The sequence below is a fragment of the Cygnus atratus genome, chromosome 1 (assembly GCF_013377495.2).
Source record: "Cygnus atratus isolate AKBS03 ecotype Queensland, Australia chromosome 1, CAtr_DNAZoo_HiC_assembly, whole genome shotgun sequence".
Classification (NCBI taxonomy): Eukaryota; Metazoa; Chordata; class Aves; order Anseriformes; family Anatidae; genus Cygnus; species Cygnus atratus.
Window position 1 is genome coordinate 109,120,982 of NC_066362.1, and position 72,089 is coordinate 109,193,070.

A 72,089-nucleotide genomic window follows, 5' to 3' on the forward strand; every position below is an offset into this window, starting at 1 on the left:
GGGTTCCTAAGGGAAAAAATACATCTCCTGTATTTTGTGTAAGGCACTATACAGCATGTTTCTGAATACTGTGAAAAAATCCAGCTGTCCTCCACTGAGTTCAGCAGCACTAATACACTAGTGGTAAGGATTAGACAGTTTTCACTGGCAAGAACCATGGTTTATGAAGATGATAACTGAATGGGTTCAGGCAAATTTTATTAGCTTTCAGCAGGTCTTGGGATATTGTGTCGATCCACTCCTTTTCACTTTTTAGTGGAAGATTTATGTACCTGTAAAATACATTGGCTCATGACACCAATACATAGACTGGTGCTATAATTCTACCAGAACATCTTTAGTTGTTGAAAGCTCTGAGCTGAAGAAAGGGGTGAAACAGAACTATATGCTTTATTGCAGTGGTCTGCATTTGTTTAATGAAAAGACACTGCATTGTAAGATAACTTGGGTAAGTATAGCAAAATATGCAGAAAGTCAAAGATGTACTTTATATCATTGTGACATCAATTATCCTGTTCCTCTCATACAGCAGTTTTCTGTATACTTACGTAAACCTGGGACACATCCAGATTAAACACATTCTTGCCTGTGTTGCCTTTTTTTTCCAGATTGTTCCACTGGAACTGGCCCAATCCAATTTATACTGGCTGACTTAGTGGTTTCCCCTCATGATATTTCTTCTGGAAATACAGAATTTTACAAAAAAAAAAAAGGTCATGGTTTACATGCCATTTTTCTCCAATAACTGCTTCCCTTCCTGTTTTTTCAAATGCAAATTAATATTTTGTCAGTGTGTTTGGTGGGATAAAACAAAACAAAACAAAACAAAAAAAACTATGCATAGTGTTCTCTGACTGCAGAAGAACTACATTGTAAAAATGGAAAAAAAAAAGAAGAAGCAATAGAAAAATACAGTTGAAAAGGAAGGGACAAGTAGGTTTTATTAAACTCATAGTCTCCTTCTTATTAATACCATGGAATCCAAACAAGGACCTTTACTTTGCGATGGTTCTGAAGCTTTTCTCAAAGGAATTGTGTTGAACGAAAGATAGACAGTAAGCAAGAGGACACAGAGACAGAGGTCTTCAATCCCTTGGAAACTAACAATGTGTTTCTTCCTGCCCCAGATCATTTCCATTTGAATAGTTCCTACATTGTACTTTCTGGGCAGAGCTAAGGTTATGGGGATTTGTTGTCTCTATCACTGGTTGCTCTGAACTGGTCACAAGATAAATCAGGCACGAGCCCTTTCTCCATAACACATTGGAGCAATTTTTTTTTTGTTTGTTTGTTTGTTTGATGCCATTGTATGAGTGAAATTAAAGGCACAGGCACAAGTGTTCATACAAACTTCAGAAACTGCTGTACAGATGGATATTTCTGCAGAAGACATTAAAATGAAGTCCTGCAAATTACTTGTGGGTCAAAAACAGGAGCTCTGATTGAATTATGAGTAGTTGGATAAAGGAAAAATAATGTATTTATTTTTACATATCAAATGAAAAAGTGAAGGGCTACTTTTTTAGCATCCTTTACTACAGTTTGATCTCAAAAACTTAGACAGGGAACTTTGTACCTACTGAGTAAACTGCAGGTGCCAAAGGATTTAATTTGTTCCTTATACCTGCTATAAAAGTTGCAGAAACAGTATCTGAGATTTGGATTGCCAATTCAATTAAAGAATGTTATAGGATCTTTGTAAGCAAAGAAGCTCTGTATTTCTATTTTGAGAGTTTAATTGGCAGATACATTTCTGCATGTCCTCTAGACAACTCTGAATTCAGAGGATGAACGTGTCTGTGGCTATTGCAGCCAATAAATAATCCACTAAGAACACCCTTGCCATTTGACCTTGGGATAGAAGAACTGGATTTTGTTTTCAGTTCACAGTGGTATTCATTATCTGCATTGTTTCTAAGTGTTATTCTCTTTAGATTGATCTGAAAAGGAAATACTGAAAAAGACTATCTGACTGGGCCTTCCAGAATGAGAAAAATAAAATCAAATGAAAGGGAAATATCCTTGTGTTACGTCTGACAAGCACTAGTGTCCAAACTGAAATATTCTGACTTAGGAAGTCTTCTAATTTATCACATCAGAGATGCTGACATTCTTGAAATTATAAGTCTATTAACATAGCAATCATCAGTAGGCTTTTTCTCTACATTCCTGTGGTGTTTTTTCCTCACAAAGTTCCCCAGCAGCTCAAAGAGAGGAATTATGAGTTTCTTCTTCTCAGTGTCATATTTTAGTCTTGAGTTCATGCAAACAGCTAGACCTACCTAGACAGCATGAAGTAACTAACATTTCAACTAATAGACGAAGAATAGTAATATTAAAAGTACAGCCTAAGTCTAGTACTGAGCAGTTAATGAAAGCCAGCTAGTCTAGTTTTGCTGCTGTACTCAACTGATCTTTAGGATATACTTTTGGTTATATCAATACACAAAATGCAGAAAAACCTGACAATAGGAAAAAGGACTAATTTATTCAAGTTCATTTCACACAGAAGTTACTAGATGAAGACTGAATTCTTCATTTTCATAATTAGGTACAATAAATTAAAGAAATATAGCTGTATCAGCACAAATATAAAATATGTTTCTGCTCTGAGCCCTTTTGAGTGATTTGGATCAAATGAAGACAGTGAGAGTCAACTGGAATGATTTTTGGTACTTAGGGCAGATTAGTGAGAACAAGGACATTACTTTGTCAATAGGACTAAGGAGAAGAGTTTCATTAAAACAACAGTGATTTGTTGAGAGTTTCATAGTAACAAAGTTAATCTGAAAAATACAGACAGTTCACAATGCACAGGGGTATTCATTGCAAAAATGAAGACAAACCACAGTATGATGTGTTATATTTCAATCTTTAACCACAAAGTGATGTAATAGAAGAGCTTGATATGTTATCTGACTACAGACCTATAATCTGCACAAATATTATATTTATTATCTTTTGTTTGAGGACTAGAAAATTGTTGACACGGCTAAATTCCTGCTTTTTTGTATTATTAAAAAGATCAGTGGGAGAGAAGCATATCTGCAGGTCTGAAGATTCATATTAAAATCAATCAATCAAACAAACAAACACAAAATCTCCAAAAACAACAAATAAACAAAACTCTGTTATTGTCTATTGATACATACACACATATAAATTTGTAAGTATTTCATTTATCCATTTAATGTTTTGCTTTTGCAGGACAAGAGTATATATAAACATATATATATATATACTTATTTATATATATAAAAAAATAAATGTATATATGTATATAAAGGAAATCTCAGTAGGTTTTTTTTTTTTTTTATAATGAAGAAGAACTTTAAAGATTATTTTTTTTTGTACCAGAAAAATTACTGAACTCAGAACATCAGAAGTGGAAGATCTGTATCCATTTCAAATGCAAATGTTCATCTATTTATGCTCAAATATTATTTATACTCTTATGTTTGTATACACACACAGAAAAAAAAACAAACACACACACAAAAAAAAACCCATAAAAATGTACTTATATTGATGTTTTTATTAGATTAAGCTGACAGCAGTGGCTCCTCCTTTTTCTCTTTTTAAGAATTAACGTTTTTGAATACTCATTTGTAGACGTAGGATTCTTGGCCCTAGTAGGTCTTTGACGCTGATCTAAACACCTTTTTCTTCAGATTCCCCTTTTCTCACTTTTCTTTTCTTACTCTTTTTAAAGAAAGGGAAGCTAATTGGAAATGATCCAGCTGAGTTCTAATGAACTTACAGGGGTTTGTCGTTATACAACAGATTTGTAACAATATGGTTTACAGTGTGTTCTCACTTTCTTTGTTCCATGGGATTAATCCCATTGAAATCTCAAGAACTGTTTTGAGTTACACCCATAAAATTAAAACCATAATGAGACCTGTGGATTTTACAGACCAAAACACATGACCATTTGCTGTTAGAACTTTCTGCATACAGGCATTGAAAGTCAAAAACCTGGCATAAAAACAAAGATTTTGGGCCATTTTTGATCATCTTTTAATTCCAGATGTTCTTGGTCTGAAATGAACATGAACTAACTCATGGTTTTGTATCAAGGAAACACAAAAATATGTGACTTTGCACTGTTTGGATGTGAAACTACGTGATATTGGATGAACTTGAGGAAAATTTGTTTTATGACAATCAACTGTATGAGGATTTGAATCTGTAGTTTTTCAATATTTAGAAGCAGCAGCACTGATTTGACTCAGAGCCATGAAGAAAATCAAAGTGATTGAAGGGCTTTTCATTATTTATATATTTATTTTCTTATGGGGGGGGGGAGGGTGGGGTGAGGGGGGGAATACCTTATATACAACAATATATCATATGGCAGAAAAATAAAATGAAAGCCCTGTAGTGTTGAAATCATCATCTGTTTACACTGTAGTGCTTGATGTTCCAAAGCTTTGATTGTACTAAGTTGTTGTTTGGAAGGTACAGTGACCTCTTTATAACTGACTCATGTATTTTACTTCATTTGATGGTACCTGTTCTGGGAATTCAACTAACAAAATCTATCAAGTTTTTGACACTCCCTGTTCCTCAGCAAATACTCTGGTTTCTTTGGGAAGAGATGACGGTAAGTGATCAGAGGGTTTGGGCAGATTCTGACAGATCAGACTGGGCAGAATTTGATGCATCATAAAAGTTAAAATGTCCTCCACAAACATTTTATCTGACTCCCTGGGCTGATTCTGCAGCTTTGGGTACAACTTATTATAAGCAACGCTTAATATAGTAAGGGGTGAGACTTGAAGCTGAAGGAAATCTAGTGACTTCTCAATTATTTCTCTTTACCTACACCAAGGGACATTTTATTTCCAGCCTTTTGCACAGTCTTTTAGCACAGGAAAAAGCTGAACTCTTTCAGTAATCCCTAGCCATACCAGCCTCATACCAGCTGAAATATCGACAGCAATGTTAGTATTCACCTGTGACATTCAGCTGTTGCAGTCTTGCCATTCTCCTTTGTTGCAGTTTCCAACATCCTCCATTTTCCAGTATAACTAAAGAAGAGTATATCTGAAGTTACCAAAAGATAGAAATCACTCTCTCACTAATGAGAGTACATAAAAAGGTTCTGAGTATTTAAATATACTCAGCAACAAACACATCAGAAGCCTGAAAGTCTAAGGAGAAGCTCAACTTCCCTAGAGATTTTTAATAATGTATACCACTCCTGAGTCTGGTCTGCCATCATTAAGAGCAACAGTTTAGAAGAAATGTGGTAGTACTTTAAGGACTGAATAAAGAGAACACGATCTAAGCTGTTGCCCTTTGTGGGATGAGTGGGCAAAAATGACATTGGTTTAATACCTATCTGAAAGACAAGGCTATTCATGCAGCATTCAACATTGTGCATGTTCAAATCTAAATGTATGGTGAAGTCCTTCAGCAGGGCTTTGTGTGATATTCTATTTCAGTAATAAAAACCCTGTCTTCTGAGTAAAATGTAACAAATATTTTTACAAAATTACAGTAGCCTTTTTCTAAAACTGAAGTACAGGAAAATATGTATTACCTGATCTGATGCAAACAATCTTTTACAAAACTCAAGGTATAGAGCATGCTATGTATTCCCTTTGCAGTTTCACTACCAAATATATTACTGTAGTATTAACCCTCTCTCAAGTGGTTGCTTGATGATTTTTGACTACTAAAGGCACTTTCAGGTTCAGTTACTCTGAAGCAATACATAATTTTGAGAAGTAAAGCTCCCTCTTTTGAGAAGAAATTACTGATTTTAACTGAACAATATTTCAGAGTTATGACTACAAACTTGAGTAGTAAATGGTTCTATACTTCCAATTCTATACTTCCAATTCATTTTTGTCCAATTTTTATTGTTGTTGTTTTGTTTGGTTGTTTGGTTTTTAACTTCTAAGCCAATATCTTAACTTCTAAGCCAGGAATTTTGTAACAGGGCATATTGATTCATGTTCATACTAAGATATGGGTTTATTTCAAATACACAGAACACTAAAAACAAAAACAATAGACCACAGTGGTCTGCATGTGCACATAAAATAAGACAGGGAAGAACTTGAATTCACACTCATCCATTGAATTCACAGTCATCCATACCCAACTGTGAGGTCTTCAGAGTACCTTTTATAATTATCCATTGGGACTTCATCGTTAGCTTTTGACTCTTGCAAGTAGCTAATAGTGATTTTTAAATGCAGTCTTCCAAATTTAGAAGACTAGATTTAGAAGACACTTCTTCTACATTTAGAAGATATTTTTGGGGGGACCCAAAACACAAAGATTTACTCCAACTCTGTGCATTTCCACACCGTGTGTATTTCCACACCCTTTTAAGTTATTTGCATGAATATAATGCTTAGAGACTCCTAATAGAGATTCCTAGTGACACTAGAACTGTAGAAATATAAGATTTTTTTAAAACTTTTTTTTTTTTTTCCTCTTTACGAGGTGGGCGGAATTGCATGGTTTGCTAGCCTTTTCCTTCTGGCTGCAATTACGTATTTTCAGATTTTACCCAGAAATGTCTGGATTGCTGTAACTTTGTTTCAAGTATCCATAATTACATTGGCAAAGATTAATCTAACTGGCCAAGATTCTGAGGTGCTGAAGTGTTATAAATGGAAACTACAGAAGAGAAATTATTTTTTTCTGTTTGTGTTCAGAATCTGTCTCTGAGGATTATCATTATTACTATTTTAAGTCTCTAACTTCTAGTCTGTTTTTCTGTTGGTCTTAATTTGAAAGAGCAGTAGCTGAGGTTCATTGCACATCTGTTGGCAAGAAGAAATAATGCTTAACATCATGTGAACTAGCTAGTCTTGTCCAGACAAAAATAAAATAAAATAAAATAAAATAAAATAAAATAAAATAAAATAAAATAAATAAAATAAGATAAATAAAATAAAATAAAATAAAAATATTTGTAGACCGGAGAGATCAAAATCATACTAATCCTGAAAACCTCTTCCAAACCTGAATATCCTCCACTCCTACCTAGTTCATGTAGTTGTTTTCCTCAAAAAATACAGCTAAGAGTACTAACTTTCTCCCTCCAGAAACCTAATCCATTTTTTTGTTTGATGCCTCTATGCCTTTTGAGCTCTTTGAAGTCTAACGCTGTAGGCATCATAGTTTGATAAGCAAGCACTTATATTTATTTTCAAGGGGAAGAGGAGACAGGAATTTATCACCGTTTTCCTGAAAGAATGCTGTTGTACTCAATAAATCAAAGCTGGTCAACTTTGACAGTTACAACATTACAAACATCTAAGAGAACCTATGTATCTGTAAAGCAAGGATTGAGCTCTTTGTGTATCTAAAGAATAGAAAGCAAGAAAAAAAATGTTGGTGCACTTATGCTTGTTGCAGTGTAGGAAACAGGAAGTAGTGGCATTTTTGTTTTCATGAAATGAAGAACAGACTATTTTTTACAGAGTCTTACTAGAACATACCCACAAAAGATCAGAAGCAAAATATGTACACAATGCCTTGCTCTCTAGCTGAGTCTTTAGGGAGCACAGTCTGTTTTGGAAATCCAGCAACTGAGAGAGACACATTTAATAGTTTGATAGTTGTTGAAAAATATCAATTCGTCTATATTGCCCAAACCAATAGGATATATGTATTTTTTTTCAAAATAAGTAGAATCTTTCAAACCAGGTAATTTCTTTGAAGTGTAAATAGTGACTATGCAATATACCAAAACCCCAAAATGTCTCTTTTTTTTTTTTTTTTTTTTTTTTTTTTCCCCTTTTCCCTGTAGTGACCATATTAGAGGTGGGAAGAGAGTTCTACTACTGTAGTTGTCTATAGCTCATGTGTAGATGTTATAATTAAGGATAGTAATTAGTCCCCACTGTGCGGTTTTATAAAATGTATATTTTGGAAACGTACAGTGCCATTGTACAGAAGGCAGAGCATTAACCCATTTCAGCTACACTATCACTGACTCGTCACACACTAAAAAGCCTTTTAAACTGACATAAGAAATACTGGAATTGAAATGTTGCTAGGCTACGTATAGCACAGATACAAACCAGAGCTCTGAACTTCCCTTCTGCACCTCTCTGCTTAGTAATTAACAAAGTTATAAGTTAAAGCAAATTTAGAAGTTTAAAGTTCTGGACAACTTGTCATCTCACCTCCAGCAGAGCTGGTCTTCTTAAGTAATCACTAATGCTGATAGGTGATAAAACACCATGATAATGAAGTGCTATGGAAATACTGGCTTACAGTGTGAGGTGATATAAAGATTCCAAGAAGATCATCATGAACAATCCTATAAAATGACTCCTTGCTTGTAATATGGGGAGGCAAATGATGTGTAATTGAAATGAGAGTTTTACATGAAAGATACATTTCTTATTCCAGAATGATTCAGCAGATGAGGTGTAAATGTTAAACAACCACAGTTATGTCATCCCCTGCATATAAATCTGGAACAAGACCCTGGCAACACAGGTAATGATGTTACTGAACTATGAGTAAGCCAAATATTGTTTAAGCAGTTGTAGCACAGATTTCCCTACTGTAAGCCAAATAAACTTGCCAAAAAGTCCTCCTAAGGCTTAATAAATAATAAGTTAACTATGATCCATATGTCAATAAAACAGCTGAATCAGCCTTTATAACTCTAGAGAGGATGCAGTAATACAACAAATGTTCAGGTGACCTACCTAGGAACGCTATGCCAATGAATCTTCGTGTTTGCATGATTCAAGTAAAGGCTTCACCATTGCATTTTTATTGATATAGCTATGTCCAGATTGGCTAATAGGAAGAGTCTTCGTCATTCCGATATTTTGTAAGAGAAAACACAGATGTAAATTAAACTTTCCCTAGCAGCCTTTAAGAGAAAGCCCCACAACCCCAGAGAGGAGAGACTTTCCAGTGAGACGTGTAGCCCCAAGGCACAAAACTCTATGGAACATGCTCTACCTCCAAATATTTTACATTAGATTTGAAAGCCTCGTTTCCAAGTTAGTATTTCCTTTCTAGATAGCTGTTACCTTGCTAGCTTAAAAAGTGAAGATAGATATTTCAAAAGAAAGAGTATGACAAATAATGCCATACCAAGTGATAGAAAGTCATTCTCCTATGTTTTCATTGCCTTCCCTAGCCCCATCTAAAAGGAGCTCTGTGTCATAGATACCCATAGCTGTACTGGAGGTTGTTTTTTTAATGAGTCAAAAATAATGTCTCCAAACAGCTCTCTCGTGAGCTATGCTTATGTTCCAAAGGTCCAACTTAGATGTGAAACCAAAGCTCACTTGGAAGAAGTTTTTCTTTGTATTTTTTTTTAATTAATGCAAAACGAAGTTATAATAAGAAGGCATAAAATTTAACCAGTCTATAAATTTAATTTCAGTCCTTCTCTTTTTCAATATCTTAGATATAGCGTGAATTTAAAATATCAAGATCAGCCATTAAAAACACATCCCCATCCCAACAGCAATGGTAAGAGACAAGATACTTACTCCAGATCTTATTAAAATTCATATTTATGCATATTTCTACCAAGGTTATAAATCAGAACACATTTCTGCAGGGGGATTGGACTAGGTGATCTTCCTTGTGACTTTCTAGTCACTTCAGAAATGTAACAGGAATAGAGAATATAACTATATCTCAACAATTTTAACTTCCTGTAGAAATCAGAAAGCAGAGAGTTGCACAGCCATTGCAAACAGCAAGAATAAAAGATGTGCACACCTCACTGTGAATTTTCAGAGAAAATCTACAGCAATCACAGAATCACAGAATGTTACGGATTGGAAGGGACCTTGAAAGATCATCTAGTCCAACCCCCCTGTTGGAGCAGGAACACCTAGATCATGTCACATAGCAACGCATCCAGGTGGGTTTTGAATGTCTCCAGAGAAGGAGAGTCCACAACCCTCCTGAGCAGCCTGTTCCAGTGTTCTGGAATCTCTATTCACCCTTCAATCTCTATTCACCCTTCTACAAAAACCATGTGTTTAGCTTTTAATCTGTGAAGTTATAGTGTTCCAAATATTCTGATAAAACTTTCCATGGAATTTGACTGAGTTCCCCAGTTACCAAGAAAAGAGGTATGTTAGCACCTTTTGGCAAAACAAACAAACAAACAAACAAACAAAAAACCTTCCTTCTCTAATAATAGAGCTTATTTGTGGTATAAATCATATTTAAGACTGTGCAGTATCAAATTTGTGCCTGTCCTGGTTTCAGTTAGGACAGAGTTAATTTTCCTCCTAGTAGCTGGTAGGGTGCTATGTTTTGGATTAGGATGAGAAGAGCGCTGATAACATGCTGATGTTTTAATTGTTGCAGAGCAGTGCTTACACCAAGCCAAGGACTTTTCAGCTTCTCGCTCTGTCCTGCCCGTGAGCAGGCTAGGGGTGCAGCAGGAGCTGGGAGGGGACAGACCCAGGACAGCTGACCCAAACTGGCCAAAGGGGTATTCCATACCATCTGACGTCATGCTGAACAATATATAGGGGTGGCTAGCCGGGGTGGGGGGGGCCGGCTGCTCGGGGATAGGCTGGGCATCGGTCAGCGTGTGGTGAGCAATTGCATTGTGCATCACTTATTTTGTACACATTATTATTATTAATACTGTTATTATTATTATTATTATTATTGTTATTATTATTTTCCTGTCTTAATAAACTGTCTTTATCTCAACTCACAGGCTTCACTTTCCTGTTTCTCTCCCCCATCCCAGAGAGGGAGGGGGGAGGGTGAGCGAACAGCTGTGTGGTGTTTAGCTGCCAGCTGGGCTAAACCACAACAGTGCCTTATTTTCAAGTGGACAAATACAATTCATTTAAGCTTCAAAGATCAGGTGTACAATGTATTACAGGGACTGACTTACGTTAATAGGAGAGAGCTGGTTTATCCTGGACGAGCAGATGGCCATGAACTTCTAAAAGTATATATGTGTACATTCCATTGCCAGCAGTAAAACAGTCTGATTCAGATTAGTGGTTTGTTTCTGCTTTTAATAACTCTGTAGCTTTCCATTAGGCTTCTCTTTAAATAGTCTTAGTTTCTTAGTTTTGTTCTCACAGTAAGTGCAAATACTGTTATAAGCTGGTTTATAGTCCTGCTCCCTTCCGTTCTCTGCTCCCCATTTTTATGGTTTTAGGGTTTTGTTAGAGGTTTAACTTAAAGGTTTAATTTATGATTAATTGTAGGCACATACATTCTATATGAACTAGAACAATGAATGGTCTATGATATGATGACCAGAATAATTCCTTAACTTTTTCAATAATTCATAGCAAACTAATAATCAGCAGTTCTTACACATATAACAAATATCATTGGCTCAAAAAACAAACAAGCAAACAAACAAAAAAAATCATATTATTTTGTCATCTTCTTAAAGTTTAGAAAATTCAGGATAAGCCCAGAGATATTACAGTACGTCTGTGGGGAAAAAAAGTCACACATACACACAACATAAAGAAAGAAATAAGATTTTACTACAAGTTCATGTGCTTGGTAACCTTTGACTCCCCACCTCCCTTTTTTATCACAGCAATAATTAGTTTCAGCTTATATCATTCATAGATGAAGGACAGCTTTCAAAACAAAAACTGCTGTACCTGTGACCTGTTAAAGGAACCTGTTTGTGTATGTTATGACAGTGTCAGAGATTTTTGGGGGTGTTTTTAGTGCAGTAATTATTTAACAAGCACATAGTCTAAGCAATTTAAGAAAAGAGATTAGGTTATTAAAATTTTACTAGAGATAGTTATATTTTCTATCTGAATAGACTTTCAAAAATACCAATTTATGTAATATTATGATAAAGTACTTACTTTTCAGTCGAACAATAAAAAGTATAGAAGATTCAGATGTTCTTATCTGACTATTTCAACTATTAAGAACAATAATTTCAATATTCCAATTGAAATATATGTTTATTTTTCTTGTCTTTGTTCATATTAAAAAAAAAATACACAACTAAGCGTCTGGGATCCCACATGTTTAATTTATTTCTTTTTTTTTTTTTTTTAAAGAACTCTGATATTTTTTTTTTTAAACATCATTTATCTTTCATGGAGTCATCCTTTTGAATATGTTTTATATACAAGCAGAAACAAGTAGAATTCTAGAAGTAATAGAATGTCTTGCAAAATGAAACAAAAATAGTTCTTACTCCTTAGTAGGCTTGGCAGACTACAGCTTGTTTTATTTGAAAATAGGATTAAATCAATTACATGTGACATGCTGCTAATATCACAGGCAATGGTGACCTTTCTTTAAACAAAAATATTTCTCATTCTTGTCAACCTTCATTTGGTATATTTAACTTATTCCCTGTCAGGATATGAATGGCCACTTCCAGTGGTTTCAGCTGGGAAACAGAAGAGTAGAAACAGATATTGTGGTCACAGCAAGTAGAATTCAGATGTAAAGAAGATAAGAAATGCCTCTTGTGTGTTCACTTAAAGGGTAGCCGTCAGGAATTAGAAAACTTCCTGCTACCAGTTGGAGCCTGAGCAAGGAACAGCTGGGGCTGGAGCAAAAACATGAAGGACAAAACATGAAGAACAAGAACGTTACTGGGAGTAATCATCAAGGATCCACAAAGGTAAGTAATACTTTGTCAACTTGATAATTTGCCATGATGGCTGGCTTGGTAGATGAGGGGAAAGCAGTGGATATTGTCTACCTAGATCTCAGTAGTGCTTTTGACAACATCTCCAATAACATCCATATAGAGAAACTGATGAAGTATGAGCTGGACAAGCAGGTAGTGAAAACTGGCTGATCAGCTGAGCTCAGTGTTGTAATAAGTGGCTTGAAGTCTAACTGGAGGCCAGAACCTCAGGTGTACCCCAGAGATCAATACTGGCATAAGTGCTGTTTAACACCTCCATTAATGATCCAGATGATGGGGTAGAGCATACCATTAGCAAGTTTGTTGATGATACCAAACTGGCAGGAGTAGCTGATATGCCAGATGGTCATGCAGCCATCCAGAAGGATTTTGACAGGCTGACACAAACCTCATGATATTCAACAAAAGAAAATGCAAAGCCCTGTGCCTGGTGAAGAATAAAGGAAATTGCCTATGCTGAGTGCTATACTAACATCTTATTTTCATTTTCTTTGATAACAAACCATTACTGTACAGAACAAGAGCAGCATCTTGATGTAGTTTGCTCTGCTCTTCAAAAACCCTTGGAGGGTGTGTGTGGGGTGTCTAAGAGATAAAAGGTCACAGTGCAATAAGCAGTAACTAACTTTTCTAGGGTATTTACCACAGGTTAGAAAGCAGAGATGAGAAATATGCAGAGATAGCAAAATCCCATCTAGTGGGCATACTGGGAATATTGTTTGCTTCCCAAAACTGATTTTGTGCTTAGTAAAAAGTAAAAGGATGGCAGAACAGAGGGGAAACAGGGTTGTACTAAGCAATATAAAAATTGCCACATCAGTTTAGAATGTGATGATGGTATGGCTGTGATATTTTGGGAATCTCAATTTACAAGAGTTGAAAACTCTCCAATCATTTTGCAGTACTGTGGTCACATTTTAGGATCTCTTTGCTTTGATTAAGGATGCACAAGAGCTTTAGGTGTGGTTTATTTGCCAGATTTTAATCTCCCAACATATAATCTTGCAACTTGATGACTTGCTTTTAATAGAAAAAAACAATTAGTACAAAAATGTATTTCGATTTATGACTGTGAGCACTACAAATACAAATGATGCCTGTAAATCCATGGGGCCTGATGGGATTCATCTCTGAGGGTACTCAAAGAGCTGACTGAGTGGTCAAGGGACCTCTCTCAATTATTTTCAATGGCTTTGGGAATCTGAAGAGGTTCCTGTTCACTAGAAGCTGGCAAATGTGGTCCCAATTTTCAAGAAAGGCAAGAAAGAAGATTCTGGCAGTTACAGGCCTGCCACTCTCACTTCAGTGCCTGGTAAAAATATTGAGAAGATTATGCTGGGAGTTATTGAAAAACACCTAAAAGACAACACAGACATTGGTAACAGCCAACATGGGTTCACAAGGGGAAGGTTGCATTTAAAAAGCTTAATTTCCTTTTGTGACAAGATCACCCATCTACTTGACCAAAGGAAGCTGGCTGATGTAATCTTTCATAGAATCATAGAATATCCCGAGTTGGAAGGGACCCATAAGGATTATCAAGTCCAAATCCTTCTGCATTTCAGTAAAGCATTCAATACTGTCTCACAGTATCCTTCTGGACAAAATGACCAGAAAACAGTTAGATAAAAACATAATAATATGGGTGAACAATTGGCTGTTGGGTTGGGCCCAGAGCATTCTTGTAAATGGGGTTCCATCAGGATGATGACCTGTCACTAGTGGGATTCCCCAGGGCTCCATTTTAGGACCAGTCCTCTTCAATATTTTCATGAACGATTTGGATGTATGACTTAAAGATTTTTTGAACAAGTTTGTGGATGATACCAAATTGTGTGGAGTTGTATTGACTTGGTGAGGCCTTGCAGAGAGATCTAGGCAAACTGGAGAACTGAGCAGTCACTAACAATATGAAGTTTAAAAGAGCAAGTCACAGAATCACAAAATCGCAGAAGGGATGAGGTTGGAAGGGACCTCTGAAGATCATCTAGTACAGCCCCCCTACTGAGCAAGGTCACCTAGAGAATGTTGCACAGGATGGCATCCAGGAGGGTTTTAAATATCTCCAGAGAAGGAGACTCCACATCCTCTCTGAGCAATCTGTCCCTGTGCTCTGTCACCCTCACAGTAAAGTATCCTCTCATATTCATCCGGAATTTCCTGTGCTTTAGTTTGTGCCCATTGCCACTCATCCTGTTGCTGGGCACAACTGAAAAGAGACCAGCTCCATCCTCTTGACACCTTCCCCTCAGATATTTATAAACATTGATGAGGTATCCCCTTAGTATTCTCTTTTCCAGGCTAAACAGGCCCAGTTCTCTCAGCGTCTTCTCTTACAACAGGTGCTCCAGTCCTCTTATCGTCTTCGTAGCCCTCCTCTGGATTCGTTCCAGTAGTTCTGTGTCCCTCTTGTACTGGGGAGCCTGGAACTGGACACAATACTCCAGGTGTAGCTTCACCAGTGCTGAGTAGGGGGGGAGGATCATCTCCCTTGAACTGCTGGCAACAGTCTTCCAAATGCACCCCAGGATACTGTTGGCCTTCCTGGCCACAAGAGCACATTGCTGACTCCTGGTCAGCCTGCTGTCCACCACGACTCCCAGGTCCCTCTCTACAGAGCTGTATTCCAGCAGGTCAGCCCCCAGCCTGTACTGGTGCTTGGGGTTATTCCTCCCTAGGTGCAGGACCCTGCACTTGCCCTTGTTGAACTTCATGAGGTTCGTCTTGGCCCAACCCTCCAGCTGTCAAGGTCCCTCTGAATGGCAGCACAGCCCTCTGGGGTATCAGCCATTCCTCCGAGCTTTTGCTCTGTCAGCACACTTGCTGAGGGTGCACTCCATTCCATCATCCAGGTTGCTGATGAATAAGTTAAACATTGGACCCAGTACTGACTCCTGGGGGACACTGCTCACAATGGGCCTCCACACCACTAAGCACAACCCACTGAGCTTTGTTAACCAGCCACTTATCAATCCACCTCACTGTCCACTCATCTAAGGCTGCACATCCTGAGATTGTCTGTGAGGATGTTATGGGAGACAGTGTCAAAAGCCTTGCTGAAGTCAAGGTAGACCTCATCATAGAAAGCTATCAAATTGGTTAGCATGATTTTCCCCCAGTGAATCCGTGCTGATTATTCCTGATCACCTTCTTATCTTTCACATGCTTGGAGATGACCTCCAGAATGAACTGTTCCATCACCTTTCCAGGGATGGAGGTGAGGCTGAATGGCATGTAGTTGTCTGGGTCCTCCTTCTTGCCCTTTTTGATGACTGATGTGACATTGGCTTTCTTCCAGTCCTCAGGCAACCTCTCCTGTTCTCCACGACCTTTCAAAGATGATGGAGAGTGGCCTAGCAATAACATTGGACAGCTCCCTAAGCACCCGTGGGTATATTCTATCAGGGCCCATAGATTTGTGGATATCAAGTCTGCTTAGATGATGTCTGACCTGATCCTCTTTGACCAAGGGAAATTCTTCCTTTCTCCTGACTCCCTCTCTTGTCTCCAGGGTCTGAGATTCCTGAGGGCTGATCTCAGCAGTAAAGACTGAAGCAAAAAAGTCATTCAGGCATTCTGCCTTCTCTGTATTCTTTGTCACCAGGGCACCCGCCCCATCCAGCAGTGGGTCAACATTTTTCCCAGTCTTCCTTTTTCTACTGATGTATTTGAAGAAGCCCTTCTTGTTGCCATTGACATTCCTTGCTAGATCCAATTCCAAATGGGCCTTGACCTTCCTTGTCGCATCCCTGCATACTCTGGCAGTGTTCCTATATTCCTCCCAAGTGGCCTGTCCATTTTTCCACATGCTGTAAACTTTCTTCTTCTGTCTGAGCTTTGCCAGGATGTTCCTGCTCATCCATGCAAGTCTCCTGCACCCTTTGCTTGTCTTCTTACTTATACGGATGCACTGATCTTGAGCTTGGAGGAAGTGATACTTGAATATTGACCAGCTGTCTTGGATCCCCCTTTCTTCCAGGGCCCTAACGCATGGGTTTCTTCCAAGTAGATCCCTGAAGAGGCCAAAGCTTGCTCTCCTGAAGTCTAGGGTCGCAATCCTACTTTTTGCCCTGCTTCCTCCTCTCAAGATACTGAACTCCACCATAACACGGTCACTGCAGCCAAGGCTGCCTCTGACCCTCACATCTCCAACTAGTCCTTTCTCATTTGTTAATACAAGGTCTAGCAGCACACCTTTCCTTGTCGGCTTCTCCACCACCTGTGTCAAAAAGTTGTCATCAATGCACTGCAGGAACCTCCTGGACATTTGGTGCCTAGCTGTGTGGTCTTCCCAGCAGATATCAGGGTGGTTGAAGTTCCCCATGAGAACCAGGGCTTGTGACTGAGAGGCTACTTTGAGCTGTCTGAAGAAGGCTCCATCTACCTCCTCTTCCTGATCAGGTGGCCTGTAGCAAACACCCACAGTAGTGTCAGCCATGGTAGCCTGCCCTTTAATCCTTACCCGTAAGCTCTCAACTCTCTCTACATCCACCCCTAGGCAGAGCTCCACACATTCCATTTGCTCGCTCTTATAAGAGCAACTCCACCACCTTGCCTTCCTGGCCAGTCTTTTCTAAAAAGCACGTAGCATTCCATGACAACATTCCAGTCATGTGAGCTATCCCACCACGTTCCTGTGATTGCAATAAGAACATTGCCTTGCAACTGCACGCAGATCTCTAGTTCTTCCTGTTTGTTTCCTATACTACATACATTAGTATACAAGCACTTCAGGAAGCTGAAATGCTTATTTCTCATGCTGCGTGTGTACGTATAGAAACACCTCAGATGTCTTTCATTCAACTCAGCCCCTAAGGGGCAGACTGAAGGGCCTCGCTAGCATGCAGTTCCTCAAAAATTGACATAGCTTATCACTGGTGGGCATGGTTTTGTCCCTTTCCCCCTTCAAATCTAGTTTAAAGCCCTGTCAATCAGCCCTGATAACTCCTGGGCAAAAATCCTTTTCCCGCTCAGAGAAAGTTTGCTCCCTATCAGGAGTCAGTAGGCCCAGTGTCATGTAGGCCTTCCATGATCAAGAAATCTGAAACTGTGTCAGTGGCACCAGCCTTGGAGCCACGTATTGATCAACTGGGTTCACCTGTTCTTTTCAATATTGATCCCCACTACTGGAAGGATGGAGGAAAACACTACCTGTGCACCTGATCCTTCAACCAATTGCCCTAAAGCCCTAAAATCCCTTTTGATAGCTCTTTGGTTTCTCTTTGCCACCTCATCACTACCAACTTGAACAAGCAATAAAGGGTAATAGTCAGAGGGATGTAAGTGTTGGATTCTGCACCTGGGAAGGGACAACCCTGGCTATATGTACAGTCTGGGGGATGAGAAGCTGGAGATCAGCGCAGCAGAAAGGGAGCTGGGTGTTTTGGTTGACATCAAGCTGAACACAAACCAGCAGCGTGCCTTGGCAGCCAGGAGGGCCAACCATATCCTGGGGTGCATCAAGCACAGCATTGCTAGCCAGTTGAGGAAAGTGATTGTTCTGCTCTACTCTGCACTGATGCAACCTCACCCTGAGTACTGTGTGCAGTTTTGGGTGCCACGGTATAAGAAATATATAAAACTGCAAGAGAGTGTCCAAAGGAGGGTTACAAAGACGGTGAAGGGTCTGGAGGGCAAGATGTGTGAGGAGCGGCTGAAGTCACTTGGTTGATCAGCCTGGAGAAGACTGAGGGAGAGAAGACTGAGAAAACAGAGGAGAGACCTCATCAGAGTCTACAGCTTCCTCATGAGGGGGAGCGAAGGGCAGGCACTGATCCCTTCTCTCTGGTGATCAGCTATAAGAGTCGGAGATAATACTCTTTGGAATCAAGGTTTCAGTAGGTTCTCTGAAGTTAAAGAACAAACAAACAAGGTATGGGATGAAAAGGCCAGGATTTCTGGGGGAAAAAAAAGAAAAAAAAAAAAGGAAAGAAACCTGTAACAATGCTAAGATAACTACCAAGTGAAGACATCACACTGATTTAGACTGTAGGCAACACTACTACTAATAATAAATAAATCAACCCGGGAATCCCTGTTATTTGTGAACAATAATAAAGACTCAAGTAAAGATATAGACACACACAAAAAAAAGAAACTACGGCATGGGTTTAGGCTGCCTTGACTAAGGGAGAGGAATTATTGAACAATTTCACTATGAACCAATAAAGCAAAATTTTGGATACAGGCTTGCTAACTTTTTAGTAGACCAAGCCAAGAATGATGACAAAAATAGTCTGTAGGTAGACAGAACTTTTACAAATCAGAAAGGAACAAGAATTCACAGAAAATGTACAAGGGCAGGGCCAATTAAAAATATTAGGACAATCCAGTGGAGAGCTTTCAAGTCTCTGCACTAATGCTCACAGTATGGAGAATAAACTCAAGGATATGGAAGCTGTATACATTAGAAAAGGTATTATTTAATTGGCTGTAATTCACAGCTTACGAATACTATTATAGCAAAGAAAAAAATAACTAAAAAATTAGAGGCAAGAAGTATATAGTCTGAGTTCCAGAGTGTAGCAGGAAATGTCTTTAAACAATCTGTTCAAAACAGTAAATGAGAGAAAGAAATGTTAGTCTGGATGTACAATATATGCAGACAAATCCAACGCATGTAACTTGGGGTTTGCGGGGAACAGACTTATTAAAACAACACAAACTAATGTTATTTGATGGTTTGCTGAGAGCAAAACATAGCTGAACTGTATTCACTGCAAATACTTAAGATACATCAGAAACATACCTAGATGATCAAGAAGGTCCCTTGGATACATACAAAGAAGTTTAAGAAAGTAATGACAGCAGATAATCTGTGTGCTAGTGATTATGAAATGATCTCAGGAATGAGAGGTGGGAGGAGAAAAAAGTACAACCATTGAAAAGTTGTTGGAATAGACTTAGCTAGGAGGCAAACATAAAAACACTGTTCTTCTTCCTCATTTCATGTTTTTGGATGTCAAACAGATAAAACTATATGCTTCCTACTATTTTGTTTCTCTGAAAACCAATAAGTAATACAATAAAATCTTCTTCAATAAACAGAATATTGATTCTCAAATGAATATTTCAGAATAATGTATTGGAAGACTGAATTATCAATGTAGTATCCAACTCGAAGTAAAAAAAAATGAATAAATAAAGTATTAGTAAGCAGACATGGTCACCCGGGATATGGAGAAGGCTGAGGTACTTACTGACTATTTTGCCTCAGTCTTCACTGACAAGAGCTCCATCCAAATGGTCCAGGCCCCAAAAGGCAAAGGCAGGGACTGGAAGAATGATGAACTGCCCAGTGTAGGAGAAGATTAGGTTCAAGACCATCTTAGGAACCTGAAGGTGAACAATTGCATAGGACCAGATGAGATGCATCGGCGGGTCCTGAGGGAACTGGCAGATATAGTTGGTAAGCCACTATCCATCATATTTGAGACGTTGTGGCAGTCTGGTGAAGATCCCACTGACTGGAAGAGGGGAAACATAACCTCCATTTTTAGAAAGGGAAAAAAGGAAGACGTGGGGACTATAGGACTGTCAGTCTCACCTCTGTGCCTAGCGAGATCATGGAGCAGATCTTCCTAGAAACTATGCAGAGGCACATTGGAAATAAGGAGGTGATTGGTGACATCCAACAAGGCTTCACCAAGGGCAGATCATGCCTGACAAATCTGGTGGCCTTTTATGATGGGGTTACAGCATTGTTGGATGGGGGAAGAGCAACTGACTTCATCTACCTGGACTTGTGCAAAGTGTTCCTCATGATATCCTTGTCTCTAAATTGGAGAGCCATGGATTTGATGGATGGACCACTCAGTGCATAAGGAATTAGCTGTACGGTTGCACTCAAAGTGTTGCACTCAACGGCTTGATGGCTAGGTGGAGATTAGTAACGAGTGGTGTTCCTTAGGGGTCAATATTGGGACCGTCACTATTTAACATCTTTGTTGGTGACATAGTGAAATTGAGTGTGCTGTCAGCAAGTTTGTTGATGACACTGTCCTGGTTTTGGCTAGGATAGAGTTAATTTTCCTCCTAGTAGCTGGTATGGTGCTGTGGTTTGGATTTAGGATGAAAATAATGCTGACAACACACCGATGTTTTAGTTGTTGTAGGGCAGTGCTTACACTAATGCAGGGAATTTTCATCTTGTCATACCGTCCTGACAGTGAGGAGACTGTGGGTGCACAAGGAGCTGGGATGGGACAGAACCAGGACAGCTGACCCAAACTGGCCAAAGGGATATTCCATACCATATGTAGTCATAGTGAACAATTAATATGGGGTGGCTGGCCAGGGTGGGGGGGGTATCATTGCTCAGGAATGGGATGGGCATCAGTCAGTGGGTGGTGAGCAATTGCACTGCTTTATACACACGTGTTTTATGCACATTATTATCATTATTATTATCATTACTTTTTTTTTTCTTTCTTTTCTGTCCTATTAAACTGTCTTTATCTCAACCCACAAGCTTTTACATGCTTTCCCACCGGGGGTGGGGGTGGGCGTGGGGGGTGGGGGGAGGGTGAGCGAATGGTTGTGTGATGCTTAGCTGCTGACCGGGTTAAACCACAACAGACACCAAGCTGCGTGGTGTGATGGCATGCTGGAAGGAAGGAATGCCATCCAGAGGGACCTGGACTGGTTTGAGAATTGGACCTGTGAGAACCTCATAAAGTTCAGCAAGGCCAAGTGCAAGGCCCTGAATCTGGGCTGGGGCAATCACAAGCACAAGTACAGGCTGGGTGATGAGTGGATTGAGAACAGCCCTGAAGAGAAGAACCTGGGGGTGCTGGTAGACAAGAAGATAAACATAAGCTAGCAATGTGCTCTTGCAGCCCAGAAAGCCAACTGTACCCTGGGCTGCATCCAAAGAAGTGTGGCCAGCAAGGCAAGGGAGGTGATTCTCCTCTCTACTCTGCTCTCGTGAGACCCCACCTGGAGTACTGAGTTCAGCTCTGGGGTCCCCAGCACAAGAAGGACATGGACCTATTTGAATGATTCCAGAGGAGGGCCAGCCTAGAGAAGAGAAGGCTCCAGTGAGACCTTATAGCAGCATTCCAATACCTAAAGGGAGCCTACAGGAAAGCTGGGGAGGGACTCTTTGTCAGGAAGGACAAGGAGTAATGTCTTTAAACTAAAAAAAGGTAGATTTAGATTAGATATTAGGAAGAAATTCTTCACTCAGAGGGTGGTGAGGCACTGGAACAGGTTGCCCAGAGAAGCTGTGGATGCCTTGTCCCTGGAAGTGTTCAAGACCAGGCTGGATTGGGATTTGGGCAACCTAGTCTAGTGGAAGGTGTTCCTGCTCATGGCAGGGTTGTTGGAACTAGATGATCTGTAAGGTCCCTTACAACACAAACCATTCTATGATTCTATGAAATGTTGCAAAAAATATAATAGAATTTGGATAATTTATCTCTTACAAGTAAAACAACTGAAAATGCTTGATGAGAGTGACAAAGACAAACAAAAATAAAACACCTGTAGAAGTGACAAAAGTAATCCCAAAGGAACAGTAACAGCATAAGTATCTGGACAAATAGGAGGAATAGAAAAAGATCTCATTCCATTACTTCCCTCTACACACCTCCCAATCCCTTACTGCTCCCCCCCTGCCCCCCCACTGGAATACTGTTTATGCTCTTGAATTTATCTCTTATCATACCATCATACCATAAAAGATAAAAACTATTATTGCAGAGAATATAAGCCTTTACTTGTTTAAAATCTAATATCCTGGAAAAGGTCTAGAGAATAGCACCAAGGATGGTGGAAGTTCTGTAAAGTGCAGTATTTGATGAGGCTAGAGTTCTTCAGCCTGGAAAGACTTGTGGGGGTTTGTCAGTCTATAGAATCAAGAGAATGTTGTCAGGATGATAATGGACAAATAGTTCACTGTCTCTTGCAGTACAAGAAGTAAGGAACATCAAAAGAAGCCAAATTCAAACCAAATGGATGCAACAGTGCATACAACAGTGAACCTGTAGAATTCTCTGCCAAAAGCCATTTTGGGTATAAAGAGATTATACAGGATCAAGAGGAGATTGTACCCTATTTGCAATTATTAAATAACCAAATGAGCTCAAGAAACACCTTTCATGGAAAATAACTGATGGATGAAAGAGTATGTCAGAGAAAGCATCATACCTGCTTGTCATACTCTTACTAGACATCTCTGATGACATCCACTGATCAGAGAATAAAAGGCTAGATAGAATCTTAATTTGAACTATTACTGCCATTCTTATACTCCTTTCTACAGGAAATTGTTGGTTTGGTTTGGATCTGGCATATATTCATACAACATGTATGTACATATGCACATCAAGAACAGAAGAAAACTGAAAGAGATATATATGGCTTCAGTAACCAGTTTAGTAAAAAAATAATAACAACAAAAAAAGAAAAAAATATATAAATAATCAGAAGTCATGTTTCGCTTGGAGTGGCTGTGGCCAAGGATAAATACAGGAAAAATGTAAGTCATTCCTCATGTGAAATCTGTAAAATAAGTAATTCAAAACTCTGCAACGTTTGAAACAAATATCTTGACTAATAAGTGTGATATAATAAACATTGCAGAATTTGCCAAATCAAATGATAGAGAATTTTAATTTTATTTCCAGGTTAGTATAACTGACTGAAGTGTAAAGCAAGCCATTAACAGTTTATTTTACCTATCCCTTTACATTGGAGAAAGATTACACAAGATGTAGAACAATGGAAAAATAGATTGAATATAATTTTCTAGTGTATCTCTCTAGCTATGTCAAGACTGTGTTTTACATCATTGCAAATGGAGATATTATTTATAAGCAGAACCACCAAAATCAATAGAAAATTTACAACAGAGTTTGCATACGGACCAGCCACAACAGACCCCTTTCCTGATACAGATACTAAAAATATGTTTCTAAACAACAGTGTTTTAAAGAACAGAAAGATAAGCACTTGCTATCAAATTCAAGCTTTGATCACTAGCTGCTCTTTCATCATAAAATGGGATGGATATATTTATATTTATATCTGTATTTATATTTATATCTATATCTATATCTATATTTATATATATTTTTTTCTGTAGATTTCATGAATGAGCATTTCTATTTGGACCTTGAGACATGTGGCCCCTTTTAAACCTAGTATCATACATACCAAGTTATAAACATTCAAAGCTAAGGGCTTATAATAAAAGTTCTATACACACCACTTAATGTTGCTACACAAATCTGTTTGGTTTATAACTGAAGAAAAACTCGATCAAAGGAAAGCTGTCAAGCTGCTGAACCGTGTCTCACCAGCATTGAAACTACAGTCACGGCAGATTACACTAATATGCTTATTCACAGCATAATATAATGGCATCAAGGCACAGTTAATCTGACTCAAAATAGATATTAATTTTAAATCCTTGAGAGTGTGGAATGAAGATCATTTTGCAGTACATAGTTGACACAAAACAAGTAATTCTTCATATAACGAATATGTGAAGCTTTCTGGGCCAGAACTGCTGCCTGTGGAGAGGAGCCCATGGTGTAGCAGGAGGTCTGGTGGGAGCTGCTGTACATGGGGTCCTGTGCTGGACTAGTCCACTCTTGAAGGATGGACCCCATAGTACAGACCCATATTGGAGCAGTTCCTGAAGATCTGCAGCCTGTAGGAAGCCAATGTAGGATCAATTCAGGAAGGATGGCATCCTGTGGGAGGGACCCCACACTGGAGCAGGGGAAGACAGTGAGGACAAAGGATTGGTATAGATGAAGGGCTATGGATCAACCGTAACCCCCATTCCCTGTTCCCTCACAATACTTGGGAGAAGGATGTAGAAGAAGGTGGCTGTGGAGGAAGGTGTTTTTAGTTTGCTTTTAGGTTCTCACTGCTTGTCTGTTAGCAACTGTGAAATACATTAATCTCCCTATGCTGAGTCTGTTTTGCCTATGACAGTAATTAGTGAGTGTTCACCCTACCCTTCTCTAAACCCTTGAGCACTTTTTCATTGTGTTTTCTCACCTTCTTCCTTTGAGAAGGAGGAGTGAGAGTGTTTAGCTAGCCATTAGTGTGAAACCAACACACTGCTCTTCTAGATGTATGACAAATTAGCTAAACTCTGCTTGAGTCCATGTTCAAGCACAATTTTCTGTCCTGGAATCTCTTTCAGAGAATGGCAAAAAACGTCAGGAGGGTTCATATCCTATGTCCTTCACTCCAGCAAACTTTGTAACATCCATAAGAGCTTTGGCTAAGTACAGAATGCTAGGGCTGACCCAGAAATGTCTGCAGAAAGAAGAGAAAACAGTGAAATATCTGTGAAGCTTTCAAAGTCCAAAGTAGACATTGGGACAGAATATAGACTACTAAAAATACCCATATCTCTCTTGCAATTCTTGCTTACATTAAATTGTGCATTGTCATAGTAATCAAATACTTGAAAATACTACTGAACATGAAGACAGGTATATACTGTGATATGTACAAATGCATGGAATTGACATACTTGTCTGAAACTTGGCTGAAAGTCAAATTCTAATTCTGTTATGGAAATCTCCATTCAAAAAAGCAACAAGGGTGAAATGTAAGATTGAGATCTGACGTAATTCATCATGTCTAAAATAATTCTATTCTAAATATTCTATGATATACATAGGGAATGAATATTTATTCCCCACAGTACCTGAAGGGATGAGCATGTGTACACTCATATCCTTTGCTTTCCATACAGGAAAGATGAATCATATTTGTTCCTGTCTTTGGCTTTGGGAATTTGTAGCCTCTAAGTATACCAAACATCTTACATTTGTAACATGCTTATGGAGACTCTCTGAGAAGAGCACTAGTATAGAAAGTCTTTTTTTTGCTTGTGCCCTTAATTTCTTTATTCACAAAAGAAGATCAAATTAATACCAACAGCTGATTTTTCCAGGCACCTTCTAGCACCACTCAGACCAAACTTCCAAATCAGAAACTGTACAAAGACATTTCAAAATACACGTCTGTCTTTTGAAGACAACACCCAAATCTAAGAGACGTCCTTGGCTGAAGTCAAAACTCAATCCACCTCACCCAATCTGCTTGTTAACAAAACTTCTGCTATTAGCTATGAAATATAACTCCAAAATACAGTCAGATCTGTGTTTTTTATGGTTATCTTTGAAATACCCGAATGTCCACTACCCCAGCCTGGATAAGTCAACCTGAGTTTGGACGAATTTACCAAACACATGCTTCCTTAACATAGTGCTAACCTTCATGTCATACATCAGTTCCCTTGGTTAAATTAACTATTACTGTGCATGAAATGAAAGTTCCACATCTAAAATTTACCTTTATCAGACTCTTAAAGAGAGAGGAAGGAGCCCTGTGTTTAATAGTTTCTAAAGTAATAACTGCTACTCTAGCAATCCGAGATTATGGAAACACATGCTGCAGTATAGGAAAAATCATCATAGCAAACCACATACCCACAAAAACATCATTTCCACTTCCTCTCACTGGACAATTGCAGAGTCTTTTTTCACCCCTCATTCTCAGAACTGACTATCTTTCTCAGTACAGGTTTGCAGAAGTAAACCCTTTTGACAGAGGAAACAATGTCTCAAACTTTCTTTGAAAGACTGTGTTCAACCACAAAGAGCTAACACTGCAGCATGTGATTTTCCCTGTCTATTCTAGGAAGTCAGTCAGATGTTCAGCATTCAAATTCAGAATTCCAGAATTTTGAAGATTCTAGTTAAAAGCCTACAGAACTGTCTGCACACTTGATTTACTTAAAAAGGAGGATACTTTAAGGCAAAGCTATGAGAAATTGAGGCCTGTTTTTCCATAGGTTTTCCTTTTCATTATTCATTCTTGTAAGTTTATATGTATATAAAGCTACAAATTCATATTTTGCATGAACAGCCAGTTTCTAGGAAGTTGATTTGATAATATTAATGCCAAAATATTTTAGGAAATCATTTTCAAAAGCTTGCTGGATTGAAATATTCCCCACATCAGACATACATCTAATAAAGTGGTGCTTGCTTTTCTTTGTAATCTATATGCATCAATGCAATGTTTATGCTATTTCAACCGGACATCATACATTTCTTATTGTCTGTCTCCACTCACTAACATCAACAATCTGCTTAGCTTTGTTGTCAGTGCTTTTGACAGCTATGATTTCTCTTACAAATTCAAGCTTACTCTTGAAATGTTCCCACAAGGGCCTCCTAAATGAACAAAGATTTGAATTGAATGAAAAAAACAAAACAAACAAACAAACAAAAAAACAATCAAAACAATCTCCAAAATCTGAGATCTGTTGTTTCCTTTCAACTACTGGGTCAAGCTGGGATGCCTGTTTATCTCATATAGATCCCATAGGAGGCTGGGCTAAGACAGTTCTCATGTACAGTACTGTAAACTTGAAACATTCCATTAAATTAAGAGCTAATTTCCTTCTTTCTTTCTTTTCCTTTTCCTTTTCCTTTTCCTTTTCCTTTTCCTTTTCCTTTTCCTTTTCCTTTTCCTTTTCCTTTTCCTTTTCCTTTTCCTTTCCCTTTCCCTTTCCCTTTCCCTTTCCCTTTCCCTTTCCCTTTCCCTTTCCCTTTCCCTTTCCCTTTCCCTTTCCCTTTTCCTTTTTTCCTTTTCCTTTTCCTTTTCCTTTTCCTTTTTTCCTTTTCCTTTTCCTTTTCCTTTTCCTTTTCCTTTTCCTTTTCCTTTTCCTTTTCCTTTTCCTTTTCCTTTTCCTTTTCCTTTTCCTTTTTCCCTTTTCCTTTTCCTTTTCCTTTTCCTTTTCCTTTTCCTTTTCCTTTTCCTTTTCCTTTTCCTTTTCCTTTTCCTTTTCCTTTTCCTTTTCCTTTTCCTTTTCCTTTTCCTTTTCTTTTTTCTTTTTCTTTTTCTTTCTTTTTTTTCTTTTTTTCCTTTTTTTTTTTTAACCTCTTTATATCTGTTACCCCACTGAAAAGGCATAAAGAAAATAGAAAATGCTTTTAGAAATAATAGAGTACTCTCCTAGAAAAAAAAAAAAAAGTCAGAATATCTGTATGCCAGCTATGGCCACAGGAAGAGAAAGAATGGAATCCTAAGCAGACTGTTCGAGTTTATTTTTAACCTTTGGATTGCATCTAGGCACTGGAACCAGATTCTAAATTACAGAATTTCTGAGATAGTCACTAAGTATCATTGGGCCAATGGCCTGGGCTGATTTTCAAATGGAATATAATTTGAGCTAAAGGATCAGGGTCAGCAAATTTATACTGGTTTATACCACTACAACACATGTATTTATTCATATTAATTTTGCTACCCCCACTTTTTCCCATGTTAAGTCCACATATTTTTCAGTGAAAGCACATTATCATAATGGTTGTGAAAAGTTTCTTCCTCTGAGGTTTTACTGAAAGCTTACCACTACACATGTGCTTATCCAGACTGAGCAATGTTAAAGATGAAATGGGTATTCAGGCTTGGGTTCCTCTTATTTAGCTTTTTCCAATCAAATGGTCATAAATACCATTACAATCAGAACATAGCATTTCCAATCCAGAGCCTCATTTTACTGTTATGATTTTTAAGGTTATTTAGATTTAGCTACATACTTTTCCCCCAGTTACCACATCATCAGCAAGGCACCACTCAGATCTCTTCAGAATTCACCCTCTCCACCTCACTACAATCTGTTATTGACAACATAATGAATCACAAACACCCTTAGTAAGTCTTTCAGCATTTTCTCATGAAAAATAGCCTGAAACAAAAGAGTTCCATCATTTGATATTTCTACAATAGCAACAAAACTGTTGCTTTGTGTGTGTGTCTGTAACTACTCACCTTGAAGAAGAAACACACAGAGCATGTGACACATACAGGAATCTTAGATGAATGTGTCTGCATCCCAGATCCCAGACACAGGAACATTTGTTCCTCTCCTCTTGGTGTGTTAGTAAGGCATACCTCCCCTTTAGGTAAAAATGTTAAGACAGAAAGTGCTGTGACTACTTACACAATTATTTATTGAGATATAATATACTACAGAGCATCTCTACATCAAACTGTCTGAAAGAATAGGTAGGGAATCCTTTAAAAGATATAGATAACTTCAAGCAACATCCACTGTACATCAGTAGAATGGTATTTTGTTAAAGTAGCAGTAACTTATATTTTTGACTAAAAAGAATCACCCTTCAACACTACTACCTTAAGTAGCAATATAGGGAATGTGAGTTTTCATAGGATTAAATGTTTAAGTTATTAAGCCCTTGACCAACAGCACTTCTGTACTATTTGAAAGTTATTAAAACGTTCACTTTCTTAGTGTAATCAAGTGTCATTCATAACCATCTGAAAATCCCTTGCCTTGCCTTGCCTTGCCTTGCCTTCCCTTCCCTTCCCTCCCCTCCCCGCCCCTCCCCTCCTCTTCCCTCCCCTCCCTTCCCTTCCCCTCCTCTCCCCAGCAGAGTTATGGGATAGATTATGGGATAGCAGAGTACCTCCTGTCTTGAGAAGAAAAGCAAAGAGCACAGACTACAACTAGACTGTTTTTCTTTCCATTCTGTCTTTCTATCTGTCTCCTCATTACTGAAGCTATTCATAACTTACACAGATTTTTATGCCTTGATTTGTTGGCCTTCGGGAGATTTTTTATTTATGATGGCTGGCAGTTGCTTATGCCAATGTCAGAAAGGTATCATTCGTCACTTGGTGTTTCTTTTTCAGCTACACTAAGGCAGGGGTGTTGGAACTAGATGATCTGTAAGGTCCCTTCCAGCTCAACCCATTCTATGACTTTATGATTGTGTCATTTCAGAGAACGTACTTAGTGTTAAAAATTACTCCAAAGAAAGAGGTATTACAAATGTAATAATTCAAGTGGGAGTTAGGTATATCTTTTTCTTTGAGTGAAAAACTATATACAGTTGTATACCTTATAATAAATAGTTCATTAATTTCATTTAAAAGGCCTCAGTGTCCTAGAGGGAACTATTTCTAGATTTAAAAGCCTTGGGCATGACAGACATCATAGCATTACCTTTAACTAGTGTGCAAGGTATGTTACATACCCTTTGTATTTGCACTGGTTTTCCTCTCACTCCCCTCACTTTGAATCCCTGTTATTCAATACTGGACTTCTATGCCTTGTATCTGGAATGATAGCTGCTAAGCTGACCCCCGGAATGCAAAGCTTCATAGACAGATGAACTCACATTTGTGTCAAGTGAACATCTGCTTTTTACAAGACTGAAAATTAAACTAGAGGAAATGACATTTTCCCCTTCAAGTGTTAATACACATTTCATTAGTCATTTTTGCTTCCATGTGAACAATTTCCTCTCTACTTTTTCTAAAATGGAGAGAGGAAGGTTAAAAACAATGCTCACAAGAGTGTCAGGAACATAAGACTAGCTTTTCTCTTGCCATCAGTAAATGTTTCTTGTATAAATACCAGTGATGTGCTATCATAGCCCCATTTCCTCTTAGGTGTCTTGCTGCTTTAAGGTCACTGAATTGTGATTCTGGTATCTATGCATTTCAGATTTTTACAACATGAAAAACTCACAAGATAAGTTTTCAGTGCCAATGTGGTAGAAATCTTTGGCTACTGAGAATGGCTTCCCAAGATGTAGCACAACGTTCTTCTCAGTAGTGAATCAATAGTGGCCAAGTAATCTCCTGATGACTGAGCACTGCAGTTTAATAGCTGAGTCAAGTGGTCACCACTCAGTCCCCTGTGGACAGCTAATGAAGTACAAAACAAGATAGGTCTATTCGTAATCCAACCATTACTGTACTAAGAAAACTCTGATAATAAAAGTATCTCAACACAGTCATATATACATTCTTTCTAATATTGCATAGCTTCTCAGTTCAGATATTTTTCCACAGAAACATGCCTAAAATTAGATATGTCCATAAGTCTAGCAGTCTTTCATATTATCTGGCAATTGTCTGCAACAAAAGATACATTTATGTGTTTCCTAGAATCTGGGATGAAATGAATAATTTACTATAATGCCAAACTATTCCAACATTAAAATCCCAAATATTAGCATTTCTGAATATTATCCATTTCTGAATAGATGTAAGATTGCTTTTTTGCTTCCATTCAGGCAAGAAGGAACAGCATATGAGAAGCCAACAACATTTTGTCACACAATTTTTTCTTTGCCTTTTGCTCAGTTTTCTGGAGAGTTTAAAAGAGAAAACAAGAAAATCTAAAGAATATAACCAACAAATTAAAGCTGTTGGACTAGCTGGATTATATTATAGTCCCAGAAATCTAAACATTTTGATTTGGAGGTGGAAGAAGGAATTCAAGATGAAAAAATCAGGGTCAGTTAGAAATAGACGAAGCTATTGTGTATTGCAGAAGGAGGGAAAGAATTTTGTTTGGATATCTCGTGATTCATTCTTAGTTTCTGTTTGTATCTTTTATAGTTAAGTTTAAAACAACATTTTTGTATAACACGCCAAAGGTATTTCAAATGGCACCAAGAGATATATATGAAAATTGAAGTTGGAGACTTTTTGCTTGCCATGTACTTAAAATATATTTCACAATTAGAGCAGTAAGTGTCACTACATTGCTATGCATGATGTAATATCAGATGGGAAAATGAAATCACATAAAATGTTTCTTATTTTGAAGAAAATTAGTAAAATAGCAGCTTTAATAAATACCATTGAAAGAAATTGGAAACTATTTATGGAGGGATACTAAGAATTTTCTCCCTTTGAGTTCTTTGGATTGATTAAATTCTGCTTACAAAATAAATAAATAAATAAATAAGCATGTCATCCAACCAAATTAGAATAATATTAAACTGGCTTGCTCATATGTGTATTATGAAATGGCAAAGAACCTTACAGTATTTTTGTGTATTGTAAGAGAGCTGTATTATCTAGTCTGTTTATTTTAAAATCTGTGAAGAAGACCATTTTTATCCAGGAATTAGAATTCAAAGTCGTATTGCAACAGACCTTCCCATGGATGCAGAGTGCAAGACCAAACCTTTCAGCATAACTGCAAGAAGCTGGACCAGAATAAGAAAGCTGCTCATTGATCTCAGGAGTACTAAGGACCCTGTCAACTGTCTTAAAAGCATGTTGGCCTCTAGGAGAAACATCTTTTCTCCAAACATCAGATAGATAAGATATTCAGTTACGTTGGGTGAATGGACCTTTTAGTTTGTCTGTCATGATAGGCCTTGGCATTCTGACATCAACAACAAAGCACAAAACAAGACAGAAAGTCTATAGTGGACAGATGGAGTTCCAAAGAGAGTTACATGTCACAGTATCACAAATAAATACATGATTCTAGAGAGGTTTTACATAAATAATGAAAATGTGTACCACCTTCAGATAGATTATGGCAATCTAGATGCATGGCAGTCCCTGTTGTCAGCCTGACTCTTGCAAAAGTTGGGAAAAAATGCTTGTTTCAAATTTACTTCCAGTTGCCTACTGTATTCCAGCTGTCTGCTTTGTAACACTTTTTATTTTATGAGAATATGATCTATTATCACTGTTGCATAAACACTTTTTGATATTCAGTAATATATTTTTAGAATTATGAACAATATTTTATATATATCAGATGGTGTATAGATACATTACAGGTACTGTAAAAGCGATTTCTGGTCCCTGGGTGAAAGAGAAAAAGTAATAAGGATTTACCACCCATTAAGTCAGCTTTCTTTCTAGAACATGGTGACAATTCCAAAATACAGGTTCCTTAACACTGAAAGTTGCATATATAGGAATTCAGCAGACTCTAGTGATCTATTGCATTCTATGAGAGTACAGGATTTCACTTAACATATTGTTGCAGAAAAAAATCCTGAAGAAAGATATTTGAAATCCTGTGCAACAGCTTTATGTCACAATATGAATAGTAACAATTAAAAAAATCTCTACACATACAGCTGAACTTCTGCCCTTCCTACATCTTCATATAGTGCCAAATAAAGGTTTATGGTAGAAAAGATTCTGATTTTCCTGTTGCTCACCTGGCTGTAGGAAAGTCCTGCAATATTTTAACATATTAACAAACCTGATGTCTTTATTTTCTGTGTATGAGTTTTTTAGTTACTGTATTCAGTACAAGTGTAGCACTAAGACATTTGTCCTTAGGTCAAAGATAAGAGATGGGATGCTTTTTGCTTGTATTTGATTCAAGATGTCACTCTTTTGCTTGAATATGGACTATTTGAAAAGTCTATTAATTTGATTTATGCCACTTTTGGTCCAATACAGACAGAAAAAGGCAATTAAATGTACAGTGCTACCCTCATTTCTAATCTATTAAGTGAGTGCAAAATTCTGAGTCACTAGCTTCAGGAAGAGCCACAGGAAAAATAAAATTAAAAACATTCAGTCATCTCATGGAACAAATGAAATATTTCCTGTAATGACTTGACAATCCATGACAAACCCTTTATGAACCAAAGAATCCACTTATCTGTGGAATGGCAGCTTAAAACCTTTAAAGTAACTCAATTTTGGAAACAGATTCTGGCTGAGTGGAATTGAATGTTGAAACATGCATCAATAAATAGGCTTTCTGGAGCAGAAAAAATTTACTTCTCTTGAATCAAACAAGGGTGTGGACAGAACATCCGGCTGTTTTTGTTGTTGTTCCTGTGTTTGTGTGTGTGCATATGTACTCTAGGATATTTTCTTGAAATATGAAGTAGGATCTCAGACTGCTGCAAACTTTCAGGATTCAATGAACTGCCAGAAACTGGTAATCAAGAAAATCTGCTGTACTCTTCTAGCACGTTTCAACAAAATAAATAATAATGACAAAAAAAAATCAACACAATCAATCAATCTTGAGAAAGACAATGAATTTATCCAGCAGGCAAAGGAGATAATATAATCACATTATTTGTCACATTCATGGATAAAGCTTTAGATTGCTTAACTGCAGTAGTCCAGGACTGATTAAGCTGATTAAACCAATGTTTGCTTCTTCTCATATTGCAAAACAGGTAACAACTGTTGACAGTGCAGTTTTTCTTTTCAGAACTCCCTGCAACTCTTCAGCTGCAAAATAGATAGAAAGATTAGAGCAGACTAGATAGAAAGCAACTTTGCAGAAGAGAACCTGGGAGTTCTAATAGTGTGCAAAAGTCAGAAGTGTGCTCTTGTGAAGAAGGCCAAATACATGGTTGGTTACTTTAAAAGTGCACAGCTACTGGGATACAGCAATAACTTCAAAGGAAGTTGATTCTTCTTCTTTATTCAGCTTTTGTGAGACCATGTTTTGGGTTTTCCAGTGCAGGAAGACACTGCAAATCACAGAATCACCTAGGTTGGAAGAGACCTCCAAGATCATCTAGTCCAACCTCTGACCTAACACTAACAAGTCCTCCACTAAACTATATCACTAAGGGCTACATCTAAACGTCTTTTAAAGACCTCCAGGGATGGCGACTCAACCACTTCCCTGGTCAGCCCATTCCAATGCCTAACAACCCTTTCAGTAAAGAAGTTCTTCCTAATATCCAACCTAAACCTCCCCTGGCGCAACTTTAGCCCATTCCCCCTCGTCCTGTCACCAGGCACGTGGGAGAATAGACCAACCCCCACCTCGCTACAGCCTCCTTTAAGGTGCCTATAGAGAGCGATGAGGTCTCCCCTGAGCCTCCTCTTCTCCAGGCTGAGCAATCCCAGTTCCCTCAGCCGCTCCTCATAAGACTTGTTCTCCAGACCCCTCAACAGCTTCGTTGCCCTTCTCTGGACTCGCTCGAGCACCTCGATGTCCTTCTTGTAGCGAGGGGCCCAAAACTGAACACAGTACTCGAGGTGCGGCCTCACCAGAGATGAGTACAGGGGGACAATCACTTCCCTAGCCCTGCTGGCCACATTGTTTCTTATGCAAGCCAGGATGCTGTTGGCCTTCTTGGCCACAAATCTTTCAAACAAACTTTCTAATAAGCACTAATATTCTGAAGAGAAATAATCTGACATCAGGTTTTACTGCTAAGCTCTAGAAAAAAAGATGTCAACAAACAAACACTCATTTACAGATGACTATTTTCTTTTAATTGATGCCAAAAATTTGTATAATAAATCTGTGTTTTGAATTCACCAGACTGAGCGCTGAATGCTGGAGTTACCCTTCATTGTACTGCACTGATGAGGTAGTAGTTTCAATTGCTTCACATCAAGAGGGTAGTAAAAGCTTTCAAGAGGATACTGATGCATCAGCTGGAGAGAAACATGACCTTAAAAGTGATTACATTCCCAGTAATTTCTCTAAAGAGAAAAGAGAACATATATATATATGTATATGCATATATATACGTATTTGAAGATGGAAGGAAGCAACCACAGTCAAGTGAAGAAAGTCTGACTTCACGACAGAAAACTGTAAAAAGAATGACTAAAAGCAATCAATTTCTAATGATGTAACATTTTTATGCCACTGTGTTGTCCGTTATGTAGTGACAATTTCTGAAGTATCACTTCCTCAAATAAAGTATACTGAGGTCCTTTTTAGATTCCTGTTACTGTTTAATGTGTTGTAGACTATCCAAAAGCATCTCATCCTATTCTATGGTATTTTAATTGGTGGTATTATACATTTTAAGTATTAAAAAGAAAATTCTCAGAAGTTTACAGAAATAAAGTAACATTTTGTTATTTGAGACCACTTAAAGCCTTTATATATAAAGTATAAGGGAAGGAATCTTTACTTCTTGTTTCTAAGTTACACCTTTCAAACACACTAAAGAAGTACAATGTATCATGACAAACAAAAGGTCTCCTTAGGAACAAACAGAACAGATTGTGTAGTTCTGGTTCCAGATTTCCATTCTCTTCATTCCTAACTCCTAGTCATTCTGCAAGTAGTATAATTCATAATTCATTCAAGCAGTGGTGAAGCAATATGAACTGAATGTGTTTTGAGTGCTTCTGTGTGTTTCAGTTGATCTAAACTAGGGAAAGACTTGGCAACAATAAATAAAAGAAAAACTTAGAAAGAATAAATCAATTAAAAGAAAATGAGATCTCTACATTTTGTTTATTTATTTATTTATTTTAAATAACATTACAACAAGAATCTTATTCCTCCAGCTTCCTAACTGTATGTATAGTGAAATCTTACCATTTTAAGTTTTTCTAAAGCAACCTGTTACTTCCTTTTACACATCAAGGCACAGCATGGTTTCTGCACTGAGAAACAAATTACATTTTCTTTGCATGGACAAAATCACAACATAATTTTTATTATTATTACTATAATTATTTTTGGAAGTGTTCAGAGTACAGGAGAGGATAAGAAAGATTAAATAGTCATTCTTCTGCCATTCAAGTACAAGTACTAAGTAGCCTGTAAGACACAAATTCATGCAACAGAAATAGAGATAAATAAACTACATAGTAACAGTAATATAAACTGGACGTCTTCTACAAGAGGAAAAGAATAGTCATTTCTATTGATTAGTCATTAGATTATTAACTTAATAAAGTGCAGACATCTCTGAATTGCGTTAAGTACGAAGATGTAAGAAAAATGGATTTACAGTTCATGTACTGGAATAAGCTTTGAAGATACTGATTCAACGTCTTCTGTCAGCCTTCTTGCAGAAGAAGATAGACTTCCTCAGAAGGTAATCAGAGAATTTCAGTTTCTCTCTCAAAAATTGGTATGTTTATTTATTTATTTATTTTTGCTGTCTGTGATGCTTGTTTAGTAATTCTGCAAACATATGGTGAAGTCAGTAAGTTTTCTCACTGAATCATTTTTCAAGTCTGTACTAGATCACTAAATTCTCCAAAGAAGACTGTTTCATCTTCATACTGACAGTTTCTTCTTCAACATGACTGTTTCTTATACTCATGTAGTACCTTGCACTTTAAATGAAGAAGCACACATTTGTCATTAATACAGAAACACCTGAAAATAACTGGTTGTTGATATCAGTCTCTTTAACATGCCGTTTGAATCTGAAGCATCCCAGAAAGCTTCCAAAGTATCTCTTAACATCAGTGGCAGTTGAGAAAATCATTTTAAATTACCAGGATCTGCTAAATTTTTGACAACCACACAAATCTAAAAATACTACTTTCAATCTTCTGTAATGAAGGTAAGCATTAAGAGGCTCTACATTAGAAAAGAATAGCCATCTTCTGACCACCCTGAGAGGCTGCAAAACAGTCACCCTTTGTTGTGGCATGTGAAAAGTTTAAAATGTATGTAACATGCATTTAACTATCTATGTAGAGCTTTATTATAGTTTAAAATGTATGTTTTATGTCACTGATAGATTAGAGGACAGTATGATTTTTATGGATTTATTTATATATATATATATTTTTTTTTTTTCAAAGAGCTCACTTAAATTGTCTAATTATTATGAAATCTGAAGCTTCCAGAGGCATGTGAGACAAGAGAGATGTCTTGGAGCCATGAGCCTTAAGCTCAAACAGAAAGGTCTCAGCAAGGAGGAGGAAGTGGATAACCAAGTCACAGAAGGAATGGAAAGCACTTCTTTGGGGACTGGAAGTGATTCTAAAGTCTGTTTTAAAGAAAATTCCTACCTCCAGGGACACAGGGGACAGGGACTTTTGTAGACTCCTTGTAGACCATTTTACCTTATTCACATTTACTTTATTTAAAATTCCAGCTTTTTTTTTCAAATTCACCAGACACATTGACCTCAAGGAACCATCCAACTGGGAACGCTAGAATGTTTCTGCACTTCACTGGAATTTTACTTTTTCTGGCAAGCTCAGGATAGGTGTCAGCTGGTCAGCTTTGCCAAAATTTCTCACTATCATTTCCTCCCTACACATAGAAACCTTTTCTATTAGGACCACGTGAATACCAGCTCTAACTGTTCCTATAGTCTCATTTTATATTTCTGAGCCTCAGTTATCGTATGGCAAATATATATTCCAGAGTACTCTGCAGCTTTTAAGAGCTTAGCAAGTCAAGAACAGACTAAGACCTCACAGATATGGCTCCATCCCTTATGCTCTTCACTGCAGTGAGAAAGGAGGAAAACCAACTGAAAATTCATTTCAACAAGAAATCACAGGTCAGTAGGAAAACACACAGAATCAACAGCTGCTGTCAAGTCTAACAGAAGGAGCAGATCTCTAGTAAAATTAGGTAGATAAAAAATAGGTATGATAAATCACAAATAACACCTAGTGTAAATCATTTGATAAATTGTATGTTCTTATCCTCTCAAGAAGACTGATTTGACCTTCATCACTGACTGTTATTCTAAAACTTCAGATGTTTTTTAGTATCATCTTCCTAATGAATTACAGTTTAAGAACATTTTTGTGAACATCATTAGTGTCTAATGCATATGCTGCTGATCTAAGAAAGAAATGTTTTTATTTTCCTTGTGCTATCTGAAGTCACCTTTACATGTTTCTTAGTAAAAAGATACTTCATTTTATTCTTTGTAGTTTATTTTCATGAAAGTACTTGTACCAAGTAATGCAGTAATCCTTTTTTTTTTTTTTTTTTTTTTTTTTAAGCAGAATTTGATATAATGAGTTTGTGTGCAAGGAATGCAGTCTAATTTCTGTTGTGGCTCATAGCCCTTCATCCTTTGAGGCTCATGTTTGTGTTTTGCTGTGGGTACAGTTTTTGTGCATACAAATGCTTGGGATAAATTTGTTGCAAATCATAGCAAGCACATGACCGGGTGGAGCATGGCTGAAGTACTAATAGTAGGATTTGAAATATTCTCTTCTACCTCCAAAGATGGGCTATGTTTTCAACGTGGTTATAAAGCAATTATTTTACGATTTGCTTGTTATGCATTTCTAAACATAACAGAACAAAATACTTCTTAATGAGGTGAAAAGTAACTGTCTCAAATTTGAAAGTTAAATTAAAAACAAGATTATTAAAACTAAAAACTATTTATTAAACTAAAAACTAATTATTAAAATTGTTTTGGTCTGACTGTTATTACCACACCGTATACGGTAAAGTAATATTGCTTAGAAAGCTCCATAAGATGAACTTTATGAAGTACCTGGAAGGTTCTGTCATATATAAAAATTTAATCTCAAACTGAACAGGCATGTATTGCTTAAACTGAAGGATTCAGATTCTCAGATGTAGCTCCTCATGGTTTTTAATGGAGTAGTGAACTGTTCTCTAATTCTCATTGAAGAAGAAAAAATCCTGCTACTATTACTTTACACTTCCCGTTTCTGTGTTAGCTTAGTAGACAAGGAAAAAAAAAAGTGAAGGAAATAAACCCCAGCAATCCTCATAAACAACTCTGCTAACTTTAGGTATCATAACTTTCTTTCAAAAAGGCTGTAAAATCCATTTATATACAAATAAAAAAATCCAATTAAAAAAATAATCCCACTTACAAGAAGTGAATATCAGAAGACCTGTTTAGGGAATCACCAATAAAGCAGAGGACCTGTTCATTGTGCGTGAAAATCCACTTGAGGAACTACTTCAAAATCCCCTCAAATATAGTAAACTCTGTCTTTTTTTTGCATAAGTTCCTTAAACATCTTAATGAATCTCAAATGTAAGGACTGAAAACTAGAGGGAAAAAAAAAAGCCAAACACAGCCACTACATAGGAGGAAAATTATACTGAGAAAGGACAATGGTATATACATCATGAAATCTGAATAACCAGAAAACCTATTTTTATAAAACATATATTCATTTTTCTCCAAAGTATAAAAACTATTGATCAGGTCTTTGCTATCACTGTGCTAGACAGTTCAGTGTTCTATGGAATACCAGCTAAAGTTGAGATTAGATCTTCAAGTTATTGTTTATAGTAGTTGCTAAATACAGTAGTCTAAGAAATGCTACTGCTGACAGGAGTAGCAGTTAAATTAGTTTAGTGTACAAAGACACTAAAACTCTTACACACATACCTCAATATCAAATAACATAATGGACTATATTCAGTCAGTGGAAATGTTAGTCTGCTTTCTTTCATCACCCTCAACAGCAGAAGTTTCATTGATGACTGCTAGTAGCAGGAATGATATTTCAGGGGGAAGTATTCACATGCTAATGTCTATTCTCCAGAATGAGTTACCTCCTAGTTACATATAAGTGAGTTGAAATTCTTTAGATCATTAACTTTTTTTTTCCTTTTCCTTAGTCTTCATTGTATTTGCTGCAAATTTCTTAAAAAAAAAAAAAAAATCTTGTTAAATTATATTTAAAAAACAACCACAACAACAACAAAAACATGCATGAAAAAACCCTTGATATATTTAAGTATCGTGTCTGTATATCCCTTGTCCAGTCTGCATTAGATAGTTGCACTCATTTTGACTAAAATAAAAGTTGACTTCACTTCTTTGGGATGAAGAAAAAAAAATAAAAATAAAATCAAAACAAACAAAAAAAACAACCCACTTTGGAATTTGTATTTCTACTGAAAAATGTAATTGAAGAAATAGTCCAAAGGGTAGGGCTCCCACTACTTCCTTAGGCCTCAAACCTAGGAAAGATGTGTATATATACCTCACATTTAACATTAGGGGAAGTATCTTAACTTTTGGAATAATAAATAATGCTTTAAGTTTTGGCAATTGCTAACATTCTTGATTTATTTATTTATTTTTCCTGTGACCCCTCAGTTGAATAGACAGGTGTTCAGGAGAAAGTATTTCACTTTTGTTTAGAATTCCTTGTTTTTATGTTTCTCAAAACTTTATGATTGTTTGAAGAAGTATTCTATGGATGATCAACCACTTGAATGCACCTGTTTCTCTAAAATAATGTGAAGGTTAACAGAAGGTTAAAAATGTTTTATGGTTTCACTGTGCCAACTGAAACAAAAACAAATTTGAGCCATTAGCAAGTTAAAAGGAGGCTATCCAGAGAGCTTTCACAATGCTCCCATCTGTGGAAAAATGTTTGTGTTTCCATGTGTTTCATGTGTGATCACATGTCAGTGACAAACATTCAAAACAGATGTCCACAATTAGCAAACCTACAATTCTTGATTGGTGTCTCTTGATGTGTTTATATTGACATGCAGCTATTGCCTTAAGAACAGATTCCAGGTTAGATTTACCAGTTGTATACACTGTTTGCTGAATAGTGTTAAGGCTTGCTTGGGTAATTAGCATTCATGGGAAAATATAAGCTTTTTTTAGAACCTGATCATCTTCCTTGATGCCCAGTCCATTAGCTTTCTGTTAGTCTATTTTCCATTGCAGCTCCCGTATTGAATCTGTATCTAGCAAACAAAACAGCTTGGTCTGTTTTTTAGGAAGACCTTGACTTCATCAGTCAAGATAATATGTGCTTTGTAGTCAGCCTGACTTTTGTTTGCCTACTCATTGAAAAGAAAGAGTAAAATCTTCAGAATACTAAGAACTTCAAGTCTCTCAGGTAACATATTTGTTTAGAAAATCTGATTCAATGATATCTGAGTTAACCAGTTCAAAGCTAGTTTAAGCAGCCTATGAATAAACATATTCTTAGAGTACACCACTAAAATGTTTGTGGAGTAAGAATCTTAAGGTAAAAAATTGATATCATGAACCTGATTGCATCTCATGACTATTGATTTAACATGGTTTGGGAGTGAGCAGCTGTTTTTTTAAGGTTTTGAATAAGACTATGACATTGTAAGTGCTTCAGTAGAACAGAGGACTAGCTTCTGCAATTTGCAGAAGTATACCCTTGCAGAAGTATACCATCCCTTCTTCCCAATTTTCTTCTGCTTCCACATTTTCACATTTACATTTTATTGTCAAGACATATTAAGGGAAATTTTATTTTGAATTCTTACTCATATAATGCTATGTCTAGACAAGGTCTTGAAAAGGTATCACCAGTGAATATACATTTAAAAACAGTTCCTAACAAGTTAGAAACGTACCTTTAGAAACATTACCTCATCTGTTTTATCAGCCTTTATCTTATCCCTACACTATATTGAATTCAGTTTCCCCTGCCTTCTCTTACTCTCCTCTGGTGGTGAATGGCCTCTGGAAAATACTGGGTGTGGATAGACTTCCTTGCTCACTAGGGGAGAGAGGAGTTTTCCCATCCCAGGAAGTATTAGTTGTTATTGTTCCTCACACCCTTCTGAAACACATAAAGAAACTCTGTGCTTTCCAATATCACTGTTTTCAACATAGGACTAGTGGGGTACAAATAATTTAAATCATGAAATCACAAGTAGAGTTAGTAGAGTTTAAAATACTCTACTAAAATACACAGAAAATATATTTTATCAGGCACATGAACATACACCATCCTTAACATCTGACCATAGATCTTTGATTACTTTGTGAATTAGTTAGGACTATAATTGACAGTAGATATAGAGAGCATAACTTTTCTGCCTCAGCAAAGTCAGTTTACTGGGAAAATATTGTCTCTTCATGCTTTTGATTAAATTCTAAATGTTCATCCTTGTTACTCAGTGGGACTCATCAGTTGTAATGGAAAAATGCATTCAAACTGATCAATGCAGAGCTTTTTGCGTGATAAAATAGTCAAATTCAAGCTATCCAATATAACACATACACGGGTGTATTGTGTATTTTCACGTGAACAAAGGGGACTCCACTTATTCCCATATGAGATTTATCATTAGCCTCTCTTATAATCATCCTGAAGACAGAAAAAAGTTAAATTACATGAAACTCATAGGAGTTGCTGTTAAAATATTTTGTTAGGTTTTCTTCAGATCATGGAGTTATCACAAATGTACTGGAGAGAATGTCAATACAATGTTTAGTTGTCTAAAGTTTTAAAAGATAGTCATCATATTTTGATAGTAAAAACAGTTGTGATTTGAGCTGAACAATAGAGACATTATTTCTGAAAGTAAGATATTGTACCCTTCCTATTGTTAAGAAACAAACCCCTTTGTTACCTTTCTTGAATAGGATTTTTCTTCCAAAAATTATTTCCCATATATTTGACACTTGCAATATGTTAAACATATAGTGGGAGGTGTGAAGTAAGGGGAACAAAAAATATTGATGCAACTAATACCCCTTTTTTTTTCTTCCCCTTTTTTCTGAAATACCTGTACAGTTGGGAGGGATTGGAAACTGTAAGAATGTTTTAACTAGAATTTCTATCCAAACACCTGCTTTATTCATGCTTACAACGTGAAAGCATGACATGAACATATTTTATTTGAATTTCACCTCTGAGCATGCCATAAAATGTAAGAGTTTCTTTAAAAAGTCATGATAAACAGAGATATATATTTGTCTTCACTTTTAAACAATTCTCTTTTTAGAATGTTTCAGCTATAGCCCAGTTTCAATGAGAGTGAGAACATTACTAAATTCAATATTTATAACATCATCAATATTAAAAAGTCTACACTTTAAAGAAAAAAAAAAAAAGATATCCTGATAGAGATTTAAAGAAATTCTGGATGTGCACTTTGTAGTATATATTTAGTTCTTTACACCTAATTCTTGTTCTGTACAGTTCACCAATATTTTCACATAAAATATACCTAATTCTTGCAACAGCCAAATCTTCTATAAGAAAGTTAATACTCTTAGCTTCTTTAACATGTTCTCCCTCACATCAACATATATTATGAAAGTACTTGCATTTTCAAGTGGAAATTATGATAAATCCTCAAAGATTTGACTGTGAATGATTATCAGGAATTGGGCAGATGGAGTGAATACATCCACAACTGGGATTAAAAGTAGCTTGCTCAGAACTTACACATCAAATAATTAATTTACATCATGCAAAATATTTTGAATACTGACCAGAAACTGTTGTTACATACATACTATGAGAGAATAGATTCTAATTAGCAAGAGAAAACCAAGTGTGATCTTATTTAAACATCAAAGTTTTGCTATTATCCTCATAAAAGGCGGTTTTACTTTACCAAAAAGCTACTGATAGTAGGCTATGCTGCAATTTCCAATGCTTGGAAATATGCTTTCAAGTTGTGTTTTATAAAGCTCTCCCACAGTCAAAAGACTGCCTACCATTCCTTCAAATCTCCATTTAATAATTCAAATTATCTGCCCCCTCTGATTCTGTTCACTTTTTCCCCATTTTCACATACTTAATATTAACTGAAGCTGGCTTACAGAAAATGAATGCTTTGATCACTCACTCAACTGATTTGATCAACAATCAATATTTTGGATAGCTAAAGTGAAAAATACCACAGTAAGTGAAACCCACCCTTTGAACTTCAGCACACATTGCTACTTGCTCACTTTTATTTTCCCAGGCTTCTGTAGACCTTTTTGTTGTGACGAAAGCAATACTGAAGAAATGTGACTTCCACTTATTATTTCAAAAGGCGTGCCGGGACAAAGAGGGAAATGGAAACTTCTGCTTATTGGGGAGGAAGGCCAGGGAGGAGTGTGTTTTTTTTTTTTTTTTCCTAAGGTGAGAAGCAGGTCTCAGACAATAAACTTCACACAGGAAAATTTATTAATCTCTGATAGTATTCTGGGGAAAGGGAATGAAAAGCATGAACATGTTAGAGGAATTTTTACATATTTCATTGGCCTTCAACGCTCTTATAAGAAAGCATCATTTAAAAATCTTGCTTGCTGGTTCATTTAATCTCTCTCTCTTTTTTTTTTTTTTTTTTCAAAGGAACTTGGGAAATGATCCATCTGCATTCTTTATTAGGAAGCATTTTATTCCAAATGAAAAGAGACAAATCAAATTTTATGCAGTGAAATTTCCTTTGCCAAAAAAATCATATCCTGACTTGCCATATTGCCTCAGAGGAGATAGAAATTGTTCTATTTATGTTCAAGTGAGTACATATGTAGTTACATGGAAAAAAGATCTTTTATCTGACACTGTTCCACTGACATAACATCCAAGCCCTTCATAATTTTTATTGAAAATAATTTTTGTGTGTTTTTAATGAAAAATAATATTTTTTATTAATTTTTATTTAATTCCTCTTTATTTTGTAAGGATTTATGGATACCAAAGAGTCTAAGTGCAGAGTCATATGAGTATTTGTCTTCTAACTTCCATTAAAATCCATGGCAATTAGGTGCTGAAATAACTGTCAGTCTGAGTCTAAGTAATTTACCAAATAGATGAAAAGGAATTCTGAACAGTTTAAAGAACAGGGAATCAAATTCAAGTATCCCAAAAATAGTATTTCACATTCATTTCTTTCAGCATCAGTATCAGTCTAAACAACTGCTGAGCACAATTGTTACTTTTCTATCTTCCTTCCCTGCAAACGTCACCCTTTTTAGTTATGCTAGTCCAAATACTGGTGTTTGGTAAAACAGATCAGGGAACAGACAGACACCTGACATCAAGAGACATATGATCCAGGACGAGATAAAAAATTATGCTGAATCAGAAGTAGTCTAAGAAACAGTGTAATATATAAAAATTGTTTTAAAAGATAAAGACACAAGAGAAAAAAACAAACAAACAAAAACAAACAAACAAAAAACACAACATGGTTCAATGACTAGATTGCAGATTTAGCAGAGTTGCAAGATCACAATCTATATTTATTATGTTAGGACAATAGTAAAAATGTCTCCCAAAACTATTTTCAGAAGTTCTAACCACTCTTCCCAGTTTATATTGTCCCCTTTAAAAGTTCACAGAATCACAGAATCATCTAGGTTGGAAGAGACCACCAAGATCATCTAGTCCAGCCTCTGTCCTAACACTAACAAGACCTCCACTAAACCATATCACTAAGGGCTACATCTAAACGTCTTTTAAAGACCTCCAGGGATGGCGACTCAACCACTTCCCTGGGCAGCCCATTCCAATGCCTAACAACCCTTTCAGTAAAGAAGTTCTTCCTAATATCCAACCTAAACCTTCCCTGGCGCAACTTTAGCCCATTCCCCCTCGTCCTGTCACCAGGCATGTGGGAGAATAGACCAATCCCCACCTCTCTACAGCCTCCTTTAAGGTGCCTATAGAGAGCGATGAGGTCTCCCCTGAGCCTCCTCTTCTCCAGGCTAAACAATCCAGCTCCCTCAGCCGCTCCTCGTAAGACTTGTTCTCCAGATCCCACACCAGCTTCGTTGCCCTTCTCTGGACTCTCTTGAGCACCTCGATGTCCTTCTTGTAGCGAGGGGCCCAAAACTGAACACAGTACTCGAGGTGCGGCCTCACCAGAGCCGAGTACAGGGGGACAATCACCTCCCTAGACCTGCTGGCCACATTGCTTCTTATACAAGCCAGGATGCTGTTGGCCTTCTTGGCCACCTGAGCACACTGCTGGCTCATATTCAGCTGCCTATCAACCAGTATTCCCAGGTCCTTCTCGGCCAGGCAGCTTTCCAATCACTCATCTCCCAGCCTGTAGCGCTGCTTGGGGTTGTTGCGCCCCAGATGCAGGACCCGGCACTTGGCCTTGTTGAACTTCATACAGTTGACCTCAGCCCTTCGGTCCAGCCTATCCAGATCCTCCTGCAGAGCCTTCCGTCCCTCGAGCAGATCGACACACACACCTAACTTGGTGTCATCTGCAAACTTACTGAGGGTGCACTCGATCCCCTCATCCAGATCATCGATAAAGATATTAAAGAGGACTGGCCCCAGCACTGAGCCCTGGGGGACTCCACTAGTAACCAGCATCCAACTGGATTTGGCTCCATTCACCACAACTCTTTGGGCCCAGCCATCCAGCCAGTTTTTAACCCAACGAAGCGTACGCCAGTCCAAGCCACAAGCAGACAGTTTCTTGAGGAGAATGTTGTGGGAAACGGTGTCAAAAGCCTTACTGAAGTCAAGGTAGATCACATCCACATCATCCCTGGCACTGACGTCAAACTAACAGGCCTATAGTTCCCAGGTCTACCCTGCAGCCCTTCTTGTAGATGGGCGTCACATTTGCTAGCCACCAGTCGACTGGGACCTCTCCTGATAGCCAGGACTGCCAATAAATGATGGAAAGCGGTTTGGCCAGCTCCTCCACCAGTTCGCTCAGTACCCTCGGGTGGATCCCATCCGGCCCCATCGACTTGTGTACATCCAAGTGCTGTAGGAGGTCGCCAACCATTTCCTCGTGGATAGTGAGGGCCACATCCTGTTCCCCATCCCCTTCCACCAGCTCAGGGTACCAGGTATCCAGAGAACAACTGGTCTTGCCACTAAAGACTGAGGCAAAGAAGGCATTGAGCACCTCAGCCTTTTCCTCATCTTTTATAACTAAGTTTCCCCCCGCATCCAGTAAAGGATGGAGATTCTCCTTAGTCTTCCTTTTTGTGTTGATGTATTTGTAAAAACGTTTTTTGTTATCTTTAACGGCAGTAGCCAGATTGAGCTCCAGATGAGCTTTGGCCTTTCTAATTTTGTCCCTGCACAGCCTCGCAACATCCTTATAGTCCTCTTGAGTAGCCCGCCCTCTTTTCCAAAGATTATAAACCCTCTTTTTTCTCCTAAGCTCGAGCCACAAGTTGGTATAATTATATTCATCCTATTTCTAACTGAAGGGCGAACAACTTCTAGGATATTCATCCTATTTCTAACTGAAGAAATAACAACTTCTATAACGTGATAATACTAGATCTAGAACTGAAGACAGCATTTGCATGTATTAGAATATATATATATATATTTTTTTTTTTTCTATTTTGACTCTTATTTTCCATTCTCAACTGCTTGGTCTACTCCCCACTTTGTATTCATCAGTTCCTTTCTTTAAATCTTTTTTCTACCTTCAGCATTCTCTCCATCCTCCCCAGGAACTAATGACCTTACTGGAAAGTGAACCAATGGCATTGATGTGAATACTTTCAAAGATCCACAAAGGTTAATATGGGACGAGGCATGAAATTTGGTCATTCCCAATAATGCTAGTTACATGCCCACACCATTGAGATAGGTAAGATTATTTTAGGGAAGGTTTTTGCTCAGAATTAGGAACCTTCTATCCACCAGACTGTGGACAAGAAAATGTTTTAACAACATTCCCAAACTACCTGCACCCTCTGCAATAGTTTTGCAGGATCTAGAGCTAGGAATATCTAGGCTAAGCAGAATTAATAATAAACAAGAAATGCTTAAGTCACAGGAGACACAGTATCTCAGCCAGCAATACAGAACTATATTTTTTTCTGTGAAGAAAAAAGGATAGAACTGCTACAAAAGATGGAACTTGAAAGATGTGCAGATTGTCCTCTCAGGAGAGGGAGGAGAAAGACAGAACCGTTGATTGCTAGTTCACATAGCAATTAATTGCCAGTTCATATAACATTTAATGAAATCCACTGTAGATTAATTCCAAAACTGATTTTAAATAGAACAACATTGTGATGATAACTAAATTTTGGACTACATGAGATGTAGCCTTAGATCCACATTCAGCTCAGTACCTTCACAAAACAATTAATTTCATAATTGCTTTCTATTGCAAATTCTGGAAAACATACGTATAAGAAAAAGATTGTAGAGCACACTGAATATTTTGTTTTCTAAACACAGTTATGCAGATTTGAAGAAGAGGTTTAGCCATACTGTTAAATGTTTGCACATCTATTTGTGCAGCTTCTAGTTATTTGTCACAAGCAATACACCTAACCATTCAAAGCCAGAAATAACCCTCCCTAAACTTGATTTTGTCTTTCCCTTCCTGGTCACAGTATATAAGATTCTTAAATTCAGCTCATTTTCCTGTGTAACTTCCCCACAGAAAATGAAGCTTTGTTTACTATACCCTTAAATAATTATGAGAAGGTTGTTTTTCTTCTTTTTTTCTTTTTTTTTTTTTTTTTCCCCACTCCTTGGTTTCCTCCCCATATCTGATCTTTACTGAAATTAGTTGCTCACTTTAGCTTTCTATATGACACACTGTGAAGTGTCTTAATTAACAAGTGACTCAACCATAATTGACTCAACTTTCCGAACAGTAGTTTTGTTATATGAAGGACTTGATAAGTCAAAGTTAATAAGTAATTAAATTGACCTTGGTATGATGAATTATCATAGAGTGAATAGACACAATTAAACAAAATTACACCTCTGACAAAATAGCTATCAAATGCTGATTAGCTGTCATTCTTCTAAATCCAAACAGAACATACCATAGCAGCTTTCTAGACCGCATTATTTCATTTGTATAAGAAAATGGTTACAAAGTCTACTGGAGAGAGAGAGAGAGAGAGACAGACAGAGAGAGAGAGAATTTGTATTCCCATTTGATTTGTAATTGCTGACAATTAATTGCATTACTGTGAATATTATGACCACATTTTTCCTCTGTGCCAGGCAGGCTTTGCAAGGAAGTAGAACTGTAAAAGAGTCATCCCTAACATAATTAATAAAAACATTAATATTTAACTCAATTTCTTCCAAGGAATAATTATTCTCTCTGTATATATTCTGACATCTTTCAGCATATAATATTTAGCCATCTCAGAGGCTGATGCACTTTCTTTCCTACTTCATTTGCAGGATGCACATTTCATGACGATTAAACAAGTATAGTAAAAGAAAAATTAAAAATATCTTCACACTTGCTTAGTGCAAAGGGTAAGAATCACCAGGAAAACATTGATAGATGAGAGCTTAGTGGCAAGAATCTGCACCATGGCATAGACTAAGATACTGAACATTTCTAATCTGCATTTTACAGAAAACGCAGAAAAGATAGCAGCCAGCTGGAGGTAAGAGTATGACATATTTCTAAAAATGACCCAATGTTTTGCCAACCCAAGCTAAAGCGCAGTGTGTGAGCATATATGAGGTATCTAGAGAATAGTCTGCTAGATAGATCTCACTTCCTGATACCTCCCCAGAGTATTTCAAACATGTATGAACATGAAATAATCTGGCTTACTATACATGCAGTGACTGCATCCACAGTTAAATAACAGCGGGTATAAAAATGTAACTCAGGTTTTCTGCCAGCTAATAACTGACATAGTATTCCATCTTGCATTTTCCTGAGGGCATTGGCACTTCATTTGTCAAAGGCAGCCTCATTTTATAACCAATATTTTTTATGTTTAAACTTTTCCATACATATATCCTAGAAAATAAAGAAGAGGCTGCCTAAACTCTTTTAAATGAATAAACTGAAGTCTGATGTAACACACAAGAGTTTGGACTCGTAGTTAGATATCAACCTGTAGTAGATGTTAAGAGCCTTGGGAAAATAAGAGATATTTTATATTAGACTTGGTAAAGAAGCAGAAAAAAATTTCTGGCCCCAAGGAACTCAGTCAGAGTGCTCAGATCACAATAAGGAGATGAGACAAATATAACAGAGGGTAGAATTTAGGACAGTAAGAAACCATTGAAGCAAAGCTAGAAGAAAGAAGAAAAAACACAGGTCACCATTTACCTGAAAGGATAGCTCCTGACTGTTGAATAATTGTTTTGTTTTGTTTTGGTTTGTTTTGTTTTTGGTAGTGATTTAGATGGTGGAAGGAGGTGGGGAGTGGGGTGGGCGTAGATTGCTTTTCTTTTTTTTTTTACAGGGTGGATTTAAAAATAAGTAAAGGCAGTGACTTTATGACTTGAAGACTCAGTGCTTTACAAGAGCCCACAATATGTGATAGATGATCTGTGGGGCAAGAACCAGATGTATTAAGATTTGCAAATTTACATGTATTGAATGAAAAGACATACATCTTTCCTATTTAGACGTTACTTAACTTCTTACTGCTCCTGAACAATTGTTGCCTCTCCCAGTTGACACTGTGTGCATTACAAAGATGTGCAATACTTTGCTATTACTTAGGGATTAAAATATTTAAGTTCAGACATGATTCTGCTTCCTCCACAGCTGCGAGATTTTTTCCATTAGTTTTTTGCTGTGCGAGTGATGGTTTTAATATTCTTACACTGTAAACACCCAGCTTACAAAACAGACGGATGACTAAAATGATGACAACTGTTCTTTGCAATGAGAGGTAAAGAAAATACTACATCTGGGAGAATGTGATGAAAATACTTCTCTTAGGGAATTCTCAAACAAAGAGCATAAAGGCTAACTCACCTAAGATGAAAGAAAATCTAGCTATGAAGTGTGAGTTTTTTGTTGTTGTTGTTTTGGTTTTTGTTTCATGCCTTTTTAAAGGGTGTTTTTGAAGTGATTTTTTTCTCTCTCTCAACAAATGGAACAATGCCTCCTTTTTTTTTAAAAAAAATAAACTTTTTTTTTATATTTAACAAATGCAAACTGAGAACAAGGTTAAATATTGACTTCAGAGACTTTTGTTAAAAATCTCACATTTTCAGAACAAATATTATCCATGTAGAATTTAAAAGCCACTCAGAGGATTAGTTTTCTTTACAGCACACCAATACTAGCACTTAAAAAGAACAATATATACATATATCAAAAAATAACTATCGTCACACGTCTTACCCGAAGCCAATGTTCCTCCTACACTTACACCTTTGAAACCATGCCATATCAAGGAGTTAAATTTATTTTCAGACAAGTATTAGGGCTAACTCTTGCTAGCTTGTGACTTTTGTAAAAGCAGTGGAAATGCTCTGCAGGTCCATACCTGAAGTATGATACATGGCAGCTTTTCAAGAAACTAGTGGTCATAGCACAAACTTCCTCTTCTGAGTGAAAATCTGAGAGGGGGAAAAATGTTTGCACACTGGAAAAAGACTTCAACATTTCTTCTGACAAGAATCCTTAAATGTTGTTTACAGAAATTGAAGCAATATTTTTGCTTTGGCTCTTCAAAACAAACTCAAGATGACTTTCCTCAAGTTCTCTGAACCCTGACAGTCCTAGGAGCCAAGCAGCTTAGACTCATCCCATGGCTGGAAATCTGGCTCCAGACAGGCAAATCGGTGGTGAAGTAGGCAAGTTTCCATGGAAACCTGCCTAGTTTCTGTCAAGAGTAACTAAGAAAAACGAACTTGTTCCCACAGAATGTTTTGATGATACTGAATCAGCATTTTTTCAAACAGGTCTATTAATAAACTACCTAGACTTGTATCTGCGGGCTAGTTTTGAAAGACTGACTTAATGCAGAGTAACACATTGTGATCTCAAAGAAAGCAAATGAGTCTCTACTGACTTTCTTATCAGGAGCTAATCTTCCAGGGCATTATTCTTTCCATCTGGCCAAAACACTGACACTCTTTTATATATAATGTATATATATAATATAACACATATATATTATGTACACACTTGTGTAAAGTTGCATAAACTCACAAATCCCCGCCCTTAAAAGTAAACTCTGTTCCTTAGTTTAGGCATTGTTTGCTTATGTATTACTACTAATTCAAGTGTCTGTAAAAAGGCTTCTGAGCCTAGATGAAATAAGACATTAAAATGTTATTATTTTATTAACTAGTTATTTGGAGAGCCTTCATACTGACTAAATACCAAAGGCTCCAACATACTGTTCCATGACAGAGCTTTTAAACAGCATAACAAAATAGATACGCAGTTGATCAGTTGATAAAGCCAAATAATAATAATAATAATAATAATAATAATAATAATAAAAACAGAGATCTCAATGTTTCAGGAAAACATTGATAAATTCAGGATTATGCATTGTGAGGTGGAGGTGAGTGCATAGAGTGTGATAACAGGTTAGTACACAAGCACTTAGTGACTAGACTTTACTGTGATAAAACACAGGACAGCAACAGATGATAGTCCATATTAATCACTAGAAGACACAAGAACTACATTTTGTCAGCTGAAACTGCAGGCTGTGTTTATCATACCCTTTAAAAGGAAAGCATATAGTCAGGAAACATGCAATATGCCTTTCACTGTAACAGCAGTAATATGATATATGCCTCATTTGCAAATAATTTATACCCTTGAATATCACAGATGGAGAGCCCTGGAAGTAGAGTTTCTGTCACAGTTAGGCTTTCCTACATTCACACGTTTTGCTTGCAGAAGGGATTACAGAATGATTATCCTGACATGATTTCTCACAACTCTGCAATGCCCAGATTTTTATCTCTCAGTGTCTTTAAAGGAAATATGAGTATGGGTTTCTTTCTACAATGTTTTTTGTTTGTTTGTTTCTCTTTGTGGGTGGGGTGATGGGATGTAAAATTAGATTTTACCACCATGCAATTTACTCATTTTACACCTGAGAACCTCCAGGGCATGTTCTATAACATACTGCATTCCGGGGTGCTAGCTTTAGTTTAGATGAAAAAGAGGAGGCACTTGCATGGCCTACAGTCTTTGTATATTAATAATCATGAAAGAATGCAAGTTAACTTTAACATTACAAATTGTGGGTTTTTCTTTTGCTTTTGCTTTTGCTTTTTTTTCTTTTTCTTTTTTTTATTTTCTTTTATTTTCTTTTTTTCTTTCTTTTTTTTTCTTTTTCTTTTTCTTTTTCTTTCTTTTTCTTTTTCTTTTTCTTTTTCTTTTTCTTTTTCTTTTTCTTTTTCTTTTTCTTTTTCTTTTTCTTTTTCTTTTTCTTTTTCTTTTTCTTTTTCTTTTTCTTTTTCTTTTTCTTTTTCTTTTTCTTTCTTTTTTTTTTCTGCTAGTAAATTTCTGTTGAAATTCTACTTTTGAAAAAACTGAAAGTATTTGTGCTTTTGTCTGAATTGAGAACTATTCACCAATTTTGTTTGTGTTGGGGTTTTAATATAAACTCATCTGACATCATACAATTAGATCAGAATTCATACATGATGTTTCTCAAAGATACTTAGGAATTTGTGGAAATAACAACCTATGTAGAACTTTTATACTTTTCAAAAAATGTGAATAGCAATGCTAGAATTGTTATAGCAAATACCTGAACTAAAATATCTTTGAAAGATAATTTGCCTAGTGGTGTAGTATACCTAATTAATGTAGACCTAATTACAAGTTAATTGCAATCACTAACAGTCATAGATCAATTACATACAGTAAAAGCATATATAACAGTACAAGATAATATAAATAAACATGCTGGACAACTGTTGTATTGCCAATGAATTGTTGCACCATTACAAACTAACATGCAAACCGGAACAGAGGACAACATTTTCTCAGAGTGTGTACCTAAGGACTTGGCACTAGATTAATTTCAGTTCACTACTACTCTCAATCACATAAAAAGCAACCAGAACAGCAGGATATAATCTTTATTATATCTGACGTCAGTAATTTAAGACAGATAAAGAGATTTTTCTTGATATTTCATCCCCTTAAGGCCTTCTCTGTTCAGAGCAAAGGATTCTTTGGAATATCAAACCTAACAAAGACTTAGTTAAAACTTGGATAGGTGCTGGAAATGAGGTTGTCATTTTTTAGCCAGGGGAATTACAGTTTTTCCTATATGAAAATAAGGCTTTAAGTTCAAAGACGAAGTAACAAGATTACCTTGGCGCATAGGATTATAAACCTGTTCCTTCTTTTTCCAATTTAGACACTAAAACTTTTATATGTGTTACGATATTCCCTAGTAATTTCTCTCTCCTATCAATGTTCATCTCGTTAACTACCCTCTCTAGGTAAATAGTCCATATACCCAAGAAATAGTCCAAATCACTCTACATTGACACATTACATCTTTGGGCTGATTCTAAGGTCAGCAATTCCTATGTAGCTTGTTCTACTTAGTCTGTCCTACAATAATAAGCTTTTGCCCTCAATTTTTAATCTTCCCATACCTTTTTCTACTTGCTGACAATCTAGCTGTCTCCCTAGTAGACTCTAACACTTCTACTATTACAAAGGACTTAGCACAGTCTCTCTTCTGTTCATCTTGCATGCCTCTAAAAAATTTAGCAAGCTCACTATGTTAAGTAAAATTGAAAACAAAACAAAACAAAAACCCTTAAACACCTACCTATCAACTAGGGAAAGCAACTAAATAGGTACAGGCTTGTCTGATTCCTAGCCCTTTGATGAGTCAGACTTAAGATCATAAGATAATTTGTGTTCAAATGGGATGGGATTTCTGCACAATGAATACCAGACAAATTAATAAACGACATATTAAATCTAGGCATCAATTTCATACTTTCTATGATGAAATTAACATGGAAAACAATTATCTAGTGATAAGATTTCATTCAGGATCAGGGAATTGGACATGAGGTTACCAATTGATTTCTAAGGCATTGAAATGTTAGTTTTTCTACACTAGATTTGAAAGACATGCTATGAAGGAGACAAAGCTTCCTTCCCTAATCTAAGTGAGTTTTGGTATGGTTTGGTCAATAACACACATGAGCTGATCTTATTCAGGATGTTAATGTTGACTATGATTATATTTTCTTTAATTTTAGTGATTTCATCTATAGGAAATGCAATTAAATAACAGTCACACTTGTATCTTCTAGCTGCCCCTCTTTCTCACTCTTTTCATTGTTTAACTAAATGTTTGAATAAACCAGCAAGTGTTCTAAAGTTCTTAAGATGTAAGCTCTGCAAAACAGAGAAGGGATCCTTCTATTCATCTTGCAACCTCCTGCTGGCATCCGAGCTAGGTAAAATCTTTGTCAGGATGTAGCCTACTATAATCCAACTAATATCACCTAAAGCATGAAAACCATTCTACTAAAAAGAGGAGAGACAAGAGGAAGAGAACAGGAAAATCGTTTACAAAAGGACTACCCTTTGTGTGCAACCTTTTCTGTAGTACCACTCCTGAAAGTAATAGAAACAAGAAAAAAAAAAAAAAGTCTTATGCTCTTTATACCTTACGGGAGCTGCCTGTATTTTCTTCTAAATCTTCCAGCTAAAAAACACTGGTGATTCAAATGAAAACAAACTTAATATACTTAAATACTCTTAAATATTCTTAAATACTGTGACTGTGCAAAATTAGCAATTGTTCCCACTATTTTAGCATTTGGAAATAAGCAACAAATACATAACTTTTTTATTATTATTGTTTATGTTCATCAAATGGTGGTGTTGAATTTTTATTTGTAACTTGGTGAAAATCTGGCCTATTAGAAAAGGACAGATATTCAGTACTTGAAGGGGGCTTATGAAAAAGATGGAGAGCAACTCTTTGCTCAATCAGATATTGACAAGACGAGGGGAATGGTTTAAACTAAAAGAGAGGAGATTTAGATTAGAGGTTAGGTGGGAATTTTTCACTCAGAGGGTGGTGAGGCACTGGAACAGGTTGCCCAGAGAGGTTGTGGATGTCCCATCCCTGGAGGTGTTCAAAACCAGGTTAGATGAGGCCCTAGGCAACATGATCTAGTGGGTGGCATCCCTGCTTATGGCAGGGGGGTTTGAACGAGTTGATCTTTGAGGCCGCTTCCAACCCAAGCCATTCTATGATTCTGTGACATACTAATCAGTGAGGTAATTGTGATGAGGAGGAATAATTCAGATACTTAAACATGATGAAGAAAACAGTCATATTAAATATCTGTTAATGTGTTATATTTAGTTAGGCCTTCCCCTTCGCATTCAGAATACATTCACAATCTTTTAATATATCGTACTTTTATATTGCACTTGGAAAAGGGGATAGATGCTGACCAGTTCATGTATTTGTAGCTTGAAACCTCAAAAAAAAAACTCTGAAGAAATATTCTGTAGGTAGAAAATTCTGGATCAGGTTTTCCTAGTTAATGATCTTTCTTTGGGGCAGAACTGTAGGTATGCAGTGGTATCAAATATCTTCCGTATTGAAAATCTAGAAAACTGAAAACTGAACTTTTCCTCTCAGGAAACGAGCTGATCTGTTTTCCTTTACTTATTTGTGTGAAAAATGTGAAAAAAAAAAAAATATCTTGTTTTCCTGTCTACATTCATCTTCCCTTCCCCAACTCTCCGATTTCCACTACTCACAATGGCCAGTATGTTCAGGTGTGTCAAAGAACTTGCCTGGGTTCTAGAACAGGACTGCAGTGTATGCTAGTATATTGATAAAAATCAACTGATTCCTGCACAGAATCTGATAGTTAAAAGATGACAAGGACCATACCCACCCAGCAGTCTGCATGCAGCCACTCTGTTTTGAAAGAACACTGCTGGCATAAACATAGGCTGTTTTTATCCAGTTGCAGCCAGCATACCTCAAGATCCTCAGCCTCTTGTGTTATAGAAGGCTTCTCTGCTCCTTGTGAAATTACAGCAACATGATCTCTCTCCAAACCAAGCATGAAAGGTAGGTAGTAGTTCCTAAGAACAGTTTTTAGCTACAGTCACAGCTTTTCAGCCAGCTGGCAATCCTCTCTCTTGCAGTGACAGTGCGGCTGTGATAACTCTACATTTAGGCTGAGATTGATGATGTATCCAGTGCTAGACCATAGGTTGTCTCCTGATGCATTGGCCCTTAAGCTCTTGGTTGAAGATGCTTTGGAAACTGGAATGTTAATGCCAGGATATAGAAACTTAGTTATCTGATCTGGGAAAATAGAAAGTAACTACATACAGTCATTTATTTTGAAGATTAACTTATTTAAACTTTGGGTACCTGACTTACATTAGGCAGATCCTACTCTAACAATCTTCAATAAAATTTTACTTCCTTATCAGAATATGTTTTTTTTTTTTTTTTTCCCTCCTACGAAGAGTCAGATGGGCTTTCTGATTCTAAACCAGAAAGTTACTTGTTTAGAAGGTTAGAAGGAGTGACAAATACAAGCTGTACAGGGAAAATAAGGAAAAGAAAAATCATTGGAAAAGAATGGTAGATGGAGTTCTGTAATAGTTATTATGAAGACTTTGCAGTTGTGTTGTCCACCTAGATATTGATGTCTTCCAAGCACTGTTTGCTTAGTAGCAGATTGTAAATAAATAAAACATGAAAAATAAGCTATATAAACATTCTGACATACTTTGCTCAAAAAGTAGGATTAACAGACATTTGTATAATAAAATATAAAGTTTACTAGTTCTTAGAAATAATAGAAAGTAGTTTTTAATTATCTTTGTACTGAGTCACAAAAGCAAGTGAAAATAACTTCTTGGTGTTGAGATTAGAAGAGATCGAACACAGTTCTGACTACCGAGTAAGTGCTAAGGACAAATCAGAAATTGATTAATTAAAAAAAATATTTAATGATTAAGAGCTTCATAGCATGCTAAAATCACACACACACACACACACACACTAAAAACAACAAACCACAATCTTCTACACCTGGTTCTCACAAAAAAAAAAAAAAAAGGCCAAAACCATTTGCCAACATGATTCTTTCATTCTTACACTTGGAGGTGCCACAGCTGAGTACTTAGCACTTTGGCACTTTAGAAAGAACCTGTTACTCAGGCACCTACCAGCTCTTTGACAAATAACACATTACCACAGATACCTTGCTCTTGAAAAACCTTTAAAAACACATCTATTTGCACACCTGAATTTCTTCAGGAATTTCTAAGCAAGCCCTCAAGTGGTACCTAGAGGACTAGGGCGTCAGATGCAAGTTGCATTAAGTTTCACTGAGCACAGAAGGGAGGAAGGCACAGAGCTCTAGAAGTCACGCACATGCACACCTATGCCACCATGGAAGGGCTTTTTGGAAGCTTCTGGGCTCTCCCCAGGCCAGGCTCAGTAAATCAGCTTTGTGCTGGCACTGCCTTCCCTAAATTGTACATTCAAGTTCCTCCAATGGCCACTGGCTGCCTGCGTGCAGCCCACCCCTCCCTGACATGGGGTGCCACAGGGCTGCCCCCAGAGCGAACAGTGAGAGATGGGTCTTGGCTGAAGCACCCACATGGGTTGCTCTGGGACCTCTGTCTGCATGCAGGCAGGACTGCCCAAGTGCAAGCGAGGCCCCAGCACTCTGGTGCTCACTGGAGCACACGTGACACCGGTTGTAGCCGCAAAAGCCCTCAGGCTCCCATAACCAGGCACATAAATCACACTGCTTGGACACTAGCAGGTGCTGGGTTATTGTGAGTGCACAGGTGTTAAAGCATAGGCAGATGTTTGTAATGTCAAGATTGCCTGAAAGTGTCAGCACTAAAAGCTCATCTTTGATTAACAGGTCATCAGTGCCAAACAAGTATGCAAAATGATGAATGTTCATGAAAACCAAAATCGTGGGAAATTATGTCTGACTATAATTGTAATCTGTATTTCACACACCCCCATAATATGAGTGTTGGCTGGGTAAAGAAAAAAAGCAGCAAAACATTGTCCAGTTGTTAAAACCACTCCTATGGTTGTGATACATTGCCCTCTGCCCTCCATACAGAGCTGTCTTTCAGATGAGGGGCCAGGGCACTCAGCCAGACCCCATAATTTGGCCTGTGTAAGCTTCCAGTGCATAATACATGCAAAGAGGGAGACAAACAATCCAAGCAGCTGTGAACTACTCTGAAAGATAAATGTAGGCAGTGGATTTATTAACTGTCTTTTCCCCTCTGAAAATGGTTGGCCTGTCATGATCAGCCAAAATGTGAACCCTAAGAGCTAGTGTTCTATTACAGAGAAATTTTTGGTATGCTGGTATTTATTCCAAATAGAGTAATCCCTTATGAATTCATAGCCTCCTGAATTTTCACTTCTAGGGAGAATTGTGCTCTGTAAAATGTTTGCCTTTCTTCTTACTGTACTGTATTTCAAATTCATATTGCACCATCAAATATCTCAAATAGGTCACCAGGAGAACAAGAACCAAGTACTAAAAATTACAGGTATCTTGAGATTTCAACTACAGAGAACTTTATCTCATTCCCATCCTCTCCTGCAGAAAGAAATACTGCTTTTTCTAGCAGTTTCTAAGACCAATACCTACAGTAGCATGTCCAATTGAGCCAACTTGCTTATAGTTTGGGATTATTATCAGATTTAGCTGAAGAATTGTATAAATTCAAAGTGAAAGTGTGAGTTTACAAACTTTTATGTCTTGTATGACACTTTTTTTTTTTTAAATAAACTTAAAAACACAACTAACTCATGCATCCAAAAGCCTAAAAGTCATTGTACCAAAAGATGAATAAATCATAACATACTATGAAGTAATTAAATACAGAATCATAGAATATCTCGAGTTGGAAGGGACCCATAAGGATCATCAAGTCCAACTCCTGGCACCACACAGGTCTACACAAAATTTTAGACCATGTGACTAAGTGCACAGTCTAAACGCTTCTTAACTCCAACAGGCTTCATACAGTGACTACTTCCCTGGGGAGCCTGTTCCAGTGTGCGACCACCCTCTCGGTGAAGAACCTCTTCCTGATGTCTAGCCTAAACCTCCCCTGCCTCAGCTTCACACCATTCCCGTGGGTCCTATCACAGGTGACTAAAGAGAATAGATCACCGCCTGTCCCTCGTGAGGAAGCTGTAGACCGCTATGTGGTCTCCCCTCAGCCTCCTCTTTTCCAGGCTGAAGAGGCCAAGTGACCTCATCTGCTCCTCATACGTCTTCCCCTCTAGTCCCTTCACCAACTTCGTAGCCCTCCTCTGGACACTCTCCAATAGTTTTACATCCTTTCCACCCTCAACAGACTCCACAACTCCTCCAAGTTTGGTGTCGTCGGCAAATTTGCTCAAAACACCTTCTAGTCCTACCTACATCCAAATTGTTTATAAAAACATTGAAGAGGAATATGGAAGTTTCTGAACTTTTCTGGCCTGAAGATGGTATTTAAACATACAAATTTCCCCTTGAATTGGCACTCCAAATGCAGTTCTGACTTGGGGGCGGGGGGGGGGGGGGGGGAAGGGTGTTGAGGGAGAAGCAGCAGTGTTTTGTATATGACAGCTTATCCCAAGCTTGCCGTGTGAAAAGAAACAAACAAACAAACAAACATATTGTGTAACTATCACATGAAACACTAAATAGCTGATTGCCTGGCTTTCAGTTTGGATGGAAAGATCAGAGATTTGGGTAAGTCCCATTTACATCTTATTTATACATTTTTCATTGCCCCAAAACCAAGTTTATTACTGGAATTTTGTTTCTCTTCTTCAAATGTATATGTCTTCTGTTTCATTTGTATTCATAAAGGCCACTGCTCTCTTAACAGAGGGTGTTACTAGGACGAATAGCAGGAACATTGAGTTTTATCAGATTTTCTCTTCTTACTGTACTTAATTTTCCTAATATGAATGACAGTGCAGTTCCAGCTGAACCTTAATGAGGTTTGAAAAGATGTCGAAAATTCTTGACAGCAGTTTTTCAGACACTTGTTCCTGGCACCCAGTTCAGAGACTGGACATAATTAGAATAGGAAGTAAAGAAGTCATAGAAACTGTGATTATTTTTCAGGCATAAGAGGGGGCTGGGAGGGAGAGCATCAACAAGTAAAAAAGGATTCACTACTGACACTATGTCTCACCAAAAAGCAATACAGAAATCCCAGGGGTTCCCCAATGAGTTAGTAAAACTAATTCAGTCACAAAAATCCTAATAGCATGTGAGCGATGCTACTGTGTCTGGCACAGAGATGAAGCTGGTGGGGCCAGCTCATAGAAAAGCCTAATACAGGCTTGGAAGTTACTAAATACAGATGAAATCTGGAAAGAGATTGAAATCAAATTATTTTTTCTTTATTTAAAAATAAAATGTATTTAAGCACAGTGAATAATTATCTTTTAAAAGATCTTAATGAAACCTTCCAAAACATTTATTCATGAAAACATTAAAAACAGTACAATTACTTCTACTGTTTCTCTGAGATTTTCATGATCAAAATCCGATTATGATTATTCCTGACTGCCACCTACTCTGAGTCTTTAGAGATTTATCTGTATTACTGTATGGAAAGTAAATAATTTTTTTCCACTGCATTGTGTCAGAAAAGGATTTCTTAGATTTTTTTTTCATTTTTAACTGTTATGTTCAGGGCAAATATATCTGCTTGTTGTTTATTTTTGTTGATGAGAGCAATGAGTAATAATCAGTTTGCAGGCAGCTTTCAGCTCCTTCCTATATTATATTTCAAATCAACAAAGTAATCACCAGGCATAATGTCACCATTTGTCTCCATTCAGGCTCTTGACCTTTAGATTGCCCATTAAGGAGAGGAAGACCAGTTCCTATCCATGATTTGGCAACAGAAGAGATTTTCCTGTTTGTAGGTACATATTTATTCATCAGAAGTTACAGCCCAATTGACGTCCATTTGATTTGAAAGTTTCCTTCTTCTTTACTGGAATAGGAAGCACATATCATTATGGGCTGGTCCATTAATTAATTTTAAGGGAGGACATTATAAGAGAGGAAAACTCTTTCTACACAGATAGAAAAGCTGAACTCTAGATAACCACCAAGTGGAGAGAGAATGTTGTGTTGCATATTTATGGTTTTTGAATGGACATATTTATTACCAAAATGAATCCAAATCTACTAACAGAAATAAGTAACACACTATAGTTCTTGTGGCACTGTGTCTTATTTTAAAATTGCACACTGCAAAACTAGGCAAAGAAAAGATAACTGGATGGGATGAGAATAATAAAATAATTTTAACTTTGAAAGTATCCATGATGGGTTATCTTATTACTTATTTGGTAGGTTCAGTTGCAAACACACAAATTTGCAAAAAAAAAATAATGTTCCACAAATATAGAATCATAGCATATCCTGAGTTGGAAGAACCCATGAGGATCATCGAGTCCAACTCCTGGCTCCACACAGGACCACCCAAAAATCAAACTAAATGACTGAGAGCATTGTCTAAACACGTCTTGAACTCCAGCAGGTCATGCCCACTTCCTTGGGGAACTTGTTCCAGTGCCCAACCAGCCTCTTGGTGAAGAACCTTTTCATAATATCCAACCTGAACATCCCCAGTTGCAGCTTCATGCCATTCCCTTGGGTTCTATTGCTGGTCACTAGAGAGAAGAGATATATCAGAACTATTGTAGAAATTACAATATCTATACAAAGGAAGGAAGAGAAGAGCATGCTTCACTTCTCTTTAAGTGGAAATAAAGTCTATAGCAAGCCATACTCTTTAGTACATATTCTTACATAACAGTGGAAGACAGTGCTCTCCTTCCCATAGTCTCATTAAAAGAACCGAAATGAATGCATTTGTGTATCAGTTCTGAACAAAATTTCATAGTGTAATATTTGCATTAAATTTCCAATAAAGGACAGCTCACTACCTTCCATAAAGTAGTGAAGTCTGTCAGATTATAGAGCTCTTCATTGACAAGAAAATTAAATGTCAATTGTTTATCTGGCGTTTCCCAAGGGTAACTGCATGTGCAAGACCCGAAAAGTGGAGCAAATTTGGCAGTCAAGCTTAAATGCTGTGCAGCAGAAGCATGCAAAAGAACAGTTGTAGTCTAAGCTGTCTAGAGATTTCTGGACAAACTGTTACTTAGAGCAAATAGGAAGTGAGCTGCAGAAAAACCCTGCTTTTTCTTTGACAGGTGGACCAGAGATATGTAATAGAAGTTGCTCTACAGTTTTACTCTTTCACAGAAAGCCCTGTATTCAGGAAATTGTAGGATCAAAAGAGCAAAACATAAACCTCAGATAACACTAAGGATGCTTGTTTATATCCAAGGCAGGACTGCAGTGGCGTGTTATATGAATTCTTCATTTTCTCTGTGTGTAAGTTTTGAAGAAAAGACTGAAGATGAGTAGGAAGTTACATCTCTCTACTTCCTTGGATTGGGAGGTACATAGGAAGGCACTTTGCAGTTCTTTCTTGAATAAAGTTCTTCACTTTAACAAGTAAATGACACAAAATTTGGCCTGTTGTTCAGTGTGAGTCAATGGAAACTACACCAGCTTTAGCTTCCTGTTTCCTCCCCTGACTGCCTTTACAAGAAGATCCCACTTCAGCTGAAACACATTCAGTACCAGAAGTTAAACTCTATACACCCTAGATATGTATATATATATATTCTATAAACTATGTTGGTGGTCCTCTTGGTTTTAGTTACATTTTGGACTGATAGTGAAACAAGAAAAATTCTTTTGAAGCATAATTAAGTATAAAAGAAATCTACAGAGAGCACAGGAACATGGCTGTGCCTCTGATTATACACATGAAAAAGTGAAAGGACTGCACCAGTTGAACAAAGTGTTGAATAAATGAAAGTGTGAAAGTGGTAGAATCTGTGGTGGAATCCAGCCCACATCAGGCTTTGGTTTTGCTTTGGTGAGGAAAAGTATTTCAGACCGAAGAATGTTTATAAGTAAATTGAGCGACTAGGAAGAAAGACCCATGTACATGTTTTCAATCATCTTTATGCCTTCAGCGCTCGGCTCTTTTTTATTTTTATTTTTATTTTTTTTTTTGAACCTAGAAGGTTTTTAAGTCTTCTGCCTCCCTCTCTGGAAAAGTGTCAGTATTTAGGAACTCACTCTTTTAAATGTGACTGGATATTAGGAGAAATTTCTTTACTGAAAGGGTTGTGTGGCATTGGAATAGGCTGTCGAGGGAAGTGGTTGAGTCACCATATCTGGAGGTCTTCAAGAAATGTGTAGATGTAGAACTTAGTAGCATGGTTTAGTGGTAGAATTGTCAGTACCAGGTTAAAGGTTGGACTAGATGATCTTAGAGGTCTTTTCCAACCTGAGTGATTCTATGATTCTATGAAATGGGTGAGAAGAGTAGCTTCATTGTATGCATTTCAGTATTTGACCAATGGACTGATCACTTGTCTCTCACCTTTTGAAAGGGAGCAACTGCCCAGAACTATGGCAGGCGCAATACAAACCTCTTCCTTTTACTTGCTCTGCAAATTATGTGAAGATCTGGTTCTTCTGATTCTGAAGAGTAGGTCACTCTGCTATACACATTTTTATGCGTGTATTCACTTTTGTTTAAATTTGATGATCACATCCATCACAGAAGAAGAAAGTATTTTTAATATTGATATATTAATTGGTACGTTTTCCATGCTTTCCTCCTGAACACCAAATATGTGTCAGTATATATAGGCTGTTGTGTAAAGAAGTTATAGACAAACAATAGAATATAAATTATGCTTTTTTTTTTTTAACCATTCCTGATGATAACAGAATGGAAATGTCTGTACGTTTTTGCATAAAGTTAAGAATAGAATAAAAATTACATGCAGAGAGTAAGAAGAACAAGGTGTATGAGAAAAGATTGGGGTGAGGAGGAAATTAATCACAACTGGTTTTGAAATAGTAAAAGATAATAAGATGTCCTCTATGTCCAAAGGAAACGGGATTTGGATACCTGACACAAACTGTAGTGAGATATTCAACATAGACATAAGGGGCAAAAAAAAAAAAAAAAAAGGGTATTTTCAAAGTCATTATTATGAAATAGTGGAACAGATTTACTGGAGAGGATGTAAAGGATGTTTTATAGCATCTTTAAATACAATCCAAACACCTTTTAAACCCAGACTTAGGCAAGGCAATGGGATGGACCAAAAGACACCATTAGATCCCTTCTGATGTTGCATTTCAGTGATTTTCAGAACACTTGCTGATACTTCTTTTACTTTATAAAACTCACATTAAACAGCACTGAAATTTTCTTAAATTATTACTGTCATTAAAAATGTCACTCACTAGCATCTCTTCTTAAAGTGGAAAAAATATCCTTCATATATATTCTAGTCTTACTTTAGTTCTTCACTAAATAAAAATTTTCCAATATGTGTTTTCAACCAGTTTCACCTACAATACTGAATCCTAACCTGAATCCTACAGTTTGACATACTTGGGCCTGCCTTTGCATCTCTTTCACACACCTGAATTTCTGAATTGCATGTGAATTTTTCTGTCACATATTATATGCTTAAGCATAGCTTAGATATTTAGATGTACAAAATATACTTTAAGTTACAGATAAAAATTCAGAAACCACATTTTAAAATACACCTACAAAAGCAAATAAGTTTTTGTAAGGAGATAATCATAATATACTCTTGACCTGTAAGATTTTTCTATATATGTTACTGGATTAAGCTAAAACACTTTTCAATCACCATTATGTAAATGCCCATATTCATATATGAATAAAAACTAGAAATAAACTGAAAAAGGATTTCACAGCTAAATACTATTAGATAAGGTATAAGCTTCAAGATGTAAAGAGAGTTGCAAATTTTGTAACCATTCATTCATTTTTATTGCTACAGCTAGAACCCTATGTGATCCCATACTAAAACTTTGAATGGGCCGTAATTTATCCTATTTCAAGATAAAAGCTTAGAAACTCCTGACAGACCCAAGACTTAATGACTTTAAATTACAAAACAATTGAAAGAAGACTACCGTTTGAACATAAAGGTTGTCATTTAAGACTTCTGTCTCTCGTGGATATTTCAATTGCTCAACTACCATTTAAAAAATAAGTAAAAGTTTGTAATCTTTGTATTTAGTAAATTCTCTTGCTTGTTTTAAGCAGTGACCAAGATGTTTTACAATTTCTGGTGTCCAACCTCTGGAAACCATTTATGGAGTGTATCATTGAAAACCAAATAAATCCGCCCACTTCTCTCCCATTAAATTTCCTGGGGTTTAAAAGTAGTATAGTCTGAGGGCAGAAACAACACAAACGTCTTTCCTCCTGCTCTGTTAACATTTTTGTTGTTTGTACACCGATCCACTCAAGAATAAGGAAATTGTACCCTACATGTGACCTCAAAGTCAAAGATAAATTATTTGTTTCTTTTTCTATCAAAGACTAAAACATCTATACAAATATATGCATCTGGGTGATTGCTGAGATCTGTACTTTATGTGTCTGTAGTTTGCAAGGCTCAATTTTCAGCTGTAACTGCTAGACTTACTGCAGTCTACTGGATTTTGGATCTAAATCTGATCTCTTACAGAGTAAATTTATGGTTGTATAAGTGAAATCAGATTTGAGACTTACATGATATTATAATAACATTATAAGAAACAGTTATTTACCTTATGGTGACCATTGTTATGAAATATATTATGCAGTCTTGGCATGTGTGCATATAATGAGCTCAAAAATATCACAGTGAAAATATTTTGGCCAGCCTTTTTTGAGGCCACAACTGTTAGCCAACAAACTACTGCCGCTTCCCAAGTGCACACAGAGGCAATCACAACACCCCTCTTTTTGACAAAGCACAGGCCAAGTAGATTCTGCATTCTGAAGTGGGAAATGGGATATTCTGTAGTGGTTTATGGGATACAGTAATGAGTATGAGCTTTAAAGAACAGAGGTTCTCTGTTCTTCAGTTGTACCAACCCTGAACTATTGGAAAAGAAAAGGCTATGCTGAATTCTTGCATTATGCTACAAGAATTTAAGTAGTAACACCTTATAAGTACATTTTATTAAGCTTTGGACTGTACATAGCACTAGGAAAATCTAACAAACCTGAGGATATTTTCAAAAGTAGTCTTCACACTTTATCAAGTTATCTCAAAATATCATTTTTCACTAGAATTAGTGTTACTAGAGAATAGGTCAACAATAATGTCTACATTACAAATATGTTAGAAGTTAATTCCAAGAAAAAAAAAAATCAATGTTGACAGATATCTTCTGTTGCTGACAGAATAATTACCAAAGGCAAATATGATATAACATTTGAACATTTGTTAATATTAACTTAAACTTACATATTTTTAAAGTCTTCCTTCTCTTGGGTATAATCTTCAAATGTGTATACAAACTTTACAAATATGCTTTTGGTTCAAAAGAACAAAAAAGTGTTAAATGATATTGCTATTACTGGAAACCTCAGAAACACAAAATCACAGCAGTTTTCCAGTTCTTTGCAAATTAGTTCAGAAACTGTGGGAGGAAAAATTAACATTAGTATGAGTTATAAGGACTTCAGCTGCCAGAGTAGTCAAATGTTGCTATTACAATATTTCTATACACCAACTAACTATGTACAGGCCGCAGATGCAGTGACATCTGCTAGTCTGCCTACACACTGGAAAGAAAGAAGGAAATTTTATAACAAGTCATTTTTAGGTCGAACCTTTATTTGATGAAGAATAAAAATCTGAGTTGAGTTCTGTATCTTTAAGCTACGTGGTTTTTTGTTGTTGTTTGTTTGTTTGTTTGTTTTTTGTGGAATGTCTTGTGTGTAAACCAGAATCATAGAAAAATAAACTGCTGAACAAGTTCTTCCCTTTTCCAAAGTATGGTCCTAATCAATATCTTGTGTTTATGTCATCATAGAATTGTGATGTTCTAAGAGGAATAAACAGTTCTAAAAGAAAGTTATGCAACACTGCACCGCATCTTCTGATTTTGTAGTTCAAAATACAAAATATATTAGAAGCCTCTGTCATGGAATTTTCTTTATTTTGCATTTTTAGGTAAATCTTGAAACTACCTTTTCTGAAAAAAAAAGAAAAAAAAGAAAAGAAAAAAAAAAGCAAAGCATTTCTCAAGCATTTCTTTTCTGCTTCTTAAAGAAAACACCAGAAAGGACAATGAAATAGATTATATGCACAAATGTTTGATAAAATAGGCATAAGATCATCACTTTAAGTCTCATAATTTACCAAGAAGCTCTAGCACAGGTGAAAATGAGAAATACTATTACCTTTATAGTACCTACACAGAGGAGAACAAATGACTTTAGTATCTGGATTTCAATCATTCTGTCATGTTCCCCTTTGTTTTTAATAGATTTAGAATTTGGCCTCAGGTTCTCCATATCCTAGCTATATACAGAAAATAATGAAATTAAGCAGTAATAAAGTTCTACCTATATAGTTAAGCATGCATTAAAAAATGTGAATACCTATTTTGTTAATACTGACGGATCTCACCTCCAGGTCAAATTACAATCCCTTTTCCTCTATACTACCTGCACAAGTAGCCAGTTAAGCCTTCTTAAAGTAATAGATCTGATTAACTTTCAAAGGGAGCATTTCTGTTGCCATTGCAAGAACTCTGAAATAAGATCGCATAGAAATGTTAAGTATTAATGGTTACAACTGGTGAAAGTAGCCAGTGGCCCTGTCTACAGAAGCTGTCTTGTATTCAATGTGTGTTAGAGACATGGGAATTTTCAAATCATTATCAGCACAGAAAAAAAGTGATTTCACTGGGAACACTGCTTCCTGCTTTTAGACATGGGTCAATGTTTTTTTCTTAGAAAGGACAAAAACTGTGCTTCTTAAGATGTTACTTTAAGTGTAAATGTTGTACAAGATCAGCAATATCCTGTTTACTACCTGTGACTCAGCAAGCCCCAGTGAGTCACAGTCTTAAGAAAGTTTCTTTTGCAACTTCCAGCTAACTGAAAAACAACATTCTATAAATAATCAAGTCACAAGTACTCTTTACTCTTTTTTTTTTTTTTTTTTTTTTTCAGATAGATAATAGTAAAACACATTCAGGGACTTCAATTGAGTTTGGGACTTTGCATGTATACCTGTGAAAGGATTAGCCAGTGGGGTTTGATAACATTTCCCATGAACTATTGTAATGTAAATAAAAGACAAAGCACATATTTGTCTCACAACATTTGGAAAATGACTACAAAGAATTGGCTACATGAAAGAGAAGACATTCACTTAAGTTAGCAAATTCTTCAGTGTCATACCCTGGATAAGAATTAATAAGCATTAGTGTTAACATATAAGCAATGCCAGGCTACTGTCATTAATTACGTTGTTAACAAAGGTGCACATAAATCTATGTTACATCTGCTGTGTGAAGTCACTTCTTCCCTTTCAAGGACAGTTGGTTTGCTATGCATCAAGTTTCAGAAAGACTTTGAGTTTATTTTGGAATCCTCTTTGTCTTCAAAGCAGATGAAATTAGGGATGGAAATGGGATTTTACTTGGGTATATAATATACCTTTAGCCTGGAAATTATAGGAAGAAAAAGCTGAAAAGAATACAGATACCTTTGGTGCTTCATTTGCATATATATCACATAATGATACAGATTTTATCACATTTTTAAAAATGTATGATCTGTCTCTTCAAGTCAATGCAAAAGCTATTAAGTACACTGCATTGCTCAGAAATATTTGTGGCACTGACCTGAGTTCTAATTTCCATCTGAGTTGTCTTCAATTTTTTATTCTTTTTTGTTGCTTCCTTCATTGTCTCCATATATCATGCCTGAGAAATGAAACAGAATCATTTAGGAGGTGAACTTTTCTTTCTGTTAAAAAAAAAAAACAAAAAACAAGTGTGACAATTATTTTATACTGACATCTGTGTCTCTTAAATTTTTCTCTGTGCAATGCCACATCTCATCAGAGTAGACTTAACAAAAGTCTTCAAGTGCTTCCCACTAGCAGCTGGATTTTGAAAAATTATCCAGTTTTCATTTCCATACCAGGCCTGAGGCAAATGCAAATGCAACAAACAAACAAACAAACAAAATGTGCTTTCTTATTTTTTTCTTATATTAAAAGAAAAAAAATACAGGCTCAATAATCTGGACTTTAAGAGATAGGAATCTGTTCTCATGATGTGTTAACTGAATAATGAATAATAAGGTACTTATAATGTGCCACTGCTCTTCATTGCAAAGTTGTAAGCATTTTGGTTCTATTTACAGTGGACAGTCTTTAAAGGCTATAACAGTAAATGCTGCTTGGGATACTCATTGACAGGAAGTAATATAAACAAAGATATTCCACTGTATCAAAAGTTATTTAGCTATTGAGAAATAATGAGATGTTGGATGCTCTTCAGTGTTATTATTTATATTGTAGTAGTTCTTAGGGGTCTCGGGTGTAAGTCATTATCCTACAGTGACATTTCCATACAAAACAGAATAAAAAAGGCCCTCTAACCATTTTTGCAGACAATGTGACTGCAATGTAATGTTCTCATCACTGAATCTAGGCTTAAACAACTTAATAAACTACTCAAATCAGTCTAGCCACACTAAAACACAGACCTTTTCCTGTTAACTAATTTCACATCTAGAGTGTACTGGTCCAAATTAAAACTCCATATCCTTCCTCAAAATCAGCCTGCAGTATTTTGAACCCCAATAATGAAACCTACAAAAAATTTTGGTGTGCAAATCATCACCATCCAATTGTCTCAATCTAGTTTTGTTGTTGTTGTTGTTGTTGTTGTTGTTTTTTGATATTTATACATATAATAGAAGATGAATACCAGTACCTGCCTTTCATTACACTATGAAAGATAGTTGGGGTCTAATATTCTCTTCTTTGACTGTTGCAAGTTATTTTCTACTATCAAGGTCTTTTGCTTCATGTGATTGCTAGCACAAGACCTGACTTTACTGTTCAGTGAAACAGGATTATGTTGATAAAATTTACTGTCTGATGTTCAGTCATTAGGTAACTGAAAGGAATGATGTCCATGAAGCTTTGTATACATTTGTGGCAAGCTGCTGGGGTTCCAGTTCATGAGTCACTGTGAGCACTTATGGGATATCCCATTCTGGAATGATTCCCTGGGTTTTCCAAGGCCTATGACTCCACACCAACCCAGGTGCTCCCAGGGACCCATTCTCACTGGCACAGAGCTGTGGGAACCCCACCTCTCCCTGCTACAGAGTTCTCACACAGCAGTAGGAAAGCAGGCTGTTGACCCCAGCATTTCCAGACATTTGGTTAGCTAGCCAGTGCTGTGGGATTTCCCTGGAACACATTCAGGCTGGAACATTTTTTTTTGATGTTTCCAGTTAATGAAAGGATTTAAATCTTGTCTTTCAGCTGTTTCAATGACTGGTTTCACTCACAGGTTATCCACTGAATTCAGCAGGGCCACCATTACATTTTAAGGGTATTATGAGATTAATAATTATAAGATTTGTGAAGTTTACGTTAGTTCAAATGAAATCAAATTCACTCATCAGGACTGAAAAATAGCAATGTAGCAATGTGTGTCTGAATGTCACAAAGTCCACCACATCAATCAACAAGCAGAAACTGAAACTTCTGGTTGCAAGCAGAAACAAATGCGGCAACACATAGATATCTAAACCCTGAGGCTTTATGAAGTGTATTATGTATTATGGAAAGCTGCTTAGCACAAGCACTGGAGGTGAGTGAAGCTACCAAAAAAAAAAAAAAAAGAAAAAAAAAGAAGAGATTTAAACCTACACTAAGTCGATGTGGTCAATTAGTTCAATTAGTTACAGTATGAACTGTTTATCACTAGGAACAATTCGTGTACAAATAGTTCAAAACACCCTGACCCTAGTGGGGAGAAATTCTTATTTTCTGGATGCAATTACTGTTTTTTTTTCCCTCTGAGTAATGTAGATTTATTTTCTTTGGATCCCTATCGTGGTGTGAGTTCCATCTTTTCAGATGAATAAGAGAATATGCAAAACAAAATATTACATGTTACATCAACAAGGTACTGGGAAGTTTCAAGATTTCTAAAGCTCCCTTGCTGAAATATATTGTGCAGTAAGTAATGTTGACAATATTTCTCATAAATGAAAAAAAAAAAATGTATTAAAATCTGCAACTGTTACTTCAGAACTCATCAGTGCCTAAAAAGTTTCCTAAAGAACTCCTCTCAGCTGCTGGTAAAAGGAAGTATGGTTTTTAATTTGTGGCCACCGTCACTAGTACGAGAAAAGGAAGTGAGCTGATTTGGATTTTCTTGTTGTTGCAGCAGTGTTTTGCAGCAGTAGGTGGATCCCGTGGTCATCTTGAATTTAAGTACATCAATATATTATTTTCACCTACTAAATGTTTCATGAAGAAAAAAATAGTAAAATTATTATAAATTCTATTTGAATAAAAGTTGTTTTCATGTTCTCATTTTTTTATCTTGGTTT

At 36.8% G+C, this 72,089-nt stretch overlaps 1 long non-coding RNA gene across 1 annotated transcript; it reads left to right on the forward strand.

Annotated features, from left to right (window-relative positions):
- The first annotated feature begins 10,510 nt into the window (after positions 1-10,510).
- On the forward strand, positions 10,511-35,569 carry LOC126913479 (uncharacterized). Its single transcript, XR_007708858.1, has 3 exons — positions 10,511-10,558; positions 12,459-12,598; positions 34,710-35,569. It is a non-coding gene; the product is annotated as an uncharacterized LOC126913479 (long non-coding RNA).
- Positions 35,570-72,089: the final 36,520 nt, after the last annotated feature.